General features: G+C 39.9%; 1 protein-coding gene across 1 annotated transcript; it reads left to right on the top strand.

The window, feature by feature from the left end:
- Window positions 1-29,327: 29,327 nt before the first annotated feature.
- Window positions 29,328-68,131, top strand: RAB18 (RAB18, member RAS oncogene family). The gene is made up of 7 exons (XM_049881761.1): window positions 29,328-29,576; window positions 34,333-34,388; window positions 53,993-54,054; window positions 61,302-61,374; window positions 62,512-62,630; window positions 62,707-62,773; window positions 66,094-68,131. Exons 1-7 carry the CDS (start codon window positions 29,509-29,511, stop codon window positions 66,267-66,269), a joined length of 621 nt encoding a protein of 206 aa, XP_049737718.1. The 5' UTR covers window positions 29,328-29,508; the 3' UTR covers window positions 66,270-68,131.
- Window positions 68,132-72,089: the final 3,958 nt, after the last annotated feature.

The following is a 72,089-nucleotide window of genomic DNA, read 5'->3' as shown; positions in this document are numbered from 1 at the left end:
CATAAGGGGCCCAGGTACATTTTTTGGGGAGTGTCACACTTTTCATTGTACAGTTTGAGAGACTGACCCCAACTCATCACTTTGCAAGCACATATCATCACTCAAGGAAAAGCAATAGGCCAGTTAAAATAACCCAATCAGCCCACAGTCCCTTCAATTTACAGGGCAGAACAATTAGTTCTCCATTCTCTCCTCAGGTTGGGTTCTAGCTCTGCGTATCTGAAGACGCATTTACCACTTTTCTAAACAAAAGGCCATCTACTTTGGAGCCCACTTCTGTGCAGCACTGAAGAACTGGCACAGACTTGGCAGTTTCTGTCTTTCCTCTGAGCCTTCCCTATCAGTTTCCCTCCTCCCGAGCTCTGTAGGTGGAAGAGTTCAATAAAGACATTTATGTTCCCACTGATATGAATTACCTCCTCCTTTTCCCCCACATACATCTTGAGGGGAAGCAGTGATTAGCCAATTTTTGATTTTTAAAAATACCCTGCACAGAAGCATAAAATACAAACTGAAAAGTGCACAATTCATAAGTATATACTCTATTAAATTTATGCCCATGTAACCGGCATCCAGAACAAGAAACAGAACATTACGAGCACTCCAGAAGCTTCTTTGTTCCCTCTACCAAACAGTGCAGTATTTTCTAAAGACAAAGAGTGTATATGCCCACACATGCTGTCCTGCTAGCAGCCTCTCAGTGAATAATCTCATTACCGTGTTACATCCAACCAGAAGTTCATCTATGAGGCACAGTTGCTTACATTAATTTGTATATCAGTCGTTGAAAGTGTAGTGATTGTGTTAATATCGTGACTTAGGGATTTAAGGGGGGAGGAAACCTCCCAGGTCCTGTACCTGGGATTTCTCCGGGCTCATCAATCTTTCCTAGGTGGGGTTCTCCTCTAGTTACCCTAAAACCCTCGATTTTCCTTGGGTCCCATGGATCTTATCTATTCTGGTAAGTGCTTACAGCTCTCCCAGCAGAGCTCACAACCAACTGATGTGAAACGTGTCACTCCTAGATCATCACCACCATTTTAGGACCTAACTCTCACACATCTGGGGATGCTGAAATCGCAGAATTCTCTAACCAGGGGATCTCATCCTTGGCAGTACATTACAATTACCTGAAGAATTAAAAAAAAAAAAAAAGTATCGATTGTTGAATCGGACTCATGGTGACCTTATATGACAGAGTAGAACTGCCCCATAGGGTTGCCTAGGCTATGTAATCTTTATGGGGTCTCCCGTGGAGCAGATGGTGGGTTCAAACCCCCGACCGTTTAATTAGCAGCTAAGCGTTTAACCATTGCACCACCAGGGCTCCTTGAAAAGAAAAACAAACAAAAACCTACCTTAAACCAATTATATCCAAATTTTTTGAGGGGTGGGGTCCAGCACTGATACTTTAAAAGCTCCAGGTGTTTCTAAAGTGTACCCAGGGCTGAAAAGCATTGCAACTTCTCAACCTTTGCAGCTTCCATTTCAATTTTAGGCCCATTGACAACTCCAGTTGTATTCTCAAGGTGACTGAAAATTTATCCCAAACCTAAGGGCTAAACTAGTTCTCAAACAAGATGGGACATCTTTTTACCAAGGAACTAGCCTTAAGTTGTCAGACAGGCAAAACCCCTCCATCATCTCCCAATCTATTTCCATTGAGCACTGGGCAGGAATGGTCAGAGCACCCAAGATCACTGCAAAGAAGATCTGACCACTAGAACCACTTCCGGGGGAAGCCTAACATTCTTCAGCACTGAAATGTGTCTTGATGTGGTCACGTTCAGTTCCAGCAGAAGCTGAGCCACATAAGAAGCTGCTCTCCTTTGTGTCTGAAGATAACTTTACTGTCAACAGTCATCAGTCACCCACCAGCTATATTTTGAGAGCTTTTGATCTGCATTGGTGATGTGATTCAGAGAGCAAATTGGGAAGTCTGGGTTTGCTCAAGATGGTTGTCAGGGGAAGAGATTATTCTAGAGGATCATTTTAGAATGAGTCCAGAGAGAGGTGTAGGTGTTGGTAGGGTCTTAGAAGGGCATTTCTTACCTAAAAAGCCAGTCTGTATATCCTTCACGGCATCATGTGCCTACTTCTTCTGGCTCTTTCTTTACCACTTGGAAGTGTTGTGGCTAGGAGATCTTCCCTGGAGCTGCATCTCCCGCCACGATGCAATAACTAAGTGATGGACAATGACTTGAGAAGGCATCTTAGAAGGAGATGTGCCAAATGGCTGGATCGCATATGCAAATATGAAATTAGCCCCCCAAATCTCTACCCCTACTATGTCCCTCTCCACAAGTATCAAAGAAAGAAATTGGGAATTCCACCTTTTTCTTTTTTTCCTCTCCTATCCCCTTCTCTTCAGGCTGCATATTTTGTTACTCCTCCACCCCTTCTCAGTTGCCCTTTATGTTTATTTTAACCTGATATTTTCCTGAGTCAAAGGTTAGAAGAATGGATGTCACACGGGGTGATTTGCTCCAAAGTCTACACTTGCAAGAGATGTCTTCACTAGAAGAAAAAGTATGTTGCTGACTCATGCTAACCTCATGTGTGCAGAGTAGAACTGTGCTCCATAGGATTTTCAAGGCTGTGACCTTTTGAAAGCAGATCATCAGGCCTGTCTTCCAAGATGCCTCTAGATGGGTTTGTACTGCCAACCTTTCAGCTAGTAGTTGAGCGCTTAACTGTTTCCACCATTCTAACAAACCTGTTACCCTTAAGCCTCAGCATTGAAACTGAGCTCAAGGCAAACAATTCTTAAGTGAGCCCTCCATAGTAAACCCCCTGGGGAATCGCTGACACTGATAGCAGCCATGACTGATAGGACAGGCTAAATGAATAATAATAATAATCATAGATAGCTGCGTGGAGACTACTCTGACTCATGGTGACCCTGTGTACAATAGAATGAAACATTTCTGGGTCCTTCGTCATCCTGATGATTGCCAGCATGTTTGAGTCCATTTCTGCAGCTATTGTGATAATCTATCTCATGGAGGGTTTCCCTCACCGTTGCTGGGCTTCTACTTTACCAAACATGATGTCCTCGTTCAGAGACTGATCCTTCCAGATGATGTGTCTAAAGTAAGTGAGTCAGATAATGTTCTGCTGTGATCCATAGGTTTTCACTGGCTAACTTTCGGAAGTAGATTGTCAGGCTTTTCATCGTACTCTGTCTTAGTCTGGAAGTTCTGTTGACACCTGTCTACCATGGGTGACCTTGCTGGTATTCGAACTACTGGTGGCATAGCTTCTAGCATCGTAGTAACACATAAGCCATCCCAGTATGACAAATTGACAGAAGGGTAGTGGATAATAATAATAGCCATCATTTATTGAGGGTCTGCTCAGCATTGTAACTAAGGTAGGGCACGTACCTTGGATGCCTGCTTGAAGAGGGGCACTAAAGAGCAGTTTCCACGGGCCATCGCAGCTTCTGTCACCAACTGTAAGAGATCATTCAAAAATTTAAAACTAACTGCCATAGGTGCTATTCTCTGTAGATAAGCCCCTGGACCTGCTGTTCACCAGACAGTGGGTATTCATCATATTATATTATATAATTATCACTACCACCCTGGAAAAAACTCATTGCTTTTGCTGTAGTCTTTACAGAGGAGCCCTGGTGGCGGGAGCCCTGGTATGCAGTGGTTAAGAGCTTGACTGCTAACCAAAAGGTCAGTAGTTTGAATCCATGAGCTGCTCCTTGAAAACCTTGTGGGGGCAGTTGTACTCTGTCCTATTGCTATGAGTCGGAATTGACTCAATGGCAACGGTTTTTGGAATCCTTATGACTGCACATCTTTCTCCCGTGCAGCGGCTGACGGGTTCGAACTGCCAACCTTTTGATTATCAGCTGAGCACTTAACCATGTGCCAAATAGGTATAATTTATCTCATTTTACAAATGAAGAAATCAAGGCTTAAAAACTTAAATGGCTGGCCTTGGGACACACAGACATTAAGAAACTGAATGAAGCTTTGAAACCAGGTCCTTCTTATTAGACCCTACTGGTGGCGTAGTGGTTAAGTGCTACAGGTGCTAACCCAAGGGTCGGCAGTTCGAATCCACCAGACGCTCCTTGGAAACTCTATGCGGCAGTTCTACTCTATCCTATAGGGCTGCTATGAGTCGGAATCGACTTAACAACAATGTTTTTTTTTTTTTCTCTCTAAAGAAGGAGTCTTGGTGGCACAGTGGTTAAGAGCTCGGCTGCTAACCGAAAAGTTGGCAGTTTGAATCTACCAGCCACTCCTTGGAAACCCTGTGGAATAGTCTACTCTGTCCTATAGGGTCTCTGTGAGCCAGAATCAACTCAACTGCAACAGGTGTGGTCTCCAAGAAAACAAGGGAGTGCTAACCAGAGGAAGGGGAAATAGATTTGGGATAAGGGGAAACAACAGGTATTTATCACAATGAACTCCTCCACAAAGAATTGCCTGCATATTTTATCTAAGGTTGTCTTAGAACAAAGCCTGCCATGCTCCCCAACCTAAGTGAAAGTGACTTATAACAAACTATAAATCAGCCTCACTTGAGAATATATATGTATATATATCACCTCATATGCATGCAAAAGCTGGACAATGATTAAGGAAGACCAAAGAAGAATTGAAGCCTTTGAATTATGGTGTCAGGAGAACGAACAAATCCGTCTTAGAAAAAGTGCAGCCAGAATGCTCTTCAGAAGCGAGGATGGCAAGACTTTGTCTCACCTACTTTGGACATGTCATCAGGAGGGACCGATTCCTGGAGAAGGACATCATGCTTGGTTAAGTACAGGGTCAGTGAAAAAGAGGCAAGCCCTCAACGAAATGGATTGACACAGTCACTGTACAATGGGCTCAAACATGGCAACAATTGTGAGGATGGCACAGGGCAGGATTGGGCAGTGTTTTGTTCTGTTTTACAATTAGATGGAACCTAACAAATGCACACACACACAGACACACACACACTCGTAAATTAAATGTCAGTAAATATAACTGAGCAATATATAAAGGAATAATTTACCAGGATCAGGCAGATATATCTCAGTATAGTATAACAAAAATCTGTTGATATTATAAAAAACAAAAAACCCACTGCTGTCGAGTCGATTCCGGCTCATAGAGACCCTGTAAGACAGAGTAGAACTGCCCCGTAGGGTTTTCTAGGCTGCAGTCTTTACAAGAGCGGATTGCCTAGTCTTTTCTTCCTCGGAGGGGCTGGTGGGTTCGAATCACTGACCTTTTGGTTAGCACCCTAGTGCTTTAACAGCTGTGCCACTAGGGCTCCCTATTAATGTAATACACTGTATTAATAAGTTATGAAAAATAACACTAAAAATTAGGTAGGACTCTAAAGATATTCCCATTTAAAAAAGGAACAAGAAAAAAAAGGATACTTATTATTGTCACTATTTTGTTTAATATTCTGGAAAGCTAGTCAGTGCATTCAGGGAGAAAGCAGAAATAAAAAGTATCATAAATAGAAGGTGGGAGAGTTCCTCTATCACTAACAGACCAAGACTAATACAGATGGACAGATTTCACCGTGTTTATCACCAAGGAGAACTGGCCTAGTTTTGGAACAGGGACAGTGGGAGTGTTAGATAAAGCCAGATCATTCTAAGAATTATCTCAGAACAGACAATAGATGTAAAGAAGAACAGGATCCAGGCCCCAGGAAATGGGGCTGGCAGGAACAAAGTAGGAAGCTGGCTTCTGCCAGCTGGCTTGATCCACAGGGCACTGATACTCCAGCACTGGGGAAAGGGAAGCCCTGAGTCCACAAGTGGTCCAGGTAGAAGAGGGTCAAGTAGATGCCCAGACTTGCCATGGTATATATTTGCCAATACCTCCTGGTGCACTGGAGCTATAGACGGACTTGGTATAGGCACTTTTCGGGGAGAGCAGCAGGGCTGCTGCACTAATTTATCATGGCTCAAGAAGGGGAGAGGACAGGCGTCTATTCCGAAACGGATACTCCCTTGACAATATACCTGTGTTAAGAATAGCACCAGGCCCTGGCAATGTTCTCCATGTATATAAAGAATCGTGAATGACATAATAAAGAAATCATTGTGTTTCAAATACGTAAAAGAAAGGAACTTCTGTTTAAGTTTAAGCTTTTGGCATGGTAGATTATTCTGTGTTATTCAATAGATCTAGCCCTACGAGTGGGCTGGAGGGCCAGAGATTAAAAAAAAAAAAATCAAAATAACTGACTTAAGCTATAAAATCTGGACAGAATGCATGAAGCAGCTATTTGAGGACCCTGAAAAGTTAACAGTAGCAGGTGGATTGGGGAAGAAGACCTGAATTTGAAATTCTACTGAACTTGCAGTGAGCTTATTGTCTTTTCCAATGTCCTCTGGCCTACCTCAATGCACTGGAAGCGGACAGTGGGGCTCAGAAACAGAGAGCTCCAGGTTGAGTCCCTAGTTCTGGCTTGAGGAGTGAGAAAGGTCACCTTCTAATGTTCATAGTAAGTGTGGAAATCTACCCCTTTTTCTCTTTTGTTTGTTCTCTTGTGCTCTAGCCCCTAAGCAATCCTGTGGCAGCAAAAGTAGCCAGTGGCAACAGGAGCCTAAGGAGGTAAAAGTCTGAGAGAGAGAAACATTCCTCTCTGTTCAGTGGGGCTGTGGTTCCAAAATATTGGGGCCAATCCTCATGGCTTTCTCTGTCTCTGAGTCCTCTCACCATTTGGCCCCAGACAAGGGTTTAGTTATGAAAGTGCATGGGACAGTGGGGTAACTAAAACCCTAGCTTTCTGGCTAGAGGACAGAAAAGAGGAACTATAGGGAATCAGAAAGTACCATGAACCCCTAGACACCCTTTTAACTCAATACTGAAGTCACTCCTGAGGTTCACCCTTCAGTCAGGCCCATAAAACAAACAATAATACACATCACTCAACCATGTATATGAGACTAAATGGGTACAGCAGCCCAGGGGCAAGAAAGAGAAGGCAGGAGGGGACAGGAAGGCTGGACAAATGGAAATGGGGAACCCAAGGTCAAGAAGCGGAGAGTGTTGACACATTAATTGAGAAACTAATTTACCCTGTAAACTAAACCTTCATCTAAAATACAATAAAAAAAAAAAAAAAAAGAGAGAGAAAGAAAAAGATCATGAAGAGGAAGGTGCTAGGGAAAGTGACCCTTTATAGTTGTTTATGAGCTCCTAGGCTAACCCTCAAGCTCACATACGTGGATCTGATCTACTGAGAATGCCAACAACTGAGAACTGAACTAACAAATAGTCATGTGTTGCTACACTTTCTGTGAAATAGGATATTATACAATTTGGACATTGTTTGAATACCATATTATATGCAGGTGTTCCCACACAATCCATAGTTACGAACCAACCCTTGTAAAGCCTATTTATTATATTGAAATCTTGCGGGTGCCTGCTGGACAAAGCCTGAGAGTTATATCCACTGGACACAGGAGGCTGGCCTTGCCAGGTATGCCGCTGTGGGCTGGGTGGGGGCTGTGCCAGCAGCTGGATCAGGGCTTTGCACACATTCAGGCACAGGGTGGGAAGCACACGGAAGGGGTGGAGAGGTGGCTGCGGAGATTGGGTGGGGGGTGGATGTGCGGGTGCCAGGAATGCACTGGCAGTGATGACCATGGCTGCCACTGGCCTGTGGGTGTGGCAGCTTTCCTGATCATGTGCAGCCACCACTGATGAGGCGGGAGCCAGGAGCCTGCAAATGCCTCAGGCCTGGCTGGCACCCCTGCCAGCGCCCACAGCAGGAGTGGAGGAGCTGCAACAGGTGCTGCCCTTTGCCAGGATTGAAAGGCTGTGTGGCTGCTGGATGGGTGAGTGAAGCCAGGAGGAGCGGAAGGAGGAGGAGGACATGGAGGAGGAGGCACTCAGAGGATTGGGATGTGGCCTGGAGCTCTTTGTTCACTCTGGGAATTTGGGGTCTTTAAAACCATTAGGGGGAAATAATAAACAAAAGGAGAGATGCTTTCCCTTTTAAAAAAAATTATGTGACCACAGACATAGTACACGTGGTGAGGCGTTGCCTGAACTGCCATTACACGGTGCATGACTTTACGTCATCGCCCAGATACCAGATTGGCCAGTGGATGGTGCATGCACTAGGCGATCCAAATAGCCCTGCAAAAACTCTAAAAACTGAGCTTATTTTGGATATTAGAGCCTATAGAAGGTGAATTGGAACTTGACTCCTGAAACCAACCAGGTAGACTCCTTACTAAAACAAACATTTTTCATAGGATTTAAATAAGACCCAGAATCTCATATTATTCAAGATGTCCAGAATATAATCCCAAATCACTCAGTTTACAAAAAATCATGGAAATCTCATCTCAAGAAGACAATCATCAGATTTCAATGCTGAGATGACACAGATACTAAAATTATTTGCTAAAGGCTCTTAAAAAAAACCCCAGAATCAAACCTGTTGCTGTCCGAGTCAATTCTGACTCGTTGTGACCCTTATAGGACAGAGTAGAACTCTCCCATAGGGTTTCCAAGGAGCAGCTGGTGGATTTGAACTGCTAAGCTTTTGGTTAACAGCCAAGCTCTTAACCACTGTGCCAACAGGGCTCTGAAGGCTCTAAAGCCGCTATTAAAAAATGCTACAGCATCTGGTTGGATGGACACGGGGAATACAGGGTGGAGAGGAGGAGTGTGCTGTCTCATCGGGGGAGAGCAGCTAGGAGTACATAGCAAGGTGTATATAAGTTTTTGTATGAAAGAGTGACTTGGTTTATAAACTTTCACTTAAGGCTCAAAAAAAAAAAAAAAGCTCCAGCAAGCAATCACAGTCTTAAAACAAATGGGAAAATATACGGTCTCAGAAAAAAACAAAGATGTAAAGAAGAACCAAGTGGAAATTTTAGAACTGAGAAAAAGACTGAAAGAACAAGCTCTCTGGATGGGTTCTGAAATGTCAGAAGAAAGACTCAGAAGATCAATAGAAAATATCCAATCTGAACAACAGAGAGAGAAAAAAAATGTACAAAAAATATGAACATAGTCTCGGGGACCTGTGGTATAAAAATGAACGGTATAAGATTCATGTCATTGAAGTCCCAAAAAGGAGAGAATAAAGAGTGGTGCTGAAAAAGTACTTAAACAAACAAAAAAAATGGCTATAAATTCCAAAACTTGGCAAAAGACATAAACCTATAGATGCAAGATAATCAGGAGACTCTGAACAGGACAAACTCAAAGAAATCCACTCCCAGATATCTTATGATTAAATTGTAGAAAACTAAACACAAAGAAAAAATTTTGAAAGCAGCCAGAGAAAAATCACTCATACCTAAAATGGAACAATGAAAACCCTAAACTGTGGATTTTTTGTCAGAAACTATGACAGCCAGGAAGAAGTAACATTTTTCAAGTGCTGAAAGAAAACTGTCAACCCAGAACTCTACATCTAGCAAAAACATCTTTCAGAAATGAAGGCAAAATAAAGGCAGCCTCAGGTTAGGGAAACTAAGAGCATTCCTTGTCCGCCAACCTAATATGAAACAATTGCTAAAGGAAATTTTTCAGACAGAAGAGACATGATACCATAAAACACTTGGAGTGTCAGGAAAGACGGAAGAGCAACAGATACTGTAAATATATGGGTAAATATAATAGATTATTCTTCTCCTCTTAAGTTCTTTAAAATATGTTTGATGTTGGAAAGAAAAAAAATTAACAATGCCCGATAGAGATTTCAAGGCATGCAAATGTAATATTTAAGAAACTATAGCTTAGAAGGGGAGGTTAAGGAGCCTATATACTGATAATATTTCTACATTTCCACTGAAGTGATAAAATACTGACTATAAGTAGACTATGAAAAGTTAAGTATTTATATTATAATTCCTAGTGCACCCCTAAGCGACTATGCAAAAAAGATATAATAAAAAATAGATAAAAATGGAATACTAAAAATGTTCAAATAAAAGAAGTCAGGAAAGGGGAAACAGAGAAACGACAAACAGGAAACTACAAGAAACCAAATAATAAAATGGTAGATCTATGTTCAAACATGTCGATAATTGCATTAAACACAAATCGTCTGAATACACCAGTTAAAAAACAGAGACTGTCAGAATGCGTTAAAAACCAAACCAACAAGCAAAAAAACCCAAGTCTTGAACTGTCGACAAGATACTAACTTCAGGTATAATGTATCAGGCCAATGCTATTTAAAAGAGAGCTGGAATGGCTATATTTTATCACAGTAGACTTCAGAGCATATAAAATTAATAGAGGTGTTGTTGTTGCTGTTAGGTGCCTTTGAGTTGGCTCCGACCTGCAGTACCCTATGTACCATGGAACGAAACACTGCCTGGTCTTGTGCCATTCTACAATCATTGTTATGTCAGTCCACCTTGTTGAGGGTCTTTCTCTTTTCCACTGACCCTGTACTTTACCAGGCATGATGTCCTTCTCCAGGGATTGATCCCTCCTGATAATATGTCCAAAGTATGTAAGACTCAGTCTTGCCATCCTTGCTTCTAAGGAGCATTCTGGCTGTACTTCTTCCAAGACAGATTTATTCATTATTAATAGAAGTAAAGAGGAACATTGTATAATGATAAAAGGGTCAATTAATCAAGAAGACAAAACAATCCTATATTTGTATACACCTAATATTGGCGCTTAAAAAATAAATGAAGCAAAAACTGACAGAACTGAAAGGAGAAAAAAATTATAGTTGGTGATTTCAACACTCTCACTGAAAGAACAAGTAGATAGAAAATCAGCAAAGGTATACAAGAGAATTGAACAACACTATCAACCAACTGTATCCAGCTGACATTTATAGAAGGCACCTCCCCCCCGAACAACAGAATATTCATTCTTTTCAAGTATATATGGAACATTCACCAAGATAGATCATATCCTGGGTCATAAAACAAATCCTAACAAATGAAAAATTGTTGAGATGGTAGAAACTATGTTCTCTGATCATAAAGGAATCAAACTAGACAGATAACAGGAAAATCTCTAAACACTCGGGAATTAAACAACACATGTCTACATAATCCATTGGTCAAACAGAAAGTCAGAAGGGAGATTAGAAAAAGTTTTTAAATGAAAATATATACAAATCTGTGGAATATAGCTAAATCAGTGCTTAGAGCCAGTCTGAAAAGGTTATATACATATGATTCTGTTTACATGATGTTATGGAAAAGACAAAATTACAGTGATGAAGAACAGAGCAATCGTCAAAGGGTTGGGGTGAGGGCAGACCGTGACTATTAATCATGAAGGAGCTTGTAGGAGTGATGGAATGTTTCGTATCTTGAGGATGGTGGTGGGTACACAATTCTATGTGTGTGTATAGATGTACACAAAAAATGTCAATTTTACCGTATGATAGTTTAAAAAATAAAGTAAAAGACAGAAGAGGGGGGAAAAAAAACACTTGTTTGAAAAAAGTAACATTTAATTCATAGTTAACCTTGGAGATGGTTTAATCGTATGACAAACAAAATTAATTGTTCCTCAGTTGTATCTAGTCTTCCTTCTAATAGTGGAAGCTCATGGCTTTTAGCTGGGCACATGGTTGCCATGCTGCAGAATCCATTTCCCAGGCTATCTTAACTTAGGTGTGGCCATGTTTTTAACCTCAGGCCAAGGAGACAGGAGGGGGAAGAAATGTGTCAACTGCTGAGTCACCTAATTAAAATTAAGTTCCTTTCCCTAGACTTCCTTTCTTACCCCTTTCCACTGGATGGGAAACAGCAACAACAGAATCAGTTGACTTGGATCCTGAGATGGAAGCCACAAGTCAAATTTGGCATAGTCGCTATAGCCGGGGTCTCTGAATGATCTCCTGGAACACAGCCATCTCTACACCCTGACTTGTCCACATGCCTCTGAACTATTAATTGAGAGAGAAATGATATTCTTTCTTATTTAAACCACATTATTCTGGGATCTCTTTATTACAGCTGCTTAGTCCACACCCTAACTTATACATTCATAACATGCAAGGCTGTGACTCAGGGTACACCCCACACTAACCCTGCCTCATTAACACATAACGCCGCAGAGGTTAGGATTTATAGCACGCAAAATGGAGGACAATTAGGATAATTACATCAGATTACAAAATGCAGGACAACCATACAATACTGGGAATCATGGCCTAGCCAAATTGACACATAACCCCAACCATCACAGGTTCCATATACCATATTTGCATAGTTCCACTCAGTCATTGTGTTTGAGTCACAAAGACCATGGCTAGAAGGGCCATATAAAGGAATTCATTGCACTGCAGGCGTCTTACAGACAAGCTTTTCACCATGTGGCCTCCTCTCCTGCTCGTGCTCCCCTTCACTGCTGTCTCTTTATCACACAGCCTCTTAAAGAAGCATCATCATTGCTGATGGCGCCTTACCTGAAAACGCCAATATCTGTGGCGGGATGTTGACTCTTAATGCTCTTAAAGACCCACATTTTAGGTGGTCAGTTCAATGAAGAGGTTAAGAGAATGGCTGCATCAGTCAGGGCTCCAGCAAGAAATAGATTCTATATCAGATGTCTCCAGAGTCTATCATGAAGGGACTGTTTACAGCAGTGTGGTCAAGGCTAGGGCCTGGGTGCTGCAATTGGGTAAGTGCTAGGCCACTAATCAAAATGTTGGTTGTTCAAACCCACGAGAGGTGCTTCCGAAGAAAGGTCTGGCCATCTGCTTTCACAACCATGGAAACCCTATGGAGTGCAGTTTCACTCCACAACACACGACGCTGCAATGAGTCAGACCCAATGACAACAGTTCCTGGTTGTTTTTTTTTAAGGCAACCAACAAGGGAGTGTAAAAAACCTAAATGCACAGAGAAACATCAAAAATTAGTGTAACAATATATTTATTGTGAGTAGATACAATTCCAGTTGGGCATTGTCAGCCTGAACATATCGGGAAGGCGCTCCCAAGAGGGGATAGTGAAAATGGGCTATATATGGAACTGACAGGTTAATTTCTCAAGAGACAGCATCAGAACAGTGCAGGTTTCCAGGGGGTCAGTTGGAGAAACAGAGTCACCAAGGCCATGCCATGCATTTTTCAGTCAGACCTGGGGCTTTCTCCTCCTTGAAACTGGCTGCACATAGGTAATGCTCCAAAAGAGCCTGATGCCTAAGGCAAAATGATCTCCATGCTAAACTGCTCGCTAGGCTATTGTTTGACTTGATGGTCACTAGGAAAACAGCTCCTCAAAGAGGCAGATGGCCTGAGTGAGTCGCCCCAACTCCAGGCTCTAGGAGAATTAAGACTGTTTCTCAGGGGGAACCCAGAGATTTCCACCTCACAAGCTGAAAGGGCAGAGACAGAACATAATTTTAAGAGAGCCCAGTGAGAGGTGGGGCTGAGGAAGGAGTCCTGGAGGAGGAACACGGAGGCCATGTGCTGCTTCTCCTTGACTATGAATTGACTCTTAGGGGGATAGCATCATTTGTAGGTTTCAGGCTTAATGTTTCTGTCACATCCTGAATTACGGTGTTGGTGAAGAATATTGAATATACCATGGATTGCCACAAGAATGAACAAATCTGTCTGGGAAGAAGTATAGCCAGAATACTCATTAGAGGCAATGATGGTGAGATTTCATCTCACATACTTTGGACATGTTATCAGGAGGGACCAGTCCCTGGAGAAGGACATCATGCTTGGTAAAGTGGAGGGTCAGCAAAAAAGAGGAAGGCCCTTAACCAGATAGATTGACACAGTGGCTGCAACAGTGGCCTCGACTGTGAGGATGGTGCAGGACTGGGCAGTGTCTCGTTCTGTTGTCCATGAGGTCGATATGAGTCAGAACCGACTCCACGGCACCTAACAACAACAACATCACATCCTGTAGGACAACATCAACCTCATGGGATACTGTCTCCCTGCTGGCATCTTAACTGAGCTAGCCATTCTGTTACCGAACACAATGGGTTCACTGCTTGTACTCTCATTAAGAATACCTAAGAATCAAGCAGATTCAAAGCAGACATAGTTTATTACTTGCAGCAAGTAAGGAAACAAGGAGATCAGTCCCGAAGCACTGTCTCCCTGAACGAAGGGCTGGAGGAAGTTTTCATGTTTTGCGGGAATGGGGAAGTCGTACATATTCATTAAATTCCTGAGAAGTGACATGTATATTTATTGTGGGGCTGGGCTGGGAATTAGCACAGAAGTAGCAGATGGACCCCTCCTGCTGACGTTTGGTGATTTTTAGTTTCTTGGTATGAGTCTCAGAGTTCAGGTTTAACTTCAGGTCACTGATTGTCTCACAGCGCATGCATGGGGGTCTGGTTTCAGCTGGTTTGTCTGAAAAACGTTTGTAAGCAGGGAGATTAGAAGGAAACAGGATGGGGGGAGGGGGTGCGCTCATAATGTTGCCTGCAACCTGCTGTCCAAAGTGGCCCTGCAAAATCCTCCACTGGCACAGCCCCCAGCTCAGGGCCTGTCTCTTTCCTAACTGGTCTCAATTCCATAGTCTACTAGACCATCTGCTTCTGGGTGAAGGTGTATGGTGGTGACCCAGTGAAGTCCAAGGGCATGCACCTGCTCACTGCCACATTTTGTTCACTGCAAAATGAATTTCTTGGTAGGAAGTGATGTTGTGTGGATTATGATAGCAAAGAAGGCAGAAAATGGGCCACACTGTCCAAGGGCCTCGAAACACTACTGCTTGTGTCAAGCTTGCTGTTGGGTGTCATCGAGTCGATTTCGACTCTGACTCAGTGACCCCATGTGACAGGGTAGTACTACCCCATAAGGTTTTTTTTTTTTTTTGGCTGTAGTCTTTACAGAAGCAGATGGCAGCTGAGTGGGTGCAAACTATCAATGTTTTGGTTAGCAGCTGAGTGCTTAACCTTTGTACCACCAGGGCTCCTTTGTGTCGAGCTACAGAGCCTAAACCAGCTACTTCATCCCCTGACCCTGATCCCTCTCATCGTGCAGCTGAAATCCCACCCAAGGGTACACCAGCTACTTCCTTCAGGGACCCTGCCTTTCACCCATTTCCCAAGTCCCCCAAAGCTTTCACCAAAATAGCTAAACAATGAAATGAACAACCTCCTTGCTGCAGACCAAACCTCCCATGCATCCTCTGGGCAAATGGAGCTGTAGGGAAGGAATGCGGAACGACTCCTCTCACTAGTAGCCCTTGAACTCCAGCCACAAAGTCCTGTTACCCTTGGACGCAAGCAATGAGTCATAACGCTCTTGTCGGTGCCTGTTCACACCGTGTGAGTTTTGCAAGCAGTATTTCTATTCCTATCTCTACCACTGATGCTGAGACGAGCAGCAAAAGGATGGAGAAAAGTCAGTGGCCAAAATTTGATCTTTTTCTCCCCTGTCACTCCTGTTACAACTGCCTTTCTTGGGCCACCACTGTGGGTATGCTGCTGGCACCATAGACTGAGCAGGGTCTTTCTGATCATGCCTCCTAGTGGTTTCTTCTCTTAGTCTCTTTCTCCATACTGGGCTTGCTTATTGTTGTTGTTAGGTGCCCTTAAGTCGATTCGGATCCATTTTCACCCAATGTAACAGTGTAGAACTGCCCCATAGATTTTTCTAGGTTGTAATCTTTACGGGAGCAGATTGCCAGGTCTTTTCTCCTGAGGAGCAGCAGAGTGGGTTAGAACCATCAACCTTATGGTTAACAGCCGAGAGTGTCTAACTGCTGTGCTACCATTGCTCCTTCGGGCTTGGTCATACGTTGTCCCAAAAGTCAGGTATTAGAAATATTGCCTTTATTTTTCCCTTATAAGCTGATCATGTCTTTGGAATACAGTGAAAAGAATAAATACTGGAAAGATGGATCCACAAGGAAAAGGAGATTAAGATATGTCTGAAGCCTAATAAAGAAGTTGACTCTTTTTTTTCCCCCCGGGAACTTAAGGATAATAGCTTGTACAGGTAGTCTCCAACTTACGATGTATTCGAGTTATGATGAACCAGACTTAGGACTGTCTGTTTTTTTTTTTTTTTTTTGGTACATCTTATTTTTAGTACTATGTACTACTTATGATGCTACAGCACACAATTTGCTGATGTGATCATTCTCAGAGATTCAAAGACCTTCCTCCAGAGTCAACAGAGAGAGAAAGCCTTCCTCTAGAGCCAGTGCCCTGAATTCAGGCTTCTAGCCTCTAAATCGTGAGAAGATAAATTTGTTCATTAAAGTCACTCACTTGTGGTATTTCTGTTGTAGCAGCACTAGGTAACTAGGACAATACTACTTTGCCTTCTCTGCATGAATGCTCACTTCCCTTCTAGCAGTACCTGATAATAGAGTGCAGGAAGAATTATTAAAGTGTTTTTTCAGTCCTTGTACTCTAGAGATTCAAGAGACAACCTAATCTATTAAAACTACAAATAAATAAACAAGCAGACTACATTGTTCCAAATTTCTGAGTTGGCTGGAGTTTTCATATCAACAAATATTTTTTTTGAGAAACTACTCTATGCTAGGTACTGTTCTAGATGCTGGAGACACAACAGTTAACAGGCCAGAAACCAATTCTGCTTTTAAGAAGCACACACTCTGGTGAGGAAAGAGACAATTTAGCATACAACTATAACACAGTAGGATACCCACCACAGTAGAAACAGAGGGTAGTATCAGAACACTTCAGAAGAACGAACAAGTAATATCAGCCTGGGACTCCAGGGAAGTCTTCCCAATGAAAGCCAGAACATGAAAGATGAGTAGGAATTGCTCAAGCAAAAGTATGTATGTATGTGTGTGTGTGTGTGTGTGTGTTGTAGATTAAAGTGCGTCCCTCCAAAATGTGTGTTGGAATCCTAACTCCTATACCTGTGGATGTAATCCTGTTTGGAAATAGGGTTTTCTTTGTTATGTTAATGAGGCCACATCAGTGTACCAAACCCACTGCTATCAATTAGATTCTATGCAATTCGATTCCGACTCATAGAGTCCCTATGGTACAGGGTAGAACTGCCCCTTAGAGTTTCCAAGGAGCACCTGGCAGATCTGAACTGCTGACCTCTTGGTTAGCAGCCACATCACTTAACCACGGTATCACCAGGGTTTCCGGTGTGTTCTAAACATAATAGCTTCTGAATTATAAGAGCTGCATAGACTCAGATAAGCAAGCACAAATGGGGAAGGGGAGGGACAATAGTTGCCACTTGAAGATTAACAAGGATCCAAGAAATGCTGGGGCTACAGAAGCTGAAAGAGAATGAGCGTCCCCCAGAGCCAACAGAGAGAGAGCCTTTCCCTAGGGCCTCTACCCTGAATTTGGACTTCTAGCCTCCAGAACGGTGAGAAAATACACTTCTGTTCTTTATAGCCACCCACTTGTGGATTTTTGTTAAGGCAGCACTAGGCTAAGACAGTGTGTGTGTATGTGCAGGGCGTTTGTGGGTGGGAAGGCTCCAGGCAGAAGCAACAGTATGTGTAAGATCTTGGAGATCAGCAAACATAGTACATTGAGAATACGAAAGGTGTTCAGCATGGCTGGAACACAGTGTTAAAAGCACGGAAAAGCAAGAGGTGCAGTAGGAGGGATAATCAGGGCTTATGAAGATGTTGAACAGGAAAATAACAAACATCTGACTTTGATTTTAAGGTTTTTCTTACCCATGAAACCAAATATTAACCACGAAAAGCCTGACCCAACCTGCAAAAGCCTACCAGGAAAGGCCTTATAGCAGTATATACTTACCTTATCCTGCTAAAAAAGTATAGTTGTCAAACTATTACCTCCTAATTTAAATCTCAAAAAGCCTCAAGGCTGCAGGTGAACTGAGGGCCAAATTATTAGCAGCCAGGCTAGAATTAACCTGATATCAGTGGCTCTCAGTAAAGGCGAAAAGCAGGGTTCAATCAATCACATTAACATTAGCCAATGGTTGATCTTCTATATTTCTCCCTCTTCTTTTTATACAAGCCCTGGTGGTGAAGTGGTTAAGAGCTACAGCTGCTAACCAAAAAGTTGACAGTTCAAATCTAAGAGCGGCTCCTTGGTAAACCCTATGGGGCAGTTCTATTCTATCTTATAGGGTTGCTATGAGTAAGAATCAACTCGACAGCAGTGGGTTTGGGTTTTTTTTTTTTTTAATTCTTCCATTTATAAGCCTCATTGTACCTAGCTTCTTTGAGCCATTTGCTTTTTCTGGAATAAAAATGGCCTCCCTATGGAAACCCTAGTGGTGTAATGGTTAAAAGCTACGGCTGCACACCAAAAGGTCTGCAATTCGAACCCACCAGTCACTCTTTGGAAACCATGTGGGGCAGTTCTACTCTGTCCTATAGGGTCACTATGAGTCTGAATCAAGTCAATGGCAACAGGTTACATGCATGTAGAATAACTGCTCAGAATAAACCTTACGTTCAAATTTTGGTAAGTTTTTTTTTTTTTTTTTAATAAAGAGGTAATGAGAATTTGTAAGGAAATAAAGAGCCTATGGCTAGTTTTCCCCCACGTGTCTGTCAGTTTGTCGTACTGTGGGGGCTTGTGTGTTGCTGGGATGCTGGAAGCTATGCCACTGGTATTCAGATACCAGCAGGGTCATCCATGGAGGACAGGTTTCAGCTGAGCTTCCAGACTAAGACAGACTAGGAAGAAGGACCCGGCAGTCTGCTTCTGAAAAGCATTAGCCAGTGAAAACCTTATGAATAGCAGCGGAACATGGTCTGATATAGTGCTGGAAGATGAGCCCCCCAGGTTGGAAGGCACTCAAAAGATGACTGGGGAAGAGCTGCCTCCTCAAAGCAGAGTCAACCTTAATGACGTGGATGGAGTAAAGCTTTCAGGACCTTCATTTGCTGATGTGGCATGACTCAAAAGGAGAAGAAACAGCTGCAAACATCCATTAATAATTGGAGCCTGGAATGTATGAAGTATGAATCTAGGAAAATTGGAAATCGTAAAAAATGAAATGGAATGCATAAATATCGATATCCTAGGCATTAGTGAGCTGAAATGGACTGGTATTAGCCATTTTGAATCGGACAATCATATAGTCTACTATGCTGGGAATGACAACTTGAAGAGGAATGGTGTTGTATTCATCATCAAAAAGAACGTTTCAAGATCTATCCTGAAGTACAATGCTGTCAGTGATAGGATAATATCCATACGCATACAAGGAAGACCAGTTAATACGACTATTATTCAAATTTATGCACCAACCACTAGGGCCAAAGATGAAGAAATAGAAGACTTTATCAGCTGCTGTGGTCTGAAATTGATCAAACATGCAATCAAGATGCATTGATAATTACTGGTGATTGGAATGCAAAAGTTGGAAACAAAGAAGAAGGATCAGTAGTTGGAAAATATGGTCTTGATGATAGAAATAATGCCGGAGATCGAATGATAGAATTTTGCAAGACCAATGACTTCTTCATTGCAAATACCTTCTTTCACCAACATAAATGGTGACTACACACATGGACTTCGCCAGATGGGATACACAGGAATCAAATTGACTATGTCTGTGGAAAGAGACTATGGAAAAGCTTAATATCATCAGTCAGAACAAGGCCAGGGGCTGAATGTGGAACAGACCATCAATTGCTCATATGCAAGTTCAAGCTGAAACTGAAGCAAATCAGAGCAAGTCTATGAGAGCCAAAATATGACCTTGAGTATATCCCACCTGAATTCAGAGACCATCTCAAGAATAGATTTGACACATTGAACACTAGTGACTGAAGACCAGACGAATTGTGGAATGACATCAAGGACATCATCCATGAAGAAAGCAAGAGGTCACTGAAAAGACAGGAAAGAAAGAAAAGACCAAGGTGGATGTCAGAGGAGACTCTGAAACTTGCTCTTGAGTGTCAAGCAGCTAAAGCAAAAGAATTCATAAAGTAAAAGAACTGAATAGAAGATTTTGAAGGGCATCTCGAGAAGACAAAATAAAGTATTATAATGACATGTGCAAAAAGCTGGAGATGGAAAACCAAAAGGGAAGAACAAGCTCGGCGTTTCTCAAGCTGAAAGAACTGAAGAAAAAATTCAAGCCTCCAGTTGCAGTAGTGAAGGATTCCATGGGGAAAATACTAAATGATGCAGGAAGCATCAAAAGAAGATGGAAGGAATACACAGAGTCATTATACCAAAAAGAATTAGTCGATATCCAACCATTTCAAGAGGTGGCATAAGATCAGGAACCGATGGTACTGAAGGAAGAAGTCCGAGCTGCTCTGAAGGCATTGGCGAAAAACAAGGCTCCAGGAATTGATGGAATATCAATTGAGATGTTTCAACAAACAGATGCAGCGCTGGAGGTGCTCACTCGTCTATGCCAAGAAATATGGAAGACAGCTTCCAGGCCAATTGACTGGAAGAGATCCATATTTATGCCTATTCCCAAGAAAGGTGATCCAACCAAATGTGGAAATTATAGAACAATATCATTAATATCACATGCAAGCAAAATTCTGCAGAAGATCATTCAGAAATGGCTGCAGCAGTATATCGACAGGGAACTGCCAGAAATTCAGGCCAGTTTCAGAAGAGGATGTGGAACCAGAGATATCATTGCTGATGTCAGATGGATCCTGGCTGAAAGCAGAGAATACCAGAATGATGTTTACCTGTGTTTTATTGATTATGCAAAGGCATTTGACTGTGTGGATCATAACAAACTATGGATAACACTGCGAAGAATGGGAATTCCAGAACGCTTAATTGTGTTCATGAGGAACCTTTACATAGATCAAGAGGCAGTTGTTCGGTCAGAACAAGGGGACACTGATTGGTTTAAAGTCAGGAAAGGTGTGCGTCAGGGTTGTATTCTTTCACCATACCTATTTAACCTGTATGCTGAACAAATAATCCGAGAAGCTGAACTATATGAAGAACGGGGCATCAAGATTGGACGAAGACTCATTAACAAGCTGCGTTATGCAGATGACACAATCTTGCTTGCTGAAAGTGAAGAGGACTTGAAGCACTTACTAATGAAGATCAAAGACCACAGCCTTCAATATGGATAACACCTCAACATAAAGAATACAAAATCCTCACAACTGAACCAATGAGTAACAGCGTGATAAACGGAGAAAAGATTGAAGTTGACAAGGATTTCATTTTACTTGGATCCACAATCAACAACCATGGAAGCAGCAGTCAAGAAATCAAAAGAGGCATTGCATTGGGCAAATCTGCTGCAAAGGACCTCTTCAAAGTGTTGAAGAGCAAAGATGTCACCCTGAAGACTAAGGTGCGCCTGACCCAAGCCATGGTATTTTCAATCACATCATATGCATGTGAAAGCTGGACAATGAATAAGGAAGACCAAAGAACAGTTGACGCCTTTGAATTGTGGTATTGGGTAAGAATATTGAATATACCATGGACTGCCAAAAGAACGAACAAATCTGTCTTAGAAGACTTACAACCAGAATGCTCCTTAGAAGCAAGGATGGTGAGACTGCGTCTTACATACTTTGGACATGTTGTCAGGAGGGATGAGTCCCTGGAGAAGGACATGATGCTTGGCATAGTACAGGGTCAGTGGAAAAGAGGAAGACCATCAATGAGGTGGATTGACACAGTGGCTGCAACAATGAGCTTAAGCATAACAACAATTGTAAGGATGGCGCATGACCGGGCAGTGTTTTGTTCTGTTGTGCATAGGGTCACTATGAGTCGGAACCAACTCAACAGCACCTAACAACAACAACGACAACATGGCTAGTTTTAAGAAGTTGAAAGGACTGGGTTGGATTTGCACTTTAGGAATATCACTTCAGCTGCAGGACAGAGAATAGTCTGAGGGGAAAGGAGACTAGAGGCCAGAAGGCCAGGTGAAGAGCTGATAATGTTAACCCAGCAAACAGATGATGCTGATGACCTAACTTTAGTAGTGATAGACCTGGTGGTGCAATGGTTAAGTGCTCGGCTGCTAACCGAAAGATCAGCAATTGGAACTGATCAGTGGCTGCTCAGGAGAAAAGACCTGGAGATCTGCTCCTGTAAAGATTACAGTCTAGGAAACCCTGTGGGGCATTCTACTCTGTCCTATAGGGTCGCTATTATTTGGAATTGACTCGATGAAACCTAACAACAACTGTAGAGATAAAAAGAGGTGGATAAATTTCAGGGACGCTTAAGGAGTAGAACTGTCAGGACTAAATGTTAGGATGTCGGGAGTAAGGGAGAAAAAGTTGAATGGATGTAAATGTCATTCACTAAGAAGATAATCAGGAGAAAAAGCTAGTGTCTTAGTTATCTAGTGCTGCTTTAACAGAAATACCACAAGTATATGGCTTCAACAAACAGAAGTTTATTCTCTCACAGTCTAGTAGGCTACTCTGTAGGCTCTGGAGGAAGGTCCTTGTCATCAATCTTTCCCTGGACTAGGAGCTTCTCACCACAGGGACCCTCGGACTAAAGGATGCACTATACTCCTGGCTCTTGTTTCTTGGTGACATGAGGTCTCCCTGTCTCTCTGCTTGCTTCTCTGTCTTATATCTCAAAAGAGGTTGGTTTAAGACACAACCTAATCTTGTAGATTGAGTCCTGCCTCATTAACATAACTGCCTCTAACATCATTAACATCATAGCGGTAGGATATATAACACATAGGAAAATCAGATCAGATGACAAAATGGTGTACAGTCACATAATACTAGGAATAATGGCCTAACCAAATTGACAGATATTTTTGGGTGACACAATTCAATCCATAACAGCTAGTATGGAGGAGAAGATTATGAGTTTAGTTGCAGTCATGTTTAGCTTCCGGTGCCTGGGGATACTCACACGACGATGTCCAGTTGGCAGTTGTGTACGTTGGCCTGGAGTTCAGAAGCAAAATTTCAGCCAGAGATATAACTTTGTGACTTGTCAAAGTAAATGGGCATCATAAAACCATATATGTCCAAGAAGGCAATCAGGAGAGAGGGTGTGTAGATTAAGAAGTTGAGAAAACCAGGATAAAACTCACAAAGAACAACAGTTTTTAAAAGATGGTCAAGTGGATCTCACAAAAAACTGAGAAATGAGTCAGAGGTGGGAGGAAATCCATGAGAATATGGTGTTGATGAAGCAGTCAATATGCAGCTGAGAGATAGACCTGAGTTTAATGATGAAGGTATGCATGCTATTCATGTTTAATCTTGGTGTGAGTAGTGCAGTGTGGCGGTTCTCAAACTTTTTGATTTTACAGATTATTGTACACTCTTACAGATTATTGTAGATCCAAAAGAGCTTTTGATTATGTGGATTATATCTATTAATATCTATACTATTAGAAATTAAAACTGAGAAACATTTCAACATGTATTTTAATTCATTTAAAAATAACAATACTATACCTGTTACAAGTTAATCTACATTTCTACAATATCCATATTTTAAAACAAAAAAAAATTAGTGAGAAGAGTGGCATTGTCTTACATTTTTGCAAATCTCTTCAATGTCTGGCTTAATGGGCAACAGCTGAATCTTCATGTGCGGTTCTACATTCAATCTGTTTTGCCATCACCTGTGGTCGTAGATTAAATTGTGTTGCCAAAAAATATATATATCAATTATGCTAGGCCACGATTCCCAGGATTGTGTGATTGTCCACCATTTTGTTGTCTGATGTGATTTCCCCATGTGTTGTAAATCCTATCACCATGATGTCAATGAGATGGATTACTGGCAGTTATGTTGATGAGATCTACAAGATTAGATTGTGTCTTAAGCCAACCTCTTTTGAGCTATAGAAGAGAGAAGCTAACAGAGAGAAATGGGAATCTCACACCACCAAGAAAGCAGACCTGGGGCTCCTGCACAGAGAAGCTCCTAGCCCAAAAGAAGATTGATAACAAGGACCTTCCTCCAGAGCCAACAGAGAGAGAAAGCCTTCCCCCGGTGCTGTCACCCCGAACTTGGATTTCTAGCCTACTAGCTGTGAGAGAATAAACTTGTTTGTTGAAGCCATCCACTTGTGGTATTTCTGTTATAGCACCACCAACTGACCAAGACACATGTCATGTATTTTCTGGAAAACTCCACTGTACACTCATGAGAGAATAAGAGTGAAAAAAGTAAATAACATCTTAATATTATTATGAAAATATTTTTGATCTTGTAGACTCCTCTGAAAGAATCTCGGGGATCCTTAGGGGCCCGGGGACCACACTTTCAGAATCACTGCCCTAGAGCAGAATTGACAATACTGTGAGCCTCAGAGATAAGCTCTTGATGCTCTAGCCAAGATTAGGCTGGATAGACTTGATAGAGGTTTTAAGGAAGATTTTGTGAAAGGTTGAAATTGTCTCCTTGACATCTCCCTCCAAGGTTATGGATGAACTCTAGAACATTTATTCACTTATTCAATAAATATTTATTTAGCACACATTATATACCAGGAACTGCTTTAGACACTGATGATACAGCAGTAAACAAAATGAGACAAAAATCCTTACCTTCATGAAGCTTCCTTTCTCTTTGGAGATTAGACAGTGAGCAAATAAAGTAGTCAAATATATAGTATATCAGAGGGTGATAAATGCTATGTAGAAAAATAACGCAGGGAAGAGATATGGGGAATGTTAGAGGGGTATGCAAATTGCACTACTATGGACAGGGAAGGCCTCACTAATAAGGCAACATTTGAGCTACAACCTGAAGGAGGTGAAGCGGTTATATGGATATCTGTTTAAAGAGGTTTCCAGGTATTTAAAAAATAATTCCTTAATATATTTTAATTTTATTTATATGTATCCTTTCATCAAATATCTATTGTTGTTATGTGCCATTGAGTTGATTCATACTCATAGCAACCCTATGTAACACAGTAGAACTGCCCCATAGAGTTCCCTAGGCGGTAATCTTTATGAGAACAGATTGCCAGGTCTAGGTTTTTTTCCCACAGAGCAGCTGGTAGGTTCAAACCTCTGACCTTTCGGTTAGCAGACGAGTGCTTAACCATTGTGCCACTAGGGCTCATTAATATCTATTGTATGTGGCATTATAAAGCTACAAGTAAAAGGAGATAAGAGAACTAATGTTTATTGACTGCCTGCCATGCACCAGGCACTTTGCTAGGCCTCACAACTGGACAAATAAACAACATCATGATAAACAGAGAAAAGATTGAGGTTGTCAAAGATTTCATTTTACTTGGATCCACAATCAACACCCATGGAAGCAGCAGTCAAGAAATCAAAAGACGCATTGCATTGGGCAAATCGGCTGCAAGGGATCTCTTTAAAGTATAAAAAAGCAAAGATGTCAAGTTGAGGACTAAGGTGGGCCTAACCCAAGCCATGGTGTTTTCAGTCATCTCATATGCATGCAAAAGCTGGACACTGAATAAGGAAGACCGAAGAAGAATTGATGCCTTTCCATGGTGGTGTTGGCGAAGAATATTGAAAATACCATGGACTGCCAAAAGAATGAACAAATATGCCTTGGAAGAAGTACAACCAGAATGCTTCTTGGAGGGATCAGTCTCTGAAGAAGGATATCACGCTTGGTAAGTAGAGGGTTAGTGAAAAAGAGGAGGACCCTCAATGAGATGGATTGACACGGTGGCTGCAAAAAGCATAGCAACAATTGTAAGGATGGTGCATTGTTTCGTTCTGCTGTGCATACGGTTGCTGTAGGTTGGAACCAACTCAACTGTGCCTAACAACAACAACAGTATGCTAAAGTAATATCCATATGCCTACGCCTATGAGCGAGAGGGAAACCCTGGTGGTGTAGTGGTTAAGTGCTACAGCTGCTAACCAAGAGGTCAGCAGTTTGAATCCACCAGGCACTCCTTGGAAACTCTTTGGGGCAGTTCTATTCTGTCCTATAGGGTTGCGATGAGTTGGAATTGACTCGACGGCAGTGGGTTTGGTTTGGTTTGATGAGGAAGAGGAATTAATATCACTATTATTAAAAAATACACACCAACTGCTAAAGATGAGGAAATTGAAGATTTTTACTAATTTCTGCAGTCTGAAATTTATTAAACATGCAATCAAGATGCATTGATAATTACTGGTGGTTGGAATGCCAAAGTTGGAGACAAAAAAGAAGGATCAGTAGTTGGAAAATATGGCTTTGGTGACAGAAATGATGCCAGAGATCGCATGATAGAATTTTGCAAGAACAACAAATTCTTCATTGCAAATGCCTTTTTTCACAAACATAAACGGTGACTATACACGTGGATCTTGCCAGATGGGATACACAGGAGTCAAGTTGACTATGTCTGTGGAAAGAGACTATGGAAAAGCTCAATATCATCAGTCAGAGTAAGGCCAAGGGCTGACTGTGGAACAGATCATCAATTGCACATATGCAAGTTCAATTTGAAACTGAAGAAAATTAGAACAAGTCCACCAGCGCTAAAGTATGGCCTTGAGTATATTCCATCTGAATTTAGAGACCATCTCAAGAATAGATTCCACTCATTAAACACTAATGACTGAAGATCAGACGAGTGTGGAATGACATCAAGGACATCATACATGAAGGAAGCAAAAGGTCATTAAAAAGACAGGAAGGAAAGACCAAAATGGAGGTCAGAAGAAACTCTGAAAGTTGCTCTTGAATGTAGAGTAGCTAAAGCAAAAGGAAGAAATGATTAAGAGCTGAAGAGAAGATTTCAAAGGGTGGCTTGAGAAGACAAAGGGAAGTATTATAATGAAATGTGCGAAGACCTAGAGTTACAAAACCAAAACGGAAGAACACATTTGGCATTTCTCAAGCTAAAATAACTGAAGGGAAAATTCAAATCTCAAGTTGCAATATTGAAGGGTTCTACAGGGAAAATATTAAAAGACGCAGGAAGCATCAAAAGAAGATAGAAGGAAAACAGAGTCACTGTACCAAAAAGAACTGGTCAATGTTTAACAATTTCAGGAGGTAGCATATGATCAAGAACAGATGGTACTGAAGGAAGAAGTCCAAGCTGCACTAAAGGCATTGGTGAAAAACAAGCCTTCAGGAACTGACAGAATACCAACTGAGATGTTTCAACAAATGGATGGAGTGCTGGAAGGGCTCACGCCTCTATGCTAAGAAATTTGGAAGACAGTTACCTGTCCAACAGACTGGAAGAGATCCATACTTGTACCCATTCCAAAGAAAGGTGATCCAACAGAATGTGGAAATTACCAAACGATATCATTAATATCACATGCACATAAAATTTTAATAAAGATCATTCAAAAATGGTTGCAGTAGGGAATTGACAGAAATTCAAGCTGGATTCAGGAGAGGACATGGAACGAGGGATATCATTGCTGATGTCAGATGGATCTTGGGTGAAAGCAGAGAATACTAGAAAGATGCTTAAAAAAAATTACCTGTGTTTTATTGACTATGCAAAAGCATTTGACTGCGGATCATAATAAATTATGGATAACATTATGAAGAATGGGAATTTCAGAACATGTAACTGTGGTCATGAAGAACCAAGAGGCAGTCGTTTGAACAGATCAAGGGGATACTGCGTGATTTAAAATCAGGATAGGTATGTGTCAGGGTTGTATTCTTTCACCATACTTATTCAATCTGTATGTTGAGCAAATAATAAAGAAAAATGGGGCAACAGGTTTGGAGGAAGCCTCATTAACCTGTGCTATGGAAATGACACAACCTTGCTTGCTGAAAGTGAAGAGGACTTGAAGCACTTATTGATGAAGATCAAAGATTATAGCCTTCAGTATGGATTACACCTCAACATAAAGAAAACAAAAATCCTCATAACTGGACCAATAAGCAATGTCATGATAAACAGAGAAAAGAGCAAAGTCGTCAAAGATTTCATTTTACTTGGATCCATAATCAACACCCATGGAAGCAGCAGTCAAGAAATCAAATGATGTATTGCATTGGGCATCTGCTGCAAACAACCTCTTAAAGTGTTATAAAGCAAAGACATCTCCGTAAGGACTAAGGTATGCCTGACCAAAGCCATGGTGTTTTCAATCACCTCACATGCATGTGCAAGCTGGACAACGAATAAGGAAGACCAAAGAATTGAATTGGCCTTTGAATTACAGTGCTGGTGAAGAATACTGAATATACCATGGACTGCCAGAAGAATGAACAGATTTCACCTTGGAGGAAGTACAGCCAGAATGCTCTTCAGAAGCAAGGTTGGTGAGACTTCATCTCACATACTTTGGACATGTTATCAGGAGGGGCCAATCTCTGATGAAGGACATCATGCTTGGTAAAGTAGAGGGTCAGCAAAAGAGAGGAAGACCCTCAACGAGCTGGACTGACATGGTGGGTGCAACAAGGCTCAGGCATAACAATCATTGTGAGGATGGCACAGGACTGGGCAGTGTTTTGTTCTTTTGTAGACAGGTCGCTGTGAGTGGGAACTGATTTGATGGCACCTAACAACAAAAATACTAAGATTTATAACTTACTGAATGAGACAAGGTGTATACATAAAGTTCCTTCAGTCTCCGTGGAGCAATTCTCAGGAGCAGGAACAGTCAGTTTGAAGTTGCACTACCAGAGGTTTGTAAGCACCTGAACTGGTGCAAACATTAACGCCCTCTGGAAGCACCCTGGAAGAAAGGCCTGGCAATCTGTTTCTGGAAGATCACAGCCATTGAAAACCCTATGGATCACAGTTCTACTCTGACAGACATGGGGTCAACATGAATCAGAATCTGCAGCAAGTGGTAGCGGTGGTGGTGGATCTATGTCAAGTCTGCATCTCCCTTTGAAGATGAATGGACATGTGAAGGGTCCTTGTGATCTAAACGAAGACTGTAAACCAGCAAGCTAATAATACCTGATCACACCTCATAGTTATATAGCACGTTAGTTTCCAAGGAGCCCTGGTGGCGCAGAGGTTAAGAGCTTGGCAGTTCGAATCCACCAGGGCTCCTTGGAAACCCTGTGTGGCAGTTCTACCCTGTCCTATAGGGTCGCTATGAGACAGAATCAACACGATGGCAACGAGTTTGTTAGTTTACAAAGTGCCTTCACAAATTAATTCATGTAATCTTCATTAACAATTCTAAAACACAGATATTATTCTAAAGAAGAAATATTGTTGCCTCCTTCTGCAAGATGAGGAAACAGGCTGAGAAGTCTAGGAAATATGACAGACAAGGCAGGACCTAAATATAAAGAATCCAGCTTCAAGCACAATGCTTTCCCCACCACAATGCAGCTGTCATGCACAGCTGAAGAAATAACTTTATACTCCCCTTGACTCAGTCGTCTCCCAATTACACAACGGACGGAGAGTCAGACTGCGGTTGGGGACAAGAAAGACAGGAGCTTGCTACAACAAAAATTGCCAAGAACGGATAATTACACAACTGCTCTCCGCATCTGCGCCTGCGCAAGGGCAGGACCACGCCTATCCGGAAAGACGCCTGGACTCTGGGCTTGCGCAGACGCAGAGCTATTTCACGGCGGAACTGGGGCGTCCGGGGCTTAGGCGGCCTAAACACCGGGTGTGAGAAAGAAGGCGGCAGCCGCGGCGCGGTGCAGTGCGCACGCGCGGGCGGTTCTCCCTGCTGAAGGGTCGCGAGGCGGACCGGGGCGGCCTGCTGGGTCGGAGAGGAGCGGGGTCGGGATGGACGAGGACGTGCTGACCACGCTTAAGATCCTCATCATCGGCGAGAGTGGAGTGGGCAAGTCCAGGTGAGGCGTGTGTGGGGGCCGTCGCGGGTCAGAGAGCCGTGACGAGGGCGGTGGAGTTGCCCTGCCGCCGTGGCCGGTGTCTCCTGGGCCGCGATGAGAACGGTGAACCGCGCGGCCGGGCTGCGGGCCTTCTGGGCCTTTCCGCCTCGCCGTCCCGCGGCTGCCGTTCCCGCGCCCCACCTCGCCCCTGCCGGGTCCACGGCCTCCATCGGCCCCGACTTGTCTGGATCGCCTCACCTCCTGTCGCACCGAGAAAAAAACGATCCCGAGGGCCCCAGTCGGCCGGCTGCTGCGCGGGGCACTGGGCGTGGCGGGCGGGCCTGGGCCCGAGTCCGGCCGAGGGGAGGCCGCTTCGCCCGGGTCAAGGCTGCCTGTCGTCCCGCGGGGTGAGAGTTGTAACTTTGTCACGTTAGGGTTTTTGTTGGGCTTTCTCTAGATGCGTACTGTTCGAAAAGGAAGTTTGGTGACGCCTTATGTCACGTTCCTGACCCACTTTGGCACACCCCATCGTCGCTTTTTCTTATGACTCAGCTGTGGAAGAACCCATTGGCCGTCAGACTGCTTAAAAAAATCACTTTAGTCTAAGATGTATGCGTAAGTTGTGGGCCACCTTTGAAAATGGAGTGTAATTGCTACATCTCATTTTGCCACATCATATAGAGATAAAAGGACCAATTAGCATTGTCTCTTCTTTTTTGGCTCTTTCTTTGGGGAAACCAATATTGACAATAGATAGTAAGACATGGATCTCTGTGAGTGTTGCAAGGGAGTTGTGACTTCATCTGCGACTTGTGATTTCATCCAAGTTGGAACAGAGTTCTCCAGGTGAAATCATCTTTGGTCACCTGATTATTATTAGCATGCTATATTCTAAGCAATCTTGATTTTTAAACAATATTCAGATTCCAGAGGCTTTAGGCAATTTCCTATTTTAGATATACCTCTTGATATCCTTCAAATCTTTTAAATCACTTTAAAAAGACTTAATTTTTTAAAAATACATAAGGATTTGAAAGCTTATTCTGTAACATATTCTGAAATTTTATGTATTTTTAAAATATGACAGTACATTTTCATAGCTTTTTTTAATTTAACATACTCGATACTAAAATGAGAGATTTGTACATACCATATTGTTAATGAAACAAATTGCATTAGCAAGATAGTATGATTCGTGTGTGTGATACTTCCAAACTAAACCAAACCCACTGCCGTGGAGTCGATTCTGACTCATAGCGACCCTACAGGACAGAGTAGAACTGCCCCATAGAGTTTCCAAGGAGCGCCTGGTGGATTCGAACCGCCAACCTCTTGGCCACCAGGGTTTCTCTGTGATGCTTAAAGCACGAATAAAATCATTTTCATGATCACTATCTATTATTGCACATATCTGAGGATTAAAAGTTAATATATTAGACATTATCTTAATAGGAATTCCATAGCCTTGTGACCTTTCTTTTTTCGTTTCTTGAGATGTGGCACTCATTTAGGCTGAAGTATATGAGATGGCCTTTTTTGAAGTCAAGAATGATCAAATGTCATTTCGTATGGTTCAAACTGATACATGTTGGTTGGCACTTTTTCTGAATGTGTTGACTGAGTGATTAGTTAATCCGTGTTAAAATTTTCTGGAAGGTTAACTGGAGGTACAGTGTTAACATAATTGAGGTTCCTCCTTTAGAGTAAGTTCTGTTAATTAGATTTTTCGTCTTCCTAGATTGAGCCCCCAGAACAAACTTATTTGGATCTCATCTACTCTAAACTGTTTCTCAATACTTATTGGTCAGATATTAACAGCTCACTGCAAAATGTTAACATCTTTAACCACCTCTTTCAAGAAAGGATAGCATTTTGGGAGAAAGTTGGCTTCTTTTTCTGCCTAGATAGACATTATTGATCAATGTGATGTGCTATAGAAAACATTTTTTTTTTTTTTCTGGATGAAATGAGAATTAATGACTTTTTACTAAAAAGCATATGCTTTTTAAAGCAAATCAGTACAAAAACATTTGTAGTGAATATAATCTTAAAGGGTTCTTCGGAGTTCTGGAGCTGGTGAAAGTGAAATATTGCTTGTCTTGTTGAGAAATTATTGCACAACAAAGAACAGTTTAACTAATCTGAAGTAGATTATTTTTCCAGTTTATTTCAGATAGTTGGAGTGAGATCAGGATAATAATACTGGTGCCACCACTTGTGTGACCTTGTGTATGGTGTTTAAACCCGCTGGGCCTTAAATTTCTTCATTTGGAAAAGTCAGAGAGTTGGAGTAGAAACCTCTCAGAGCCCATGCACTATTAAACATAAAAGGTTTTTTGGTTTTGTGCCTAGGCCTGGTGAAGTAAGGATGTAGCACAGTGTATTAGGAAGTGGAAGCCATTGCAGAGGGCTTCTGTTTTCTAAATTGCTGCCCCTCACACACCCTTTGCATCCTTATCTTTTCGTGTCAGTGTCACTTGTAAATTAAAAAGTGAAGATTAGTTACATTCACAGTGGTATACATTCTAAATGGTATAGTGGTAGTTAGTCCTTCCATTTGTAGCTCTACATGGAGCGTATTTTGTTCCTTTAACTTTGAAAATATGAGGGGTTAGATATGCATTCTTTAGAGTAATGGCTCTTAATCACTTTTGGGTTGTGGATTCCTTTAAAAATCTAATGAGGGAAATGGAATCTCTGCCTAGGAAAATGCATGCATAGAATTTAAAGTACATTTCTGGACTACCAGTGTGCCCCTGGTTAAGGTCTGCTAATTTATATTCAGAGCCCATATTAAAATGTGTTGCTTGTACCATACCAATTCCCTGCGGTTCCAGAGTACCTACCAGTAATGATAAGTGTTGTTGTAAGGATTAGAAGTTATGTAAGCAAAACCCCTGGCTTCATGTCTAGTACATTGTGGATGTTTAATAAATACTAGCCAATACCATTGTTATTTGTACTGTTATTACGGTATTTCTTATTATGACAACCGCTCTAAATGTTACTTTGACCTGTGTTTTTGTAAGAATATTTTCTGTAGTGGCCAATTACAGATACATATCTCTTCTATTCTTAAATTATGGGCAACTGAAATTTTTAGTGAAATATTCACTTTTATTAATTAAAGTTTAATTTTGGGGAGAGAAGGAAATTTTTATAAGGAGTTTTTTAAGATTCCTATTAGTGCTGTCACCTAACTGATGTTGGAAGTAAGTGAGAATGGTTATAGCCAAGTTCAATATTAAGTTGGAAAAATCTAGAATTTGACTCTGTTTTATTTTGCTGTTGTGGTGCGGTTTTTACAGTAAATACAAGAAAGAAAAATCAGGAAAGGGAGAGTTAATCTTTTAAATATAAAAACTACTAGGAGAACTTGATGTTTTGCAGTGTAGTCTGTGGACCAGAAAAACTAACAGCAATAATCATAACCTGTGGAAATAGTTATAAATTTTTTTCTGGAATTCAGACATTTGATCACTATTTTATTGATTTTATTAAATGCAAACAGATCAGTAGAATAGTCTTGTTCTAATTAATAGTTAACGTGAAGGAAGATTAATTAATTTTATAAGTCTAGGGCTTTAACAGAAACTTAGATTTTATTTTTTAAGAGCTTCTAATAACTGACACTTCTGTGAATGTTAAAATAATTCTTAAAAAAAAAACAACCCATTGCCATCAAGCTGAATCCGATTTGTAGCTACCCTATAGGATAGAGTAGAGCTGCCCCATAGAGTTTCCAAGGCATAGCTCTTAACCACTACGCCACCAGAGTTTCCTTGGAAAATAATTTTAGAAGATGTAAAATCTTAGCATATCCTTCTAAAGTGGGTGTCTTTTGCTTTCATCTCTTCCTTTCTAGTTTCTTTACCATTTCCTAGTTTTCATCTTTCATCTCTCTCACCACAACCATGGCAGTTGAATTCTTGTTGATTTTCTTGCATTTTCTGCTGGCATTAACCTTTTAAAACGTAGAGCAGTTCTTGTCAATCCTTTCTTTAAAAGCCTTCGATAGCTCCATGTTGCCTATTGGATTCCATACACCTTACCTAGCGTGGAAACCCTGGTGGCATAGTGGTTAAGAGCTATGGCTGTTAACCAAAATGTCGGCAGTTCAAATCCACCAGGCCCTCTTTGGAAACTCTGTGGGATAGTTCTACTCTGTCCTATAGGGTCGTTATGAGTCGGAATTGACTCAGTGGCAACCGGTTTGACTTTACCTAGCATATGCTAGAGAATGCCTACTTGGGCCATTATGTTGTCTTCCTACCTTCACTTTTTTACTCTATTCTTTATTCTAACAGGTCATACTACTTGTTACAAAAATGCTAGGCTTTCCCACCTTTTTGTTTTCATTTGAGTTTTAGAGTAGATTACATATCACATTTTTGTTTTTTGCATTCTAGGAGATTCTTATTTCTCCCTCCTTCATCCGTATTGGGTAAAGTATGATATGTTGCTAGTATCTTCTCAGAAGGACATTCCAGTGCAGTAAAAAACACAAATAAAAACTTTTCACACTTGGGGAATTCTGTAATGGAGCCAGGGAGTTCTAGTAAACGACTACTCCAGGGATTCTTTAATTGCCTTTCTAGTAATTTAATTTCTCTGTATATACTTGCCCTGAGGCAGTATTACTAGGGGCAGACCTACATCAGCCATTCTTAGCTGTATCTAATAATTTGTCATGAAATATAACAGTCAGGAGCACATTTATGAAATGGTTAGAAAGAAAATTCATACTCCTAATATGTCTTTTTAACATCTCTTTTAGCCTGCTCTTGAGGTTCACAGATGATACTTTTGATCCAGAACTTGCAGCAACAATAGGTAAGTCTGTGTTAAAAAATTCAGTAAAAATGCTGAATATTTTCATACCTTCATCCTTTTTTATCTAATTCTCCCTGACCTCCTCTGACCACCCCACTGCTTCCATGTCTATTGAAATCTTAGTTACCTTCAGGGCTTAACTTTGGTATTGTTAAATCTCTGAAGCCTTTCTGTATCCCACCAACCAGAAATAGCTCCCTTATTTGTTGTCTCATGGCATTTTATTAATACCACTGATATTATGATTATCTGTATACACAGTTTTTTTCCTGTACTGTGGCTTGCCTTTAGTTAGGAACACACAACAATTACTAGAGCATTTAGTATATGCCATCCTAAGAAGTGTGGCTGTGATGGTGAATAATACAGACTTGGTTCTATCATCGTGGACCTAACAGTGTCACACTGTAGAGTGCCTTAATTTCATATCATTAGCATTTGCCACAATGTCTGGCATGTGTTATAAAAAAGCGTATTTATTGATAATACTTACTAGAGATTATTAGGAACAATGATACCCGAATGCCTTTTTAAAAGGAAGTTTAGGTTGCCTGAAAGAAGCCCATGCGGTTTGCCACAATAGCTTATTAAAATATATGAAAAGATAGAAGTAAATATTTTGGTATCATGTTTAGGGAGTAGACAATAATATAAAGGTATCAAGAGAGACAGCTTGGAATAGTTGAAAGACAGCTGAACTGAGTCAGAGCTGGGTGGTAGTCTTCGCTTTTCCTTAAACTAGCTCTGTGGTCTTGAGCAAGTCATTTGGCTTTATTGTCTCCATCTATAAATTGAGAGGTTTGGATGACAGATAATATGTATTTTTTTCTAGCTCTAAAATTTCATGATCTTATGAGTAGAATGTAGGAAAGATGATACTACTTAGCATTATTTTTAGGGAAAATAGTTTCTTGTAACTGGCCATAGTTGTTTTCATTATTTTGCTTCTGTTTGCTCCCCACCCCCCAACTTTTTATCGTGAAATGATTTGAGATTTAGAGAAAAGTTGTAAAAAATAGTACAAAGAATTTGTTTATCCCACTCAAATTCCCTGTTACTCTTTATTACGTTTGCTTATCGTTCTCTCTTCTCTCTGTACACACATACACACACAGTGCTTTTTTTTTTTTGAATTGTTTGAGTCTGAATTGTAGACCCGATGCCCTTTAACCTCTAAATACTTCAATGTGTATTTGTTAATTTAATATTGCTGTCATACTGCTGTCTACATACATTCAGATTTCATCAGTTGTCCCACTAATGTCCCATATAGCAAAGGAAAAAAAATTGTTTCAGGCTTAGGATCCAGTCTAGGATCACACATTTAATTTAGTTGTCATTTCTTTTTAGTTTCTTTTAATCTAGAACAGTTCTTTAGTCTTTCTTTGTTCTTCACAGTGTTGACATTTTTGAAGAGTACAGGCCAGTTACTTTGTAGAATGTCCCTCAATTTGCATTTGTCCAGTGTGTCCTTATGGTTAGATTGAGATTATGCATTTTTGTCAGGAATTCCACAAAAGTGTTCCCAGAGCATTATGCCAGAAGGCACAAGGTATCTGTTTGTCCCATTACTGGTGATGGGACTTGGGTCACTTAAGGTGATTTCTGCCAGGTTTCTCCACTGTAAAGTTATTTTTCCTTTTGTAATTAATAAGTATCTCGTGGTAAGATAATTTGAGACTATATAGGTATCCTTTTTCTTATCATACTTTTTGCCGACATGTTTTAACATCCATTGCCTGAAACAAATATTATTGTGATGACTACCTATTCCATAGTGATACAAGTACAGGTAGTCCCCAACTTACAGTGAGGCTCTATTCTGATGACTATTCTGTAAGTTGAATGTAAGTTCTGATGCAAGTCAAATACCTTTTTTTTTTTCAGTTTTCATTATTATTGCCTTTTATTATCAGTATTTTTATAAATCTGATCTTTTTTTGTCTTTGGGGGCTGGAAACATTACATCTGAGAATGATAACATCAGCAAATTTTGCACTGCAACATGGTTGTACGTAGGTCGTATTAATAACGATAAGATGTACAAAAAAAAAACAGACAGTTGTATGTATGGTTCGTTGTAACTCAAATATGTTGTAAGTTGGGGGCTACCTGTGTTACTATAGTAGTGGTGATTTTTTAAATTCTATCATTGTCTACATTTCCTATCTGAAATTCTATAAGAAAAAGCTTTTCTTTATTTCTTCCTTTCTTTCTACCTATATGAGCTCATAAAAATAAGTACCTCTAAATTTTTAATAAATTATACCAGGTATTACTTAGCTTTTGTATGACATATTAACATTGACAGATTTACCCTTATATGTGTGAAAGACAATCATTTAAAGCAGTAGTAATTCAGAATCCATTTTAATTTGGCTTTGGGTGTGTTATTTGCTCTTTTAAAAAACTGGCATATTATAAAACTTAATTTGCTTAGAACATGCTTGGTAACGGATAACAAAGAGTAGAATAGTAACTAGCAGGAAAAGAAGCTTGCCTGAAATTAAAATTTTCTAAGGGAATGATTGTATACATGATCTAAAGCTGTTTTCATTTCAAACCCAAATGGAACCTGGCGATTTGAGAAGTGACAGATCTTAATTTTGAATTTATATCATGTTTTGTCCTTATTAATAATAAAGGCTTTGTTTTAAAAACAAATAATAAGATTGTGGCATCTTGATAAGAATGTACATAATTTGTCCCCCAAATGGGTCCTGTGTCTTAAATATCTAGAAAATACCTTTTACGTTTAGGTATCAGATTACTTTCTGCCTTATGCTATAACCCATATACACATGAGTTTTAAAAATAAAAACAATTAGCTTAAAGTTAATGGCTTTGTGAAAATTAGTGCTTTACTTCATAGTAAAATAGTAAGGAAAACTCAACTTTATTTTCAGTAATACAGCAAGACATTTCAGTTTTGTATAACACATGCTTGTAAGATAGTTGTTGGACTTTGGGTTTGAAGTCGGTACTATAAAGGTGGCATTTTCTTCTTTTGCTTACAGACAATTAGCTAAAAGCAACAAAGAGAGGGAAAAACTAAAACACAAACTCCATTTTCTTCTGAACTGGAAGACAGCTAAAACCCCAAGCCACAAAATAGGTGGGATTGTTGCCAGAGGCAGTGGAGATTAAGTAGGGTGCAGGTGGGAAAAATTAGGAGTGAATGCCACAGCTACAGAGCTCACAGCCAGCAACAAAGGGTTCCTGAAGCTGTGTGATTCCATGCTGAGGTACAAAACCTAAATTCCTTGTTTGCAAAGGCAAAGTGGGTTTCTTCAGTTAATGGCAGGAGCTTCCCTGCACCTGGTTTGATTCTAAGAGCTGGGAAGATGAAGCCAAACAAGAGTTCAAACAGATAAGTCATCTCTGCCGGAAGCTGTATGCCTGTCTCTGTAGCAGTAGGAGAGGAAATGACTTTGCATCGTGAAAGTCACGACCCCCGACTTCCATACCTCCAGTAGCCACTGAGAAGTAAAAAGTAAACAGTTTCTCATGTAAAATCTTAAGAAAGAATTTTACCAGTCCAGAACTGGAACCTCCTCCGAATAGCTGGACAAGGAAAACCTCACCGAGTAATCAAGGAATCTAGCTCAAGGCTAATACAAAGATTCAAGAAGGGAAAACAAATGATAAATGAAGAATACTCATCAAAAAAATACTGCCATGGAGAAGATGAAATTGTGAACAAACATTTTGCCATAAATTTACAAAGCTTATGAAATATTCACCTCTGAAAGCACAAAGCAGTGATAGAAGAGGTCACAGAGCGGATGGTGTCACTGCGTGAGAAAATTCATTTTAAGCTGAATGAACAGGAAGAAAAAAAAAACCATCATTGAAATGAGGGACAAATTCTCACAAAGGAGAATAGAGGCTAAAAATGGAAACGCAGGCAGAGTTTACTGAAATGAATAAGAAAGTTAAAGCCAGTTAGAAAAAAAATGATAGATATGGAAAACAGAAAAGGAGATCCAACATGTGCATATTTGAGTCTCAGAAGAAAAAAGCTTAATGGACACAAAAAATAGTTTAGGTATAATTCAAGTAACATTTCTGAAATAAAAATTAAATACCCTAAGACAAAAAACTGCAAGAATTTTTTTTTTTTTTACATGGGAGCATCTGTAAATAGAAGGTATTCATTGTTCTGCTGTGGCAAGGCCTTATGGTAGTAATTAATCAGGTGGTTACCTGAGGTACTTAATTAGCTGTGTAGATAGAATGCACTGAAAATTAAGCATGGAAACTAGATCCTTTGAGAAATGTAAAAACAACAAGAGAGCAGAGCCCAACCTCCCAACTTCTAATTTGGTATTAATTATATCATACTTCCACCACCTATTTGAACAAAATGTCAGAGAATGCTAAACATAAATAAGAAGAAAGCAGCAAAATTAAATACGTCAGTTAATTAAATGTAAATGGACCCAGTTCTCCTTATATGTAAGATTTTCCGATGGGATTGAAAAGTACTTAAATAAGGAATGGTTGAAAATAAAGGGCTAGGCTAGGCAAATGTAAAAAAAGAAAAAAAGTAGGGGTAGTAATATAACATGTTAAGGTCAAATTTGAGGTTAATGCAGTGAACAGAAAAAAGTAGGATGTCATGCAGTGATGAAAGACCTAAATGATTAACAAAGCGGTGATGGTAGACATAGACATTGAAGCTATATATAAGAGAAAAATTGTTCAAAATGCAAAAAAAGAACTTGATGACAATACAGAACAGTAGGAGATTTGTTACATTTCTTTCAGAATTAAACAGAGCCAAAAGACAAAAAAGGACACAGGGAAATAGAATAGAACCAACATATATTTTGAATGAAGAGCTCATTACTTTTAAAAGTTTGTGAAACAGTTTTACAAAATCAATCCTGGACTTGGCAACAAAGTAAATCTTTAATTAAAAAGGAGTGGAGATTTGTCAAGATACTCAAAAGGGAAATGAAGTATTGAACTAAGTATTTTGAATGAAGAGAAAAATACAACTATCAAATTTGTGGAATGCCACTAAAGCAGTACTTAGGGAGAATTCTATAGCACTAAATGGCCCAATATCATTAATACTGCACACAAGTGAAATTCTGCTGAAGATAATTCAAAAACATTGCAGCCGTACATCAACAGAGAACTGCTAGAAATTCAGGCTATGTTCAGAAGACATATGTCTTAGACTGGGTTCTCTAGACAAGCAAAACCAGTAAAATGTATAAATACATATAAACCCAAAACAAAACCAAACCCAGTGCCGTCGAGTTGATTCCAACTCATAGCGACCCTATAGGACAGAGTAGAACTGCCCCACAGAGTTTCCAAGGAGCACCTGGTGGATTGGAACTGCTGACCCTTTGGTTAGCAGCCGTAGCACTTTACTACGCCACCAGGGTTTCCACAAGTACGTATAGAGAGAGATTATAGCAAAGAAACAGCTCACACAATTGTAGAGGCTGGAACATCCCAAATCCGTGAATTGGGATAGAGGCATCACCTGGTTCACATAGCCACAGGGGCTGGCGAACTCAAGACTGGCAGGTTGGAAAGCAGGGCTTTTACTCATAGGCTGTGAATATCGATGAATCCCAAGATTGGCAGGCAAGACTGCAAGGCTTCTTCTGATTTACATAGCTGAAGGGGCTGATGAACCCAAGATCAGCAGGTCAGAGAGCAGGGCTCCGCTCACAGGCTGTGAGGATGGATGATTCCCAGGATTGGCAGATAAGCTGATAGTGCAAGTCCCAAGAACTGGAGGTCAGACAAACAGGAGGCAGCCACAGTATTCAGAGCGAGCAAAAAGCCAGAACATCTGCTTATATTTGGATGCAGGACACACCCCCCAAGGAAATACCCTTTCAACTGATTGGCCACTCACAGCAGATTCCATCGTGGGAGTGATCACATGTAAACACTGAGAATCATGGCCCAGCCAAGTTGACACACAATCTTAACCATAACAGTCCACCCCTTGCCAACTTGGCACATGTGCACATCTCCTTAAACCATACATAATCTCTGAATTAAGACAATTGAAAAGTCATACTTGGGCTTATACAACTAACACATGTACAACTGAAAACGTACCAGCCCTGTTTATAGCTTGTTTTTTTATAAGTGAAGAAAACAAAAATATTTGATGCACACATACAAAGCAGAAATACTCTAACAATCACAGTCCTTGTTTCTGCAACTGGTCATGTGGCTGTAACTGGTATTTAGAACTACCCCCTTCCACCAGCCATTCCGTATTCCCTTTGCCCTCAGCAAGCACCTCAGCTAGTTGTGGTTCTTTGCCAGGTGCGGTGACCCAAACCTTCATTCCTGAAGGGTCTGGGTCATTAGTAGTCACCTTGGAATTGGGTTGCTGTAGTTTTCCATTGACTTTAATCACAGGGCATGGTAGTACTAAGAGATGCCCTAAGGGATCTCCTGTGTTCCAGACATACTCGTCTTAACTTCCATTAAAGCCCAAACCAAACCTGTGGCCGTCAAGTTGATTCCGACTCATAGCGACCCTATAGGACAGAGTAGAACCGCCCCATATGGTTTCCAAGGAGCGCCTGGTGGATTCAAACTGCCAACCTTTTGTTTAGCAGCCGTAGCTCTTAACCACTGTGCTACCAGGGTTTCCTAATCTCCTTTATGCAATATCAATCTGATTTTCTCTTGGTAATCAGGATCAGTCACATCAACCAGTATGGTAACTCCCTTCTTTGCCTGTTGATCTAGAGGCATAAGGAACCCAAAGTGGCCAGGTGGCATTCTTAGCCAGTGATATGTCTCCAGGTGGTAGCATTCTTCCCTTTGGAACTAACCCCTCTAGACCTGCAGAGCATAAGGCCACAGGGACAGGAAGCAAAGATCTCGTGAGTGGGTCACTAGGGGTAATAGTGAGTGGTACCACTCCCATTTCCACCCCTCGATTCTTGAACCCATGAATCCTGGCTATGGGAAAAACAGCACCATATATTGGATGCTGGTTTAGAGCATATACAACCTCCTGGAGAACAGTTCCCCAACATGCAAGGTATTGCCACCTAGCTGGCACCATAATTGTGTCTGTAGCAAGCCATTCCATCATTCTGAACTAGCTGCTTCAGGATGATGGGAAACTTGGTAAGACCAGTGAATTCCATGAGCATGGGCCCACTGCTGTACTTCATTTGCTGTGAAGTGAGTCCCTTGATCTGAGGCAATGCTGTGTAGGATACCATGATGGTGGATAAGGTGTTCTGTAAGTCCATAGATAGTAGTTTTGGCAGAAGCAGGGAAGGCAGATCCATATCCAGAGTAAGTACCTGTTCCAGTAAGGGCAGAACACTGCCCTTTCCATGATGGTAGTGGCCTAATGTAATCAACTTGCCACCAGGTTGCTGGCTGATCACCGCAAGGGATAATGCCATATCAGGGACTCAGTGTTGGTCTCTGCTGCTGGCAGATTGAGTACTCAGCAGTGGCTGTAGCCAAGTCAGCTTTGGTGAGTGGAAGTATAGGTTGCTGGGCCCATGCATAACCTCTATCCCTGACAGCCTGGCCACTTTGTTCATGTGTCCATTGAGCAATGATGGGTGTAGCTGGGGAAGGAGACTGAGTGGTTTCCACAGAATGCATCATCCTTTCCACTTGATTGTTAAAATCATCCTCTGCTGAGGTCACCTTTTGGTGAGCATTCGCATGAGATACAAATATCTTCACTTCTTTGGCCCCTTCAGAGAGGTCTGTCCACATACCTCTTCTCCGTAAATCCTTGTCTCCAATTTTCCAGTCATATTCCTTCCAAGTCCCTAACCATCCATCCAAACCATTGGCCATGGCCCATGAATCAGTATGCAGTCACACATCTGGCCATTTCTCCTTCCAAGCAAAGTGAGCAGCCAGGTGCACTGCTTGAAGTTCTGCCCATTGAGAGGATTTCCCTTCACCACTCTCCTTCAGGGAGGTCCCAGAAAGGGGCTGTAGTGCTGTTGCTGTCTCCTTTGAAGTGGTGCCTGCATATCACACAGAAACATCTGTAAACCACGTACGAGTTTTTTCTTCTTCAGTCAACAGATCATAAAGAACTCAACCATGAGGCCGTAGGTACAGACTGGGAGATGGAAAGTAATGTGACAGGAGTGAAGGCCATGGGAATTTGGGCTGCTTCCTCATGCAGCTTACTTGTGCCTTCAGGTCCTGCTTGGGCTCGATCTCGTATATACCACTTCCATTTGGTGATGGAATGCTGCTGTGCACGTCCAGCTTTATGGCTGTATGGGTTAGACAACCCCCGGTTTGTGACGGGCAGCTCAGGCTGCATGGTGACTTGGTGTACTGTGGTTTAGCATTCAGTCTCTACTAAGGCCCAGTAACAAGCCAAAAACTGTTTCTCAAAAGGAGAGTAGTTATCTGCAGAGGATGTCAGGACCTGCTCCAAAATCCTAAGGGTCTGTGCTGTGATTCACCAATAGGGGATTGCCAAAGACTCCAACAGCATCTCTATCTGCCACTGACCCTTCAAGCACCATTGGATCAGCTGGATCATATGGCCCAAGTGGCAGAGTGGCTTGCACAGCAGCCTGAACCAGTTGCAGAGCCTTCTCTTGTTCTGGGCCCCATTCAAAAGTAGTCACTTGGTAAATAGTCCAGAGTAGCACTCTCAACTGAGGAATATGTGTCGCCTCCAAAATACAAAGAGGCCCAACTAGGCATTTTGCCTTTGTCGTAGTCATCTAGTGCTGCTGAAACAGAAATACCACGGGTGGGTGGCTTTAACAAAGAGAATTTATTCTCTCACAGTTCAGTAGGCTACAAGTCCAAATTCAGGGTGTCAGCTCCAGGGGAAGGCTTTCTCTCTGTGTCGGCTCTGGAGGAAGGTCTTTATTATCAGTCTTCCCTTGGTCTAGGAGTTTGTCTGTGCAGGAACCTTGGGACCAGAGGATGTGCTCTGCTTCCGGCACTGCTTTCTTGGTGGTTTGAGGTCCCCCCATCTATCTGCTGGTGCCTCTCTTTTATATCTCAAAAGAGTTTGGCTTAAGACGCAGTCCGATCTTGTAGATCTCATCAACACAACTGTTCCTAATCCATCTCATTAACATCATAGTGATAGGATTTACAATACACAGGAAAATCACAAGATCATACAATACTGGGAATCATGGCCTAGCCAAATTGACAGAAATTTTCAGGGGGACACAATTCAATCCATGACAGTCTCCTTTTTAGTTGTGGGAGCAGCCAGATGCAATAACTTAATCCTTCACTTTAGAAGGAATATCTCGATGTGCTCCACACCGCTGGAGCCCCTAGAAATTTCGCTAAGGTGGAAGGTGCCTGAATTTTTGTGACATTAATTTCCCACCTTCTAGCATGCAAATACAGGGTCGCTATGAGTCAGAATCGACTCGAGGGCAGTGGGTTTGGTTTTGGTTTGGTTTTAGCATGCAAATAAGTCCAGAGTAATTGACACTTCTTCCTTAATAGGTCCAGTCAGCATATGTCATCAATGTAATGGACCAGTGTGACGTCTCGTGGAAGGGAAAGGCAATCAAGGCCCCTGTGGACTAAATTATGGCATAGGGCTAGAGAGTTTTTTTTTTTGAAAAGTGAAGGTGTATTGCCAACTTTGCTGGCTGAAGGCACACTGCTTCTGATGGTCCTTCGAAACAGGTATGGAGAAAATGGCCTTAGCCGGATCAGTAGCTGCTACCGGATACCAGGAGGTGTATTAATTTGCTCACGCAATGAAACTACATCTGGAACAGCAGCTGGTATTGCAGTCACCACCTGGTTGTTTTCGATAATCTACATTCATTCTCCAAGATCCATTTGTTTTTTGCACAAGCCAAATAGATGAGTTGAAGGGAGATGTGGTGGGAATCACCACGCCTGCATCCTTCAAGTCCTTGATGGTGGCAGTAATTTCCGCAGTCCCTCCAGGAATGCAGTATTGCTTTTGGTTTCCTATTTTCCTTGGTAGGGGCAGTTCTAATGATGGCTTCCGCTTGGCTTTTCCAATAGCCCTTACTTTATTTGTCAGGGATGCAATGTGGGGGTTCTGCCAGTTGCTGAGTATATCTGTTGCAAGTATGTGTTCTGGAACTGCGGAAATCACTACAGGATGGGTTCGGGGACCCACTGAACCTACTGTGAGATGGGCATGAGCCAAGACTGCATTAATAACCTGACCTCCATATGCCCCCACTCTGACTGGTGGGTCTCCTGGAATTAGTGCCAATTCAGAGCTAGTATCCAGTAATCCCCAAAAAGTCTAATTATCTTCTTTTCCCCAGTGAACAGTCACTCTTGTAAGGGCAGTAGATGTCTTTGAGGGGGAAGTCTGGGAGAAAGATTAATAGTAAAAATTTTTGGCAGTGTGTTGGGGTCCTTCCTCAGGGGGACCCGGCCTCACCTTCATTCAAGAGGTTGTGGGTCTTTAAACTCGCTCAAATCCGGGAATTGATTGAGGGACCATGACTCTGTATTCTGGCGATTTGAGTTAGACTGCTGTTTACCAGACCTAGAATTCACCCGTTTGTTCAGATCAAGTAAATATTTAATAGATTTCTTATCTGTTTCACTCCTAGGGACACCATGACTAAATCGCCAGTGCTATAAGTCCATACAAGTCAGACTGTTCTGATTACTGCTTTGACTTCACTGTCCATTACTGTAACCACGTCTACCTTGTCTTTGTTGATTGAGTGCAGCCGCTTGGCCTGTACTACCATGGGGTTCAGTCAGCCCCATTGTAGTTAGGTGTCTTAATTTAGTTAGGGCAGTTCCAAACTGTCAAATCTGATTTATATAAAATAACAGTCACAGCAGTCTTCAAGGATGCTGGAGCTCCTCTCACAAATTTGATCATCACCGTTGCGGTAAAAGGTTTATCCTCTGGACACTGCATGTGTGGGTCTGTGGGTCTGAACTGATAAATCCACTCTAGCATGCCAATTTCCCTAAGCCTTTGGATACTTTTGTCTATAGTATACCAAAGCAGGTCTGGTACTTCACCTTGATTTAGTGTAGGCCACCTAGTAATCCATGCCAACAAAATAAACTATTAGATGCTTTCCTAACTTCTGGAGATGAAACACTGAATGAAGAGTCTGTGCTTATTGGACCCATATCAATAAACTCAGACTGATCCATCTTCATGTTTCTTGCACCATTATCCCACACCTTTAATAGCCATTCCCACACATATTCTCCAGGTTCCTGTTTGTACATGTTAGAAAAGTCAAGCAGTTCTTTTGAAGTGTAGCATACCTCCCCCAGGGTCATGCTTTGTACTTCACCTTTTGGGGTTTACTGGGACTTAAGTCTAGTTATAGGTCTAGAAGCCAGAATCTGCAGTGTGGAATTGTTTTGAGAACTTTCAGCATTGTCTCGTAAAGCATCTACCTCAGGCAATGACTCAGGCAGTGACTCAGGCAAGGGCTGTTTAGAGGCAGCTGGGTTAGGGCTAATCTCATTAGATGGTAGCGGAGGGGCTGATGGTTTTCCTGGGCAGGGTGGTTTAGCAGACAAACATGAAGTAATCTCTTCAGATGGGAGTGGTTCTGTTGGCAGGAGTGATTCAAGGGAATTTAGGGGCTCGGTGTTTCCAGCCTTCTGATTGTCTGCCTATATGTTCCCATCCCAAGTTTCAGGATTCTGTTTTTTCCCAATCAGTGGCCTTACTTTAACTTCAGACACCTCTCGAGGTTGGCAGTTGAGCTGGTGTAATTCACCCACTCTTACAATAAGACTCTGGGTTTGGTTTTTGGCAGGATAAGCTCTGTTGCTAGAAGAAATAAGACTTTCTTTCAAAGCACAAGTAGAAACTTTGAGGTCATTTATGTGGCACTTGAGCTTTGACTCTGAAGCCCTGAGTGCATCTCTTTTCTTTCACCAGTTTGTCTATCGAAAGTAGAACCAACCATCCAGCTTCCTTATTCTCATTCTGACAGAACTGTAGAAAGATACCACACATGTGTTCACCCAGAGCCTGCCTTTCACCAGTACCTGATGTATTGGTGGTGATATTTTGTGTATATATATCGCCACCTCATGCCTTGTGTTAGCAGTGCCTCTTTACTGCTGGAAGCAGAGTCATCAACATCTTTAAGACTAAACAGACTTGAGAACAAGTTTACAAAACTCATCCTTGCAATTTTGTTTCTCTAGAACCACTCTCACTACCAAATGTCTTCGGCTGGGTTCTTTAGAGAAGCAAAACCAGTAAAGCATATAAATGTATATAAAGGGAGATTTATATCAAAGAAATGGTTCATGTGATTGTAGAGGCTAGAACAGCCCTAGTCTGTGGATGAGGATAGAGGCTTCTCCCAATGTACGTAGCCACAGGGGCTGGTGAACTCAAGATTGGCAGGTGGGAAAGCAGGGCTTTGGCTCACAGGCTGTGAATATTGACGAATCCCAAGATTGGCAGGCAAGACTGCAAGGCTTCTCCTGATTCACATAGCTGCAGGGACTGGTAAACCCAGGATTGACAGATAAGCTGATAGCTCAAGTCCCAAGAACCAGAGGTCAGACAAGCAGGAAGCAGCCACAGGATCCTGAGCAAGCAAAAAGCCGGAATGTCTGCTTATATTCGGATGCAGGCCACACCCCCAAGGGTCTCCCTTTCAATCGATTGACTACTCACAGCGTATCCCATCATGGGAGTGGTCACACGTAAACACTGAGAATCATGGCCCAGCCAAGTAGTGACACGATCTTAACCATCACAGTGTGGAATGAGGGATATCATTGCTGATGTCAGACGTATCTTGGTGAAAGCAGAGAATACCAGAAAGATATTTACGTGTGTTGTATTGACTATGCAAAGGCCTTTGACTGTGTGGATCATAACAAATTATGGATAACATTGCAAAGAATGAGAATTCCAGAGCACTTAATTGTGCTTGTAAGGAACCTGTATGCAGACCAAGAGGCCGTTGTTTGAACAGAACAAGGGGAAACTGCGTGGTTTAAAGTCAGTAAAGGTGTGCATTACTGTTGTACCCTTTCACCGTATTTATTCAATCTGTTTTCTGAGCAAATAATCTGAGCAGCTGGACTGTATGAAGAAGAACATGGCATCATGATTGGAGGAAGACTAATTAACCTGCAGTATGCAGATGACACAACCTTGCTTGCTGAAAGTAAAGAGGACTGAAAGCACTTACTGATGAAGATAGAAGACTGCAGCCTTCAGTATGGATTACACCTCAACATAATAAAAAAACCATTGCTGTCAAGTCTATTCCTACTCAGTGACCCTATGGGACAGGGTAGAACTGCCCCATAGGGCTTCCAAGGAGAGGTTGGTGGATTTGAATGCCAACCTTTTGGTTAGCAACTGAGCTCTTAACCACTGCATCACCAGGGCTCCCCTCAATATAAAACAAAAATCCTCACAACTGGACCAATAGGCAACATCATGATAAATGGAGAAAATATTGAAAGTTGTCAGGGATTTCATTTAACTTGGACCTGCAATCAGTGCCCATGAATGTAACAGTCAAGAAATCAAATGAAGTATTACATAGGGCAAATCTGCAAAGGATGTCTTTAAAGTGTTAAAAAGTGGACATGTCACCTTGAGGACTAAGATGTGTTTGACCCAAGCCATAGTATTTTCAATTGCCTGGTCGATGAATAAGAAAGAATAAGTGAATAAGAAAGACCAAAGAATTGGTGCCTTTGAATTATGGTGTTGAAGAATATTGAATATACCATGGACTGCCAGAAGAGCATACAAATCTGTCTTGGAAGAAGGATAGCCAGAATGCTCCTTAGAAGCAAGGATGGTGAGACTTCATCTCAGGTACTTCGTACATGTTATCAGGAGGGACCTGTCCCTGGGGAAGGACATTCAACTTGGTAAAGCAGAGGGTCAGTGAAAAAGAGGAAGACTCTCAATAAGATGGATCGACACAGTGGCTGCAACGATGGGCTCAGACGTAGCAACAGTTGTGAGGATGGTGCAGGACCAAGCTGTGTTTCGTTTTGTTGTACGTAGGGTCGCTATAAGTTGGAACTGACTCAACAGCACCTAACAACAGCAAGAGATTTTACAAGACATATTCTGGGGCAATCTCTTTATTCTTTCAGGAAGTATTTTTGTCCTGTTAGATTCCTGGGGAGCCCTGGTGGTGCGGTGGTTAGAAGGTCAGCAGTTTGAATCCACCAGCCGCTCCTTGGAAACCCTGTGGGGCAGTTCCTATAGGGTCGCTGTGAGTCAGAATCAACTCGATGGCAATGATTTTTTTTTTTTTACATGTTCCTAGCATATGAGTTCATAGTGTTTTTTTTTTTTTTTAATCACACAGTAAAATTGACTTCTTGTATACAGGTTTTTGAATTTGAAAATTTTTATCTTAACACGTGTATGATCATATGGCGCCTTGGTGGCACAGTGGTTAAGCGTCTGGCTGCTAACAAAAAGATCGGCAGTTCACATCCACTAGCTGCTCTTTGGAAACCCTATGAGGCAGATCTACTCTTGTCTGTATGGTCCCGTGAGTTGCAGTGAACTCGACAGCAACGGGTTTGGGTTTTCTATATGGTCATATAACCACCACCACAGTGAGGATGCCACGCAGTTCTGTCATCCCCCAAAACTTGTGCTGTGCTTTTATAGTCATATTTTTCTTTACCTCTGGCCCCTGGCAACTGCAAATCTGTTCTCTATCACTATAGTGTCTTTTCAAGAATTCTATATAAGTGAAATCATAGAGCATGTTAACTTTTTGAGGTTAACTTCTTTCACCTAGCATAATGTCTTTGAACTTCATCCAAGTTGTAAGTCCCGTTGCCATCAAGTCGATTCCGACTCATAGCGACGCTACAGAACAGAGTAGAGCCGCCCGTAGAGTTTTCAAGGAGCGCCTGGTAGATTCGAACTGCTGACCTTTTTGGTTAGGAGCCATAGCGCTTAACCACTACGCCACCAGGGTTTCCAAGTTGTAAGTACTAGTGGTTTATTCCTTTTTATTGCTGAGTTGTGTTCCATTGTATGAATGTACCTACCACTGTTCTGTTGTTTTATCCATTCACGTTTGTTAGATGTATTCCTAAGTATTTCAAAGTTTTTGATGTAAAATGGTATTTAAAAAAATTCAATTATCCGTTGTTTGTTGCTAATATATACAAATAGAGTTGATTTTTTTTCCTTTGTTATGTTGGTTTTGTATCCTGTAGCCACGCCAAACTTGCTTATTACTTTTAGGAGCTTTTTTTTTTTTTTTTTTGTAGATTGCATTGAGTTGTCTTTATTTTTCCTTTCTAATCTAGATGCCTTGTATTTCTTTTTCTTGCCTATTGTCCTGGCTAACAATCTCCAGTATAATATTGAATAGAAGTGGTGTGAGCTAATATTGTTAATGTATTTTGTTCCCAATATTAAGGGGAAACATTCACTCCTTCATAATTATGTGTGATGTTAGCTGTACGTTTTCCATAGACGGCCTTTAACAGATTGAGGAAGTTCCGTCTATTCCTAATTTGCTGAGAGGTTTTATCAGGAATGCATGTTGAATTTTGTCAGATGTTTTTCTCCATATGTTGGGATGATCTCGTGATAGATACTTCTCTTAGTTTGTTAATATGGTGAAGTACACATTGATTTTTAATGTTAACCAACTTTGCATTTTTGGGATAAGCCCCATTTGGTCGTGATGTACTTTTCTTTTAAACATTTTTAGGTTCTTTATAAAATTTTGTTTGGAATTTTCTTATGTTCCTGGGACATATTTTCTGTAGTTTTGTTTTTTTACTTGTAGTATTTTTGTCTAGTTTTGGTGTCAGGTAATGTAGAACCCATAGGATGACTAAGGAAGTATTCCTTCTTCCTCAATTTTTGGTAAGAGTTTGTTTAGAGTAGATGTTATTTCCTCCTTACATGTTTAGTACCACCTGGGCCTTGAGTTTTTCTTCATGGGAACATTTTTAACCATAGTTTCAATTTATTTAATAGATTTAAGGATATTCAAGTTATCTCTTTCTTCTTGAGTCAGTTTTGATAGCTTTTAATTTTTCAAGGAAATTATCCATTTCATCTGAGTTGTCAGATGTATTGGTATAAACTTATTCATAACATCCCCTCATTATCCTTTTAACATCAATAGAAGCCAAAAGTGACATGGTATCTCTCATTCTTCATAATGATAATTTTTGTATCTCTCATTCTTCATAATGATAATTTTTATTTTTTCCTTTTTTTCCAGTGTGGCTGCAGGTTTATCAGTTTTATTGATTTTTCTTAAAAGAACCAGCTTTTATTTTCATTGATTGTTGTTCTTCTGCTTTGAATTTCATTGATGTATGTGTGCACTTTATTATTTCCTTTTTCCTGCTTGTTTTGGACTGAATTTGATCTGCTTTTTCTAATTTCTTAAGGCGGAAGCTGAGGTCATTGATTTGAGTTCATTTTTCTTTTCTAATATGGGCATTTAGTACTATAAAGTTCCCCCTAAGCACTGCTTTAGTGGCACCCCACAAATCTGATATGTTATATTTTTCTTTTCATTCGAAGTGCTTAGTTCAGTACTTCATAATTTCCCTTTGAGCATTTTGATTATGATGTTTCTTGGCATAGCTTTCTTCATGTTTCTTCTGCTTGAAGCTCATTGAGTTTCTTGGATCTATAGATTTATAATTTTCATCAAACTTGAAATTTTTTTCAGTGATTATTTTTTCCAGTATATTTTCGACTCCTCCCTCCCCCCCTTTCCTTTTTTCATGGCCTCTAATTGTTTATATATTAGGCTGCTTGAAGTTGTCCTGTAACTTAGTAATGCTGTGTTATTTTCTTTTCACTCTGTGTTTCGTTTTAGATACTTTCTGTGGCTGTTCTTCAAATTCACTAATCTTTTCTTCTGCAATGTCTAATATATTGTTAATCATATCCAGTGTTATTTTCATCTCTGGGGTTTTGATTTGGGTCTTTTTATATCTTAAATGTTTACTTTTTAACATCTGGTGTACAGTTATAATTATTTTTAATGTCCTCGTTCGCTAATTCTAACACCTGTGTCAGTTTTGAGTCAGTTTCTGTTGATCAATTTTTCTCTTCCTTAGTAAGTCAGATGCTCCTATTTATATTTTCATGTCTCCTATTACAGGTATCCCTTTATAGTTGAGGTTGTATTATCTTTGATAAATTTTTATGTTCCACTTACTGCTTGCTTAAAAGGCTTTACGGATTGTCTAGTTTTAACTGAAATGACCTTCATAAAATAGACAGATCTTGCCCAAAACAAGATTCTTACAAAGAAACCGAATTAAAAATGTAGGCAAAATGAATAAGAAAAGGGCTTAGATGACATTTCTTCTAATTCTTTTATGAGTTCTTTGTCAACCACATGAAGAGGCTGAAAAAATGGTTTACTCACATCTGGTTAAGAAGTTGGCAAAATCAAAATTATGAAAAAGACTTCCAGTGCTCCCAGCAGTAAAGACATACTGGCAGCTTGCAAAACAGAAGGACCAGACTTGGTCAAGAAGCAGTTTTATTATGGGAGAACCAGAAAGCTCAGTTGCCGCACCTGAGATTCACCAGAGGAACCAAGGGAAGATGAATGGGGACTTCAAGGATCTAGGTGCAGATGAGGTGCCCTTTCAGGCTGCACGTATCTGTTGGCTTTGATGGTAGGATTCTCGTGGGCAGTATCTCCTGGGGGAAATACCTAGAACTTCTAGATATAAAATGTCAAAGAAAATAGCGCGGGGACATCTAGTTAGTTATCCACATGCAAATTGCTCATATGACAGAGACAAATTACCCCTGCTGTCAAATGTGGGGGTAGGGGGGTGGTGAAGGAAAACACATTCTGGGAACAGTGAGCTTCATTTTTCTTTTCTTGGGTAAACCAGTTAGCTGGTAGATAGCAAAGAGGCCAGTCTGCTGTTGAGCTTGCTGTCTGGGGCTTTTAAGAAAGAAAAAATTTTTTTAGTTACTTCTGTGTCTTCTGGAAAACCTCAAGAATTTAACTGTAGTACATACATGCCAGGCTGTCTCTATGTAATGTCTACCAGTAGCCTTCATTTAGAACCTCCACTTCAGTGACAAGTCGGAGCCATTTGTTTCCCTCATCGGAATGTTTTTTTAAAGAAAACGTAAATAATTTCATATTGCTTATTTTATATATATGGGTCCGTTTTTTAAGTGAAATAATTTTTACTTTATCTAGACCTAGTGAATTCAAGTATGTGAGATTTTTGTTTGTCTGCAGGCAAAGAAACTTTATACTTAGTTTTTCCTTGGTCTGTATAATCAGCAGCATTCTTTCACTGATGGTTTTCCAGTCGCTCTAGACATGGTTTTATCAACTCCTTTATCACCTTGGGCCAAAACACCAAACGTTTTCTTTAATCTTTGGCATATAGAAAGATCTGGTATAATGCGCGTTTTGAGTGTACATTTTTATTACTCAGTTTGTGTATGTAATGGGTTATCAGAACTCATCCAAGAATTACTAATACATTCCCATATTGGTGACAGGTGTTCTCTTAAGCATTTAGTATATGAAGAGGCTGTACTTCTGAGTTGGGACATTTCTGAATTAATTGTGACAAGCTAATAAGATCTTTTGAAAGTTCCTTTCCAAGCTTTTTGAGCTAACGTTTTCCCTTTGGCCAGTGGGGTAGACTGCAGGTTATTTTTGATACTCTTTAAAAGCAAGTGGGAATATGTTTTCCCTTTGGCCAGTGGGGTAGCCCACACATTAGTTTTGATACTCTGTAAAGACATGTGAGCAGTTACTGTTCATTTAGGCCAGATGGCATGTGTCAGCTCCTTTCCTGGAAAGGGAGAGGTATTTGAGGCTGCTGTAGTAAAAACCTTATGTGACTTCTTATGAAGCTCTTCCTTTCATTACATAAAATAGTACTTCTAGAAGCTTTTCATTATAGAACATTGGGCACCTTTTTCACTTAGAGGAATTTTTATTAATTGTCTAAATTCTCTGTTTGAAATTCTGCAGTAGCAAATGATCATTGATTATATAAAACTAACACAGTGTTTTAGGATTAGAACAAATGAGAAAGAATTCATAGAGACAAGCAGTGAGTGAGAGACCCTCTTATATTTGTACTACTCCTCCAAGCTGCTTACAATTAGGATCCGAATTTAGTGGTTGGCTGGCACTGGACAACCTGCTCACAATACCGTGTGGGGTACATGAACCAGAAGCCAAACCAGTTGCCGTCAAACCATTTCAGACTCATAGTGACCCCAGGTGTTGCAGCATAGAACTGTGCTCCAAGACCGTCCTGACTCACAAATCAGCCATGGATGGTTTTCTCTGCATTAGCACTGTGAATCCTAGCTCTTGGCTTTTAATGTGTACAGTCATCACCTTAAATGGATTTTTTTTTTTTTTTAATATTTTGGAAGAAGCATAGGTAGGTGAGTGTTTATAAATTCTACAAGCATTTGATTTTCATTTATCTTGACTAAATCCTAAGGTGCTGAATTTCAGCGATGCTTTTTGTTTTATCTTTACGTCCAGATATGGGTTGTGAATTTTGGGCATTTGATAAGGAGATTTTTCCATTTTCTGGTTTTCTTGGTAATTGTTTTTAAAAGTATGTTTTATTTGAAGACTTATCAAAATTTTCATTTCTTCAAGGTGTTGACTTTAAGGTGAAAACAATTTCAGTGGATGGAAATAAGGCTAAACTTGCAATATGGGTAAGAGTTTTTAAAATATATTTTAAATTAATATTAAGCAAGCTTATTCCTTTTAGGAAAGCAGAAACTGATTTGTGTAGTGTTCCAGAGGTGAATGAACAATTTGTATGAAATGGTGTTTGGTAGCTCTGATATTGATTAAAACTATTACCTATCTGCTAGAGGGAATCATTGCTATTGATTGTGTTTCCTTAAAACACTGAACTAACACTAAAGACAATTGTTGGGGGCGGGGAAGGGAAATGAAGTGATATTTAGAAAAAAAACTATTTTTCATGTTGTTTAGTATAAATATTTACAAAATTTGAGTTTGTCAACTTAGGATTTATTTTTAATACTGAGACTCAGCCTTTCTTTACTGACTTCTTTTCATTTCCGTGAATCCAGTCATAATGGCTCTGCTAACTAGACTTCTTCATGCTAGCGCTGAATGAGATAGCATTAACTGTCAACAAACACAGCCAGACCCAGAGATGTTCTAACCAAGGCACTCGGCGTCTGTGTCTGTCTGTCGCTCTCCTACCTGTCATCCATCTACCTATATATTTATCTGTCTAAATATGATGATTGCTAAATATACATGTTGTAAAAAATACTACTTTATGTATCTAGTTTTCACATGATTATCACATACTTCGATAATGAAATATGGTTATATATGAATATATGTATCACATATATAATTTCTAATAATATACTATTTTATATTTTGAATTTTCACAAATAAATACCTGTGATAATTATTATAATATCCATTTATATAACATGAATATGATAAATAATATTGGAACTGGTCAGCAGTCATCAAATAGAGAAGACATTTATTTTGGTGGTTAAATGATAAATGCTGCCTGTGTTAAAAGCTATGGCTGCTACTCAAAAGGTCTACAGTTCGAATCCACCAGCCATTCCTTGGAAACCCTATGGGGCAGTTCTACTCTGTCCTATAGAGTCGTTATGAGTAGGACTTGACTTGACGTGCCTCAGTCACAGATTGAGGCAGCAGGCGTTCATGAATCGTGTAATCTTGTTTATCTTCGTGATGTCCTCTGAATGGCACACTATTTCTAACTCACATTTTATCCCAAAGTAACAAGTAACTATGTAAGCATGTTTAATGCTTTTCTGTCAAAGTTTTGATAATGTACAATCCTTTAAATCATTGTTAGCCTGTTTGTTCTTCTATCCCAGTGTATTTGATATCAACCAGCACACTAATGGCCAACAGAAAACAATTTGGAAAATTCTGGCCTAGACCATAGTGACATATGCTGAAGGATTTGAGAATGCTGTGTTCTTTCTGTGCTAAAGTCGCGACATGATTTTCCACATGCTTTTCATTGTTGATTTATTGCCTCTTTTTACCCTTGCTACTACTTTGTGAAGTATACAGATTAAAGGGGGACGTAAGGTTGAAGGTTGCGGGGAGATCTTTGCCTCATGCAAGAGATATTTTTAAAAGCGATTTTCTAGTTTCTGCCTAAGAAGAAGACAGGCAGGTATTATTGAAGTGACAACTTTACTGTTGACTTATGTTTTTTAGAGAAGAGAGGCTTTTCATCTGACTTTAAGAATAATACAGGCTCATTCTGAAAAAAATAAATAATTGCGACAATAAGAAAATTATAGTAGAGAAGAAAGTTCACTTTTAACTAGTGTCCATATTTTAGTGAATATCCTTTAAAATATCGAAGCACGTGCATATATATTGTCACATACATGTATATGCAGTTTTCCAAAAGGAAGGGATTATGTATTGTTTTATAACTTGTTGGTTCCCCCTCCCCCCAACGCACACACACACTGCGTGTATTTCTCCCTGTCAATGAATATAAAGGTACATCAGTTTAAAATGGCTACCTGGTATTCCATCCCATGGCTGTTCCTTAATTTAGTCAGTCCTCAGTGAATGATATCTAAATTGTTTTCAGTTTTCCACAAAGAAAAGCAGTGCTTTGGTAGGCATTCTTATTTATACATCCGTATGCACCTGTCTCCTCCTTTAGGATAGGTTCGTAGACGTAGGATTGTGGGCTCAAAGAGTGTGAAGATTTAACACTGATACATACCAAAAGGTGTTTTTAAAAAATCAGTTTATATTCCCTTCAATTTTATTTTCAGATTCATTCTGTATACCTCAATCCACACTGTGTATCGGCAGTCTTTTTGTCTCTCTGAATGAATGATAATTTCACTTTTGTATGCATTTCTTTTGATGAGTAAGATTTTCTCGTGTTATTGTTTTTAAATGAATTTTTTAATATGCTTTGCTTATTTTATATTATCACTCATCTTTTTATTTGTCTTTATATAATAAAAATACTAATTCTTTATTATATGCTACAATATTTCCAAGTTGTCATTTGTCTTTAAAATCTTATTTAAGATTAATGCGGAGTCCTTGCTGGCTCAAACAGTTAACACACTCGGCTGCTAAGCAATAGATTGGAGGTTCAGATTCACCCAGAGGCACCTCAGAAGAAAGACCCGGTGATCTTCCAAAAAATTAGCCACTGGAAAACCTATGGGGCACAGTTCTTCTCTGACACATATGAGGTCTCCAGGAGTTGATGGCATCTGGTTTTTTTTTTTTTTTTTAAGATGAATATGTGTTTGAGTTCTGATGTATGTGTGTAACATTACCTCTTTGTCATATGCTACATTTTTTTTTTTCAGTTTGTCATTTACCTTCAAAACTTGTTTAGTGTGAGTGTGTGTGTATGTCAGTGTCACACACATACACAGACAGAGACAGAGAGGACAGAGATGTTCTTGCCATACCAAGGTTTTAATATGTATATGATCACATCAGTTATTTTTCTTCGTAGTGTCTGGGTCTTATGTCATACTTAGGAATGCCTTCCAACGCCAAGATTAGAAATACATAAACCACAGTTTCCTGTAATTCTTTAATTTTTATTAGTGAACCCGCTTAGAGGCTCCTTCTAGGATCAATCAAATATGAATAATCATGCACAAGCCCTGTCCCCACTGTCTTCGGGAAGCACATGGACATCATGACCTAACTGGCACCGTTAAGGGTTTTTCCTTCTGTTGTCTTTTTACTACAACCCTCCCTCACTCCAGTTCCCTACATTATGTTATTTAGTTTTCGTAGCTCCTTCCTAGCCTTTTGTTTATCCCTTTCTATCTTTAATAATCTCGTCTCTCCTTCTTACGTCAGAAGATAAAGCCACAGGATAAAGACAAAAAGCTCTAGTTCTTTTTATCTTACAAAGATGTCATTACATTTACCACACACTCCTGTTCTGAAAACAAACACATGGAAAGATCTAACTTCTGACTGTTTTAACATATACGTTTTATAGCTGTTAGAGCCCTGATCCAACAACCATGGCACACGTTTATTTTGCCCAACTAATCACATCTATTTAAACATTTTAAAGTGAATCCAAAACTGTCAAGACTTCATACATCTGGCCTTAGTAAATATTTATGTGTAATGTGTGAAACTCATGAATAGTCTTAACGTTGAAACTTTTTTTTTGCTCTAGTCTTTTAAAATATTAGCCTTTATGGATTTTAAGTGATTGTGTGTGTGTGTGTGTGGTGTCGATCTCCTTGAAGAACAGAGGCAACAAAACTCCTATTTGGCTACTTTCTGCTAGCTCTAGAAATTAATTTAGTGACGTTACAGAGACAGTTTCATTACGTAAGTAGAATTTTTTATTTTTGTCATAACAAAAAGTCTTGAAACTAAAATATTTCATATTTTATCTTTGGCTCACACTATTTGCTAAAGGAATGGAACAATGCTTGAAATTAGAAGTATGCATAAAAAACAGCTAACCCTTAAAATTCCAAATTTTGTAACAAGACAGAGTCTTGTCTTTTTCAATAATGGTTTTCCCCCTTTTTCAAAAAAAGGAAAGGCCTGTAGCACTCAAAGTTAATGTTAAATGCTAAAACAAAACAACAACTGCCATCGAGGGGATTCCAGCTCGCAGCAACTCCACGCAAGTCAGAGTAGAATTGGGCTCCGTGGGGTTGTCAGTGGCTGATTTTTTATCAGAAGTAGATCACCAGGCCTTTCTCCTGAGGTGCCTCTGTGTGGACTCAAACCTCCAACTTCCTGGTTAGCAGCCGAGTGCATTAACTTTGCACAAGCCAGGGACTTTGGCCTATATCATGTTATCAAAATTATAATCTGCTTTACAAGCATGTCTACTTCATGTTATGCAGGCTTTAGTTTATATTATTGTTCTTGAAAAGTTCAGTAAAATATCTATACAAATTGAGTAATTTTAAATATCAGAGCCTAGTTACTTCGAGAGAGAGATTTTTGTAAAAAGAGAAATCATTTTGTTTATCACTCATAAATTTATGTGCTTAGAAAGTTTAATTTTCCCATTGCATCACTTTGACTTGGTGGGGGTGGGAAAAGGTAATGTGTCTGTACTGTACTGGTTTTGGTGAGAATCTGGAAGCAAGGAATTCTACTAGTTCTTCTGCATTTATGTAGCTTATCTATGAAAGCTACAGCAGTATATCCATGGGGAACTGCCGGAAATTCAGGCTGGATTCAAGAGGACATGGAACCAGAGATGCCATTGCTGATGTAAGATGGATCCTGGCTGAAAGCAGAGAACTCCAGAAAGATGTTTGCCTGTGTTTTATTGCCTGTGCTGTGTGGTGGATCATAACGAACTATGAATAACATTGTGAAGAATGGGAATTGCAAAAACAGTTATGTTCATGAGAAACATGTACATAGATCAAGAGGCGGTTGTTAGAACAAGGGGATGCTGTGTGGTTTAAAGTCAGGGAAAGTGTGCGTCAGAGTTGTATTCTTCCACCATACCCATTCAATCTGTATGCTGAGCAAATAACCCGAGAAGCTGGCCTGAAGGAAGAAGAACTTGTGTCAGGATTGGAGGAAGATTCGTTAACAACCTGCGCTATGCAGATGACACAACCTTGCTTGCTGAAAGTGAAGAGGACTTGAAGCACTTACTAATGAAGATCAAAGACCACAGCGTTCAGTATGGATTACACCTCAACATAAAGAAAACAAAAATTCTCACAACTGGACCAATAAGGAACATCATCATAAACGGGGAGAAGATCAAAGTTGTCAAGGATTTCATTTTACTTGCTTCCACAATCAACACCCATGGAAGCAGCAGTCAAGAAATCAAATGACGCTTTACATTGGGCAACTCTGCTGTAAAAGACCTCTTTAAAGTGTTGAAAAACAAAGATGTCACCTTGAAGACTAAGGTGCGCCTGATCCAAGCCGTGGTGTGGTGTTTTCAGTCACTTCATATGCATGTGAAAGCTGGACAGTGAATAACGAAGACCGAAGAAGAGTTGATGCCTTTGAATTGTGGTGTTGGTAAAGAATATTAATTATACCATGGGCTGCCAGAAGAACAAACAAGTCTCTCTTGGAAGAAGTACAATCAGAATGCCCCTTAGAGGCAAGAATGGCAAGGCTACATCTCTCTTACTTTGGACATGTTATCAGAAGGGACTTGGAGAAGGACATCATGTTTGGTAAAGTAGAGGGTCAGCAAAAAAGAGGAAGACCCTCAATGAGATGGATTGACACAGTGGCTGCAACAGTGGGCTCAAGCATAACAACAGTTGTGAGGATGGGGCAGGACTGGGCAATGTTTTCTTCTGTTGTACGTAGGGTTACTATTAGTCAGAACCTTGATGGAACCTACCAACAACATAATGTGAAGAGTGGTGGATGTGCAAAGTGGTTTACATTTAAGTTTATTTTCCTCTTAAGTTTCTCTTCTGGGTCTGTAAATTACCTCAGCTCCATCCTACCTATTGTTTTTGTCTTAAATCATTCTGTACTTTGGCCAAGCAAAAAAAAACTTGGTATTGCTGGAGCCCCTCATTACTGTTTTAAAATTCCCCTCCAGTCTTATAAAACTGTATATAAAGGAGCTCCTGCTTGTCCCATAGCTAAGCCTACATGTGTAACAGTGGACTGGTAGCAAGTAGAAGTTTGACATGTCTAAATTCTTCTTCAGGTAACTTTACATCAGCGGACTGCAGACCTTTTCATAGAGGGCCACATAGTAACTATTTAGGCCAACTTTAAAGTGGGCAATATGGCCTCTGTTACAACTACTTAACTGCTGTATAGCACGAAAGCAACCATAGCAATACATAATCAGATGGGCCCGTGTTCCAATAAAACTTTACTTAGTAATCTTTATATAATAATAATAATAATGTATATATTATATAATATATAATCATATAGGTGGTTGGTGGGCTGCAGCAGCAGTTTGTAGGTCCCTTGAAGCCACAGTCCAAGGATGGTAGAAAGAAAGAAAACAGAAGGAACCAGACTCAGAAGTAGAGGCTTATTTATAAATTAGTTTATTTTTTTCAGCAAACGTTGAGCAACTGTCCTGGGTTAAGAATTGCTCTAAGCACTGGAGTTAAAATGCTGATTAAGCCCATGAAGTTCTTGTCCTCATGAAATCTACATTTCCTGGTTAGTGTATAACTTCAGTTTTTCACCAACCATTATGTAAGTCAGAAACACTATGTAACCAGGAATGGTTTGGTTTTATGCATTGTCCTGAAAGAAGATAGATAGAAGGCACTTTAAGAAGTCCAATCTGGAAATTCCTTACTGAAAATAATGTAATTCTCTTTAAGCCAATGGTTGTCAACCTTGCCTTGACTGTACATTAGAATCACTGGGGAAGATTTTAAAATTTCTATCATACCCTACACCTGTAGTTTTGTCGTCTACACCTGTTAAAATATTTAGGAGTTCCATGTATAGAGTTTGAGAACTATTACGTTCAATGAAATAGATTTCATGTATGATAAAAATCTTAAATCCAAAATGGTAGAAAACCTTTATTTAGGTGCCTTTTTCTAGAGATGGGTCAGTGTATATTAATTTTATGTAATATTTGTCAGTAAAAGAACACAACTTATTTAAATTCCAGGTTTCAGATGAGCTCATGCATTGATATTATTTTTAATAATGCTGTTTGACTTTCTATTCTTTACAAAAACAAAAACAAAAACCATTGCCTTCCAGCTGATTCTGATTAATAGCAACCCTATAGGACAGAGTAGAACTACTCCATAGGATTTCCAAGGAGCAGCTGATGGATTCGAACTGCTGACGTTTTGGTTAGCAGCCGTAGCTCTTAACCACTGTACCACCAGGGCTCCTCCATTCTAAGTATATTAAAATTCTGTTATTTATACTTGCTTTATTTAATAATAATTGTCACTTTTAGGATACTGCTGGTCAAGAGAGGTTCAGAACATTAACTCCCAGCTATTATAGAGGTGCGCAGGGTGTTATATTAGGTATGTATTTATTTTTAATACACCATTTAAGAAATATGCTCTTTTATTATAGATTACAAGAATTTCTAATTTTCATAGTGTAAGAGGGTCAATAAGTTTTCATTTTTTTAGGGCTGCTGTTCTATAACTTAAAGTTATATTAACTTCATTTAATAATTAACGAGTATTAAAAGGTATTTATTTTAAGCCATTTACCTACCAATTAAAAAATAAAGATCAAACTAATTTATTTGGTTTAAAAGCGTGGGTTGATGAGAGCATAACTGAGGAATAATCCACATATACAGTCAGTCTGTTTGGTCTTCAGTGATAAGCATATTAATATACGTTGCAGTTTATGAGACTGTTTTTTAGTAGAATCTGTCTTACCAGTCCTGAAAAATAGCATAAAGCACTTAACGCTACTGATTTTTAATCAAAGTTTAAAAGCCAAATATGAATTTACCGTATAATTTGTTGAAAATTGCTTGCCCTTAATATTCCTGGGAAGCTGTTTAAAATGAATAGTGATCAATTGTAGGGAGAATTTCTTTTTTCTATCATGATATATGATGAGGCTTTGGCTTCATTTTTCTTAACTTGAAAGTGACTCTTACCATTTTTGTTCAGCATCTTCTAAATTTAGAAAATACTTTCAAAAAACTCTATTATCTGTGGTGATATAAGATGAAAGTGATAATAGAGGAAGACATTCAAGAGTCCATCTGTACATATTTTTTCAAAGTTGAAAATTCTGGTCCTTGCAAGAAAGAAACTAACAGGGTCATAGATATTTAAATTCATATAAAATGTTTGAGATTTTGCCTCAGATCCAAATCTAAACACTTTAAATTTTCTTACAAACTTTTATCATTATGGATGAGGACAGCAGTTGTTTTGCTTAAATTCAGTTATCACACAAAATATATTTTCATTTCTGTTATAATGTCTGTTAATAAAATTGAAGTGTGTGTGTGTTTTTAATATACTTGTTTTTTTCATCTGCATCAGTAGGCACTGATTGTTAAGCACTGAAAGCATAGAAAAAGTACAGATTGCCTATAGAGTAATATTAGCTCCTAGTTACACATCAGAAATGTAGTAGCATTGCTTGTTATTTTTAATGCTTATTTAATGAATGACTCTTAACTTTTTCAGTCTATGATGTCACAAGAAGAGACACCTTTCTTAAACTGGATAATTGGTTAAATGAATTGGAAACATACTGCACGAGAAATGACATAGTAAACATGCTAGTTGGAAATAAAATTGATAAGGTAAGAAGGCAGACACACTTGGCATTCTGGCTCAATATTTTAGTAGCTTTTCTTAATCTTTGCATTTATCTTTTAGGAAAATCGTGAAGTTGATAGAAATGAAGGCCTGAAATTTGCACGAAAGCATTCCATGTTATTTATAGGTAAGTGTGTGGAGAGCTGTCCTTTCCTTGTTAATGAGGAATTTTAAAATGGGGTTTCTCCTACATGTTTCCCTTTATGAACAATAAGGTGTATTTATTCAGTTCATAGCTATCTTTTGCTATAAAATTCTCACTATAGAATCATAGAATCAGGTCCTTTTTTTTTTTCATTCTGTAAAAATAAAAGGATTACATTATGTGAAGTCAGAACATTTTATGAAATGCTGTTAAATGCCTCTGGGATTTAACAGCATTTCATAAAAGCCTGGCACTGGTAGATTCTGTTACAGGCATTCAATGCTAAAGTTGTACTTTGCTGGTCTGTGTGCTAGTAGCATTTTAAATGCTTAACCTGAGGCCCTTCCCTACATTTTCTGAACTAGAACCTACATTTTAATAAGATCTTCATGCGATTCATATACGTATTAAAGTTCCAGAAGCACTGTAGAACAGGGATTGGCCAGCTAAGGCATGAGCCAGATTGGGCCCTGCCACCTGTCTCTCTTAGTGGACTTTTTACTGGAGCAAAGCCACGTCTTTTCGCCTATTTGTCTGGCTGCTTTTGTGCTACAGTGGCAGAGGTCAAGAGTTGTGACCCTGTGGTCTGCAAAGCCTAAAATATCTACTGTCTGGTCCTTTACAGAATAAGTTTGCCAACCACTGGTCTAACAGTGGATTAACTATATCAGAATCACCTGGGGAGCTTTTAAAAATTATAGGTCCCCAGGCCTTAATTATAGATCTGAAGCAGGGCCTGGAAAGCAAGTTATAAAAGCACCCTATTGATTCTGACGTGAAGCCAGCTTTAGGGATTACTGACTTAGCTATTCTTCTGTATTAGAACCTGCTAGAAATCAGTATATGGAATTGGAAGAATATCCCATAGAGATAGAAGCATGGTAGGAATTTTCTGAAAGGAATTTGAGTACTGCCTTTACTGCTGGGCATCTTTCGTTTCTATACATTAGTTTATTTGATAAATATGTATTGAACACTGAGGATATACCAATGAATAAAATGGACAAACTCCTTGCCTTCATGGAGCTTACATTCCAGTGGAGGAAACAGACTTAAATATGCAAGTAGTGCTGTGAAAGGGAAAAAAAGAGTCTAAGGGGAGAGAGTGACCAGCCCTGGGTGGCAGTTAGGGAGAGTTCTTTGAGGCAGCACCATTTGATCAGGAATCTGTCACATGAGGATAGAGGGGAGGATCATCTCAGGCAGAGAAAACAGCAGATGTTTTCTGAGGTAGGAACCAGCTTAGTGTGTTCAGAGAACAGGATGAAAGCTTGTGGGCTGGAGCATGGTATTTATTTAATGTTGCTGACAGCTTCCTCTTTCTTCAGATACTTCAAAGAAATTGTTGGGAAGGGTGATGATGGTGGGAGATGAGATTAGGAAAGGAGGTAGGGTAAAGAGATGGATTTTAGTGTAAGAGTGGTAGAAAGCACAGGTGTCGTGATGTAATCTGATTCTCTTTGAAAAGATCAAAGATCATTTGCTTAGATAATGGCCTGTGAGAAGAGAAAGCAAGAGGCTAGTTATTCTCTTGCAGTGGTCCAGATGAATGATGCTGGTAGATTTGACTAGGGTAGCTGTAGTAGGTGGTGAAAAGTTAGCAGATCTGGGAGATACTAAACTGATAGGGTATGTTGGTAGATTGGGTATGGAAGATAAGAAAGAACAGTCAAGGATAAATTGGGTTTTGGGCATGAGCAATTAGGTGAATTGCACTGCCATTAACTGGGATGAGGAAGACTGAGGTCAGAGCAGGTTTGGGTAGCATAGTCAGGAATCAAGAATTCTGTTTAGAGATAAGAATGGACTGCCTTTCAGATATGCTAGTCATTGGTATTTAGGTGACCTTCAAGGTTATGGGTTTGGAGCGATCACTTCAGGAAAGAATGTAGACAGAATTCAGCGAAAAAAGGAGGTGCCAGCAAGTCAGACATGCCAGTGAAATAGGGGAATTACCAGGAGTGTTTGGGTCCTGAAAGTCAAGTGAACAAAGTATTTAAAGAAAGAGGAAGTTTTCAGCAATATTAAATGGCTGCAAGGTGTCAAATAAGGTAAGGGCACTGGATTTGACAAGATAGAACATGTTGGTGGTCTTGAAAAGAAAGTTTTCAGTGGAGCGGTGAGAAGGAAAGCCTACTTAGAATCATTGGAAGAAAGATAGGAAAGTGGAAACAGCCTACGTAGGTAACTCTTTAGAGGAATTTTGCTTTGAAGGAGAATAGAGAAAGAATGCTAGAAGGATATGTTGGCTGGAGGGCAGGTTTTCTTGTTTTTTAAATAAGATGGAAAATAATTTCAGCAGGTTTGTAGGCTGCTTGGTAGGATCCAGTAGAGGAAGCATGATCTTTAGGTGAATTAGAAGGAATGGGAATCCAAGGAAGTAGAGAAGGCACCTGTTGCTGTCGAGTCGATTGCAACTCATGGTGACTGTGTAGGAGGAGTAGACCTGCCCCCATTGGGTTTCCAAGGCTGTAATCGTTACGAAAACAGACTGCCACAGCTTTCTTCCGCAGGGTGGCCGGTGGGTTCGAACTACCGAACTTTTGGTTAGCAGCTGAGTGCTTAAACATAGCAGCAGGGATAGTTTACCTATTGTAACAGGAGGGAAGGCAGAGCATAAGGATACATGCAGACAGTTTGAGAAATTTGTTAGCGGGATGATTAGTAGATAGTTTGCCAGATTGCTTCTGTTTTTCTAAACGTAAAACTAGATCTTCAGCTGAGATGGAGGAGCTTTGAGATGAAGGACTAGAATAGTCATGTAAGACAGTGAAAAAGGGTAATTGACCAGAGGACTGTAGTAGTGAGTGTTCACTTGAGTTTCATGAGCATAAAATTTAAAATGGGACCAGTCTCATGGGTGGGGATTATTTTATCCAGCCACACATACGTAGCTGCCTTGTGGCAGGCACAGTAACCAGATTAATGGTTTAACTTGGGCCTCAATTTCCCTATTCTCAAATGGCAGTACTGCCTGTTTCAGGGGTTAGTTTTAAGAACTAACTGAAAATTAAGAAAATTTTGGCATTATTTGAATTAGGTTTTTCAGTTTACAATTCTATCATAAAATGTTGGGCTTACATATCAATATTCTTAAGGATATGATTTAAAGAGCTCTATTTTTTTTTTATTTTGAGAGTTGGGGGAAATTGGCTAACATTAACCCTGTGGTGAGAAATTGTCGATTTGGCTCTTAATATATTGTTTTGGCTCTTGATATATTATGCCATAATAATTTCCCAGAAAAACTTGGGAATGGGACTGGGGAGGAATATACCATGACATTTTTCCTTGAATTTCAGAGGCAAGTGCAAAAACCTGTGATGGTGTACAATGTGCCTTTGAGGAACTTGTCGAAAAGATCATTCAGACCCCCGGACTGTGGGAAAGTGAGAACCAGAATAAAGGAGTAAAGCTATCACACAGGGAAGAAGGCTATGGAGGAGGAGCGTGTGGTGGTTATTGTTCTGTGTTATAAACTCTGGAAAAACCCATCTCTTGCATATTTGATCAGATAGTAACATCATTCTGTATATAAACTCTTTAACTGCTATTTTAGGGACCTTGCAGTTTGCACATACTTGTTTTGTATCATGACAGTAAATATTTGCGGGAAATCCCACTCATCGGCTTTTCCAGGTAACGTGTTACGATAAGCATGCAGTTTGCAGTCTACAGTTTTTTATGTAACATAAAATAGGTGTACCTTTATAAGTACATTTCATTTTATGGTTTACATTTATCATGTAATTTTTAAAAATCCTCCTTAGTATATGTTGATACAAGGTCTGCTTTTGATCTCCTTTTTGCTTAAGTACTCCTCTTGATTATTGGAACTCCCAGGAACACTGGGAGGCATACATATGTCGTCAAAGCTGGCAAATTTCCTTTCAGGAATAACAAAGAGCATGATCCCACAGCTTTTCTAGGATGTCTGCTGACAGATTCTCTTTTAGCATTAAGAAAAACTCTCATTACAGGAAGTAGCCCAGGCCAATTTATAATTCAATTTCTGTTTGTTCTGATGATGCTTCCAAAGCAGCGTTGATCTGTTAAAGCAGTTTGGTCTTACTTTTTAATTTACTTCAGCGAGTAACTCAGTTGTTGGCCCAGAGTTTTTAACCCTGTGGTCTGTATGTTGGACTCACGGCCCTCTGGTGTGGCATTTTTAGTTCTGTGGTGGTTGGCGGTGACAGTAAGATTTTCCCCCGTTTTGGTTTCACAGGGACATGAGTAGTGTGTTCATTGTAACTCATATAGTTCTGCTGACTTTGAAAACCAACCCCCTTTTTTCATAAATGTTGTTAGTGTTTGTGTAAGTACCTCAATTGTAACTTGTTTAATGTTTATGAATATATGTATCTTAAGACTTCCGTAAATGGCTAGTTGATACTCAAAAACCTATTTCTGTGTTTTGAGGGGTAGGAGGAAAAATAACACTAACCGACAATTTGAGAAAGGCTTTTTGCTTCCAGATTCTGATATGTGTGGGAAAATAACTGTTGCAATGAAAATCTTGATAATTTACTGTAACCGGTACAACTTGTACAGACTAATAAATTTTTTCCACAGTATTCGGTTTTCTAACCTCTTGCTATTATACATTGTATATATTTTTCCCTCATATGTTATTTAATTTACTTTGATCTCTGATATTTTAATCACCCAAATAAATTGTCCTTTAAGGCTGGTCACTATAATACCCCTCAGTAAGATTCCAGTATTAATTTCTGGGCAGTTTGTTCTCTATCTACATTTGTAACTGATGAGCATTTTTGTGGGTCACCTTTGCGGCAGGTGTGTTGTTGGATTTACTTCAAGTTGGCTTCTTTCTGAAATGTCCATCTTCACGTATGAAAACCTCACGTTCTACTTAACACTTGTTAGACTATATTACATGTGATTAAAGGTTTTATACATTCTGTACATTTTTACTAAACAAAGCATTTACTACTATATAATGTTGGAGGAAAAAGGTAGCTAACAACATGTACGTATGATTCGTTAGTGCAACATTGAAACTTGAGATTTGTGTATTTATGTGGAGTGTATATTGACACGACTTTTCTGTTTATTGCTTCTGGCTCCTTGAGCTGCAATAATCTTTATTTCTGTGCATTGGATTGTTGTCTTGATTTGATCAGAATTTGGATACATATGAGTCACTTGAATATGACTTGAAAAACTAATTTTGTTTGATTTACATTGTAACCTTTTATAGTTTTTGAATAAATACAATAGCCTGCTTTCCCTAGATGCATTTGTGGAGGAAATATTGTACATTTCCCCATTACTCGCATCAACTAAGGAACACCTGAATACAGTGTTATTCAAATGTTATTATATTATGTGGCTTTCATTTGTCTATTTTGTTGGAAACTTACTGTTTCATAGTGGAGGTTTCGTGAGTGAGGTAGTTGTAATATCTAAAAGCAGTCACTTCAGTAAATGAGGATTTTGTTATTCTTTTCACAAACCTTTGAAATAGTCTTAAAGTGCCTTTTGCAGATAGTACAAGTTAGAACAATTAGAATATAGTGTTTTGAGTTCTAGGAATACTGACATAGACCTAAGCAAATAAATAATTGACCGTATTACATTTCTATTGAGAGTAATAGTTAACATTTATTGAAAGCTTCCTTGGTGCCAGGTGCTGTTCTAAGTGCTGGATTGTTCTGTTAAACCTCACAGCAACCTTATGAGGTTGACACTCTTATTATCTCCATCTTAAAGATGAAGATACTGAAACCTAGATATGTTAGATTACTTCCCAGAGACCACTTAGCTGATCAGTGGTGGAGCTGGAGTCCAGTCAAGGTATTTTCACTCCTGAGGCTGTACTCTTCACCACTGCTCCTTTTTTATGACCAGTTACTAGCTTTTTGTGGTAACCCAGTAGGTTTAAGGTAGTTCCCCTGTTTCCTTATCACTCCCTTGTTATATGCATAGAACTAGTTCACATTTATTGGTTATAGAGTCATTCCCATTGATGTAAAACAACTCTGTAAGTCATTTGACCTAAAAGTGAAGTAGGTGGTCTTTTTAGTCCTTCTACCGTCGGAATCGACTCGAAGGCAATGGTGATGGTTTACCGTTGGCAGTGGGGTGGGGGGGAGGGGGATGAAAAACCCTGAGTTAGAAAAGGTACAAAGGGGATTTATGGCACATTAACATCCTATTTCTAATTGGATATGAAAAAAAAAAGAATTTAAACCTGGGAACAGTCTTTTGCTTGAAATTAAAATCTGGTGGGTGTTTCCATTTCAGGGAACTTAATTGATGTCTACAAAGTCATACTTAGTATTGAGCTTCTTATTGAGTGCAGTGGAATTAGACTTAATTTTGATTCATTGTAGTTTGTATACTCAAGAAATATGCACAGTTCTGTACTAAGTGTAGCGCTGGTCCATAGCTCATAAGAGGCTTCTCCATAAGTACTTAGCTTACTCTGGATGGTATAGACTTATATCCATGATATCTTTAAATACAGCTTAGTGTGTACTTTTTCTAACTGATTTTCAGGTGGACTGGAATAATCCTTCAGGTACCACACACTGTAGGTCTTCTCAATATTCAAGCATTATCCTTAAATTCCTTGGCACCCGTTTCACCAGTAATACTTAAGAAGTTTTTGTCCCATATGTATTTTCCATAGTTAGATACAGGAATAAAAGCATGTAGTCAGTTTTCAGAAGACATTTTACCGGTTCTGATCCCAGCTCTGCCGAAGATAATCAGCTAGAGACATCACTGTAGGTTTTGTCTGGAATTGTTAAGCTGATAGGCAGAGGCAACAGGCTGAGTTAAGACTCAAGGCTATGAATTTACCTGGGAATTGCTCTTTTTTTTTTTAAATGGGAGCATCTATCAGGTTGGGAAATGAACTCAACTTCTGTTACATTATGGGACTTTAAATTTTACTATTGTTGTTTAGTTGACTGTTCCATATTTAGGAATCAATAATGTTTCTGATTATATAAGTGGTGCAAAGCCAGCCTCTGGGTTAAAGCTCTTTCATACACACAAACATACACACTGATAGGGTATTTCTTTTTCTCTTCAACCTGATAGCAACAAATTATGTAATCGTGTTTGTGTTTATTTGATTACTGATAAGACTGAGCACTTTAATGTATTTATTGGATATTTGTACTACTTCTTTAGTGCCTTGCTCCCAGTACCACCACTAATTTTTTGGAGGGGGTAACTACTCTCCCCCACCCCCCATTATTAGCACATGTGGTTTGGGTGGGATTGTTACACCCCCAGCTCTAGGGTTGCCTGGTCACCTTTAGCCAGTGCCATCCCCATCCCTGGCCATAGTGAGTGGTGCAGGGATAGGCCTTTGGCTCAGATCAGGCTACTGAGATACAAGGCGGTGTTTGTTGAGGGCTCCTCAGGGGCTGCTGAAGGCGCCTTCTTGGGTACAGTGCAGTGTGAGGGCTCAAGTTCTGAACTTGCTGCAGCACGTTTTCCTAACCTAGAGGAGCCAGCCTGATGGCAATACCGAGAAAATGAGAGGGAATGGGAGCTGAAGCCTGCCGCAGTTTGGGAGCTGGAGCCCTGCCACAGTCTGGGACTTCCGGGTCAAACCAGACCTGAAGTCAAGTCTATTTCTGGGCTTCGCACTTATGTGAGCCAATAAATCTCTTTTTTTGTTTAAATGTTTGAATTGAGTTTTCTTGCAAATGAGTGTGTGCTGTGTTAAGTGTATGTTTTTTTTGTACATCGAGTTCAGTATGTTGATGTTCATTTACATAAGGAAGAAAAAAGTAAAACCACCGCTTGAAAAACCACTCTACTCTTAAGTAACTTAACATTTTAGTGAGGTTACTTTGATATATTTATTTATAGATTGGGGTATATATATATGTATATGTGTGTATATATATTACATGTATATATACATATACACATACAAGCACATATATGTATATATATGTATATATACACACACACATATAACATTGTGTAATGCTATTTTAAGGACCCCTTATTTTATAGGGTCTTTTTGCTTTTTGATTTAATTTCCTTTGTCATTGGAAAACTCCCTCTCCTATCTCCCCCCTGAGGTAATCAGTGTTACAATCTGACATATGCGCCCTTTCTGCGTTTCTTCATGTTCCCGTAATTGTGTACACACACATGCACATATTACTGTTTATGTTACGAAAGTAGGATCGTCTGCAGACTAATCCCTTCGTGTTGGTTTTCTTTCCTAACAATAGATTTTGAAAATCCCTCCAAACCAACTTACATAAATCTAACTTGCCCTTTTTAATGATTATACAATATTCTGAGGTACCACGTAGTACTCATTCCTCTGTGAGTGGCCATTTATCATGTGTCCACTGAAGATAATACTGTAACAAGCGTCCTTGCAGACACCTTTTCGTTTGTTTGGTTTAAATGTCTTAAGAGCTGGATCCATGGGTCAAACAAAATGTGGATTTTTTAGTTTTGATATATTTTGTAGATTGCTTTCTGAAAATCTGTAACAGGTTACATTTCTACTAGCAATATATGAGTCTACACTTTTCCTCTGCATTTTTCAACAGCAGCAGGAGCTATTTGTATATTTTAATTTTTTGCTTCTTTGATATTTGTAAGGTGTAATTTCACTTTTACTTTAGTTTGCATTTCCTCTGGAGCATTTTTTTTTTCATGTTTGTAGGCCATTTGGAGTTGCTCTTCTGTGAAATGATGATATCCTCTGCCAGTTTTTTCTGTTTCTGTTTTTTATGGTTTTGTTACCAATTATATGGCCTCTTTGTATAGTATAGATGTTAACCTGTATGTGGATGGTACAAGCATTTTCCTTTTAATGTTTGCCTTTTGGCTTTGTTATGCTAGGTTTTTGCTTAAAAAAAAAAAAAATTTTTTTTTTTTTTTTTTTTGTATAGCTTCTGGGTTCCCCAACCCTTAGATTGTACATACCGTCTCCTAAGCCTCTTCTGAGATGTTTGTTTTATGTTTTCTTTTTACATGTTTAATACACCTGGAATATACTTTTGTTTATGGCACAAGGCATAGAGCTATTCTTCATATGGATAACCAGTTGTGCCAGTACCATATATTAAATAAACCCTTTTCCTACTGAGTTGTAATACTACTTTGTCCTATATTACTGTAAAGTATTGGAATCTACTTTGCATAAGTACTTGGGAGTCTACCGTAAGTACTAGGACCTACCTTGCCTGGTGGGTAATCCACCCCTGCATTTACCTCGCACACAGTTACAGCACCACATGAACAGTCACACTCTTCAATCCCTCTTACAACCGCAGAATACCAACCA

Source organism: Elephas maximus, chromosome 4, assembly GCF_024166365.1.
Source record: "Elephas maximus indicus isolate mEleMax1 chromosome 4, mEleMax1 primary haplotype, whole genome shotgun sequence".
Lineage (NCBI taxonomy): Eukaryota > Metazoa > Chordata > Mammalia > Proboscidea > Elephantidae > Elephas > Elephas maximus.
Note: the sequence above shows the minus strand (reverse complement) of the source record. Positions and strands in the feature narration are given on the sequence as shown.

Bases quoted from the DNA above. Each gene is read 5' to 3' on its own strand.
- RAB18 (XM_049881761.1), top strand. From the start codon at position 29,509: ATGGACGAGGACGTGCTGACCACGCTTAAGATCCTCATCATCGGCGAG. The intron at 61,375-62,511 runs GTATGTATTTAT...TAACTTTTTCAG, and splicing joins TGCGCAGGGTGTTATATTAG to TCTATGATGTCACAAGAAGA. The intron at 62,774-66,093 runs GTAAGTGTGTGG...CTTGAATTTCAG, and splicing joins GCATTCCATGTTATTTATAG to AGGCAAGTGCAAAAACCTGT.